Raw genomic sequence first — 72,089 nt, 5'->3', positions numbered from 1 at the left:
GCCAGAGTGAAGTAAAGAGAACAGAGTATTTTCCGTATACTCAGCCAATGCAGATTGGATCTCTAGAAACATCATATGGTCCCTCAATTTGTTCCGGAATTGATCCCTGAGAGTAGAGTCAAGAGTAATCCCTGAGCACTAATAAAATTGGCTTCAAAATGAAACAAAACAAAGGCAAATCATTGAAATATAAAAAAAGTAAATATCAAGCATTTGAGAGCTTTTTTCTTACTGACATGTTTAACTTCTCTATTTGCCCATAATATTCTCAAGCTTGTTTTTTTGCCCATTGTTACATGTTTCTGAGAAGCAGAGAAAGCTTAAAAGCTTTTCTCTGAATGGAAATGTACTGGCATGATACGTGGCCATTAACTTTTATCTAGGTATTTTCTGTAATCCTTCTTTATGCATATGCTTATGCCTAGAGTCATTACTGCTCTCTTTCAGAAAATATTAGTTCTTAATTTACAATTCTGCCTAAGGCTGATTGTATACTTTTAGTTTCAAAACTGGTTGAACAGATTTAGGTATTAAGTAAATGGTAAGTGTTTAAGAGAAATAAAATTTAAGAATTAGTGTTAAATGCTGATGACAAGTGTTGTAACTTGATTCATGTCAATGGGGAATTACTCTTGTCACTGATTATTATGAAGAATGACACAATAGCAGCAGCACTAAGAGAGACTTGTGAAAATATGGTAAATAACAAAAGGAACCTGTCTGCCCCAGCTTGGAATTGAAATCAAAAGAGAAACTACAAAGATTAGATAGATATATTTAAAAGAATGTTAATGAAAACTGAGGTTTTACATTTTATATGAAGTCCTGGATGATTATAAATCCCAGTATATAACTATATGTATTATATACTACAATAAAACAGAAATACAAAAATTATGGAGAGTAATGCATAGTAAATATGTCTTATTTTTCCTTGTTATTACTGTGGTATGCATATATATGTACATATAAATGTCACTACATCATGTTCATTGACTTGCACATATTGAATATCCTTGCATTCCTGGGACAAATATTTGACAGCTATAGGTTTGTTAAAGAATATGACTTTTTCCTGATTCAAAGATTTTAAGAATCTAGAAATTTACCCATTCTATATTCTCCAATTTAGTACTGTATATTTTTTCATAGTATTCTTGCATTATTTTTGTGTATTTTTGAGATATCTATTGTAATTTCCCCCTTTATTTCTAACCTGATTTATTAATTTGTTCCAACTATCACTTTCATAATAGGCCCTTCTCTACTCTTAACTGCACTCTTTGCTTTTTGTAGCAAGCTTCCTACCATTGACTGGCCTCCCAATTCTCATCTCTAGTGTCTCTGGATATCATCCCTATACTGTCTTTTATTTTTCTTATATCCCACAGATGAGTGAGATTATTCTATGTTTAGCATTCTCCCTCTGACTATTTCACTCAACATAGTAATCTCCATTATATCCACGTATAAGCAAATTTGAATTCATTTATCCTTAGGATTGTATAGTATACCATTGTGTAGATGTACCACAGATTATTTAGCTACTAATTTTTTGTTGGGCACTGGGGTTATTTCCATATTCTTGCTATTGTAAGTAGTGCCGTGATGAATATCAGAGTGCAGAGGGCAATTTTTAATTGTGCTTTTGTTTTCCTAGGGTGTATTCCTAGGAGTGTTATTGTATTGTTGAATCATAAGGAAGTTTAATTTCCAGTTTTTTGAGGAGCATCCATATTGTTTTCCAAAAAGGCTATACTAGATGGCATTCTCACCAGCAGTGAATGAGGGTGCCTGTATTTGGCTTTATCACTTCCCAAGTTGTAGAATTAATTTTGAGCAGTACACACAAATTTTCCTTATTCATTTAAATAGTTGCATAACATTTAAATCAAAAGAGGCACTTTGACTCAGGAGAAAGAAGGCAGAAAAATACAGACTAAAATACACAGTTTTTGAAAAAAAATACAGACTTGATCAAAGGATTCTTCAGATGGTGATTCAGAAATAAAAAAGTAACTTTTGGATATTTTTCAAGTAAGTGTCTTCTAAAAATAAGAATGGAAAAGTAGCACCTCTTGGATTGAATCAAAGGAGAAAAGAACACTGCTGGCACTAAAAAGAATTAGTGGCTAAAAATCCATCCACAGACTTGTGCATCTCACCCACACAAATACTATAAGGTAGGCATCACTTAGGCCTGACATTTGTGGTCCAGGCAGGGAGGGAGTCAACTCTCCAGGATTCAAGGTTAATGTGATAGTCAAACAGTTTTCAAGACTCCCCCTTCCCCTATAGTACACTTGATTACAGTCAATTACTTTCAGGTACAGAGAGGACATTTGATCCAAGAAATAAAACTTGCTCTGGTGTGCATACTGTCCAAATCCAAAAGAATAAGGCAATGAGGGAGGTTGAGGTACTGAGATAAGTGAATGTAGAGGCTTCACTGGTTTGTATAGCACATTATCAATAGCAATGAGAACAACATAGTACTACAAACTTGATGCTGAATTAGCGATTGCAAGCCTTAGATTGCTACTAAAACCTTCATTAAAGCAGATACTCCCTCAATGTAGCAGGTCCAATAAAATATTGGAAGAGTCTGCCAAATTGAATAGGTAAAGACAAAGCCTACGAAGGCCACCAAAACTCAAGAACTATATATATCCTTTTAGACAAGAGCATCAACACTGAATTGGGACAATCAGAAGTGACATCCAACAAAGAAAGAGATGTGAGAGAACATGAAAAAACTGCAATCAGAAGTCACTGAACTGAAGAACCTGGCAGATGACTGAAAAGTTTATTGGATGAATCCAGTAGCAGAGTGAATAAACTAGTAAGTAATGAATCAGTGTACAAGAAGGCAACCATCAAGAAATAACAAAAGAGGGCCTGGAGAGATAGCGCAGAGGCGTTTGCCTTGTAAGCAGCCGATCCAGGACCAAAGGTGGTTGGTTCGAATCCCGGTGTCCCATGTGGTCCCCCGTGCCTGCCAGGAGTTATTTCTGAGCAGACAGCCAGGAGTAACCCCTGAGCATCGCCGGGTGTAGCCCAAAAACCAAAAAAAAAAAAAAAAAATAACAAAAGAATAAAGGAATAAATAAATAAATTATGTCATAGACTTAGGAAATTTTAAGAGGAACAACATCTGAAGTATAGGTGCTCTCAAGGGGAATGAATGGGGAAGAACTATTGATTTAAGAAATTATATGTGAGAATTTTTTCAGTCTGAGGATTAAGTCAGAGTGGTGGTGCAAGCAGTAGGGCATTTGCTTTGCACATGCTAATCTAGGACGGACCGCAGTTTGATTCCCCAGCATCCCATATGGTCCCACAAGCCAGGAGCAATTTCTGAATGCATAGCCAGGAGTAAGTAACCCCAGAGCAGTGGTCGGCAACATGCAGCTCAGGAGCCACATGTGGCTCTTTACACTTTTAATTTGGCTCTTCTGTGCGCCCTGCGGCTACTCCAGGAGTCAGGACTCTGCTCCTAGCCTCTGTCAGTGCGCCCCCATGTGCAGCCCCCACGCCAGCTCCAAGAGTGTAAGATGATACCCAGTATCAACCCTAAACAAAGGTGTTCCCCCAACGTCATCCTTTCTTAAACCTCTCCCTTTGATATGTAAAAGCCCACTGAATATGTACTTTTGTCTCTCTCTCTCTTGACTTGAAGCCTCCTGGTATTGGGAATTGGTTTTAATAAAGAGGTGTCCTAGCTTTTAGGGCTCTAGGCAGAGAGTTCAAGGTAAAAGATCATGGACTCCATGATGATCCTTTCCTGGCTAGCTTGGTTTATTATTTATTTCCTGCTACCCTGCATCTTCAGACCAGGTTGGGTGGGGTTTAGAAATACAGTGCCTGGAGTGATCTGAAAACACATATTTTATTTTGCACAAGAGTGGGCATCTTCCATGAAGGGATTCTCAACCCAGAGTTTTCTTTTCCATGGATTCTCATGTTCAGAGTACTCATAATTAAAGTTGTGAGTGAATGTCCTTAAATGCTGTTTTTCATATTGATTATGACTTTCTGCATAATATGAGTGCCAATCAGAAATTTTTTGCAAGAGTGGAAACATTTCAATTTCTCCTTCTCAGACACAGCTATCCCAGAATCAGATTTCTTTTTGAACACATCCATCTTATGTCTCACTGTAAAAACTACTTGTAAAACTACCCCTGCAGAGAAATATTAAGTTCATAGAGAAAATGAACTATGTCTGCCAAATACACAAGCTTAGCTACCCATTCCTTGTCCAACTGGGACTACACAAAGTCAGAGTTCTGCTCTCACAGGAACTGCACTACTTCTTCCCTCTTGCCAACAAGGCGAGAAAGCACCCTTTCTTGAACAGCCACTTCACTTCTTCATGGAGAAGATGCTAGTAGTGGGCATCCATATTCTCACCCAGGGTGGTGAATAGCCTGGATTTGATCATAATTGTGAATTTCATAAATTATCTTTACTGTGTCATCTGTCACAGAGTTTAGTTCAGCAGGGAGTTATTTTGAATCCAGTCTATCATACAATGAGTGGATACAATGTATGGGTGTGCAACTTCTGATTCTTATGACTACATAAAAAGACTGAGCCATGCACAGTGCATCATCTGTACATACATCAACACATCAAATTATTATTCTGAGTGAAATGAATCAGAAGGAGAGGTGTAGACACAGAATAATCATTTGTGGCATATAAGAATAATAAATGGCAATATGGTAATAATATCTAGAGAAAATAGGGATGAGGGACAGGAGGACTAGTCCATGATAGGAAGCTTACCATAAAAAGTGCTGAGTTCAGTTAGAATAGAGAAAGGTACATTATGACATTGATAGTTGAAACATATCACTCTGGACAAGAACTGGATGCTAAAAATGGATAAGTGACATGCATGGTACCCTTTAATTAACAATATTGCAAACCATGGTGTCATAAAGGAAATTTTGCAAACCTCTGTGTCATTAAGGAAAAGAGAGAGAGAGAGAAAAAAAAAAAGCAAAATGCCTGGCCCTGACATAGGCAGAGGAGGGTGAAGGGGAAGGAAACAAGGAACATTGGTGGAGGGGAAAGTGCACTGGTGAAGGGTGATGTACATTCTATGATTGAAACTCAAGTATGAATAATTTTGTAACAAATATGCTTAAATAAAAAATTATTTTAAAATGTTTCAGGCACTCTATCATAATTCCTTTATGATATATTATATGCCTTAAAGGCATTTTGTTACAGAAAGTGCCGTTTTTGTGTGTATTTTAGTTTGGTTTCTTGCAGCACACACTAAAGTGTCAATAGATTTTTTTTTCTTTCAGTGAAATTACTACTTTTCTTCAGAACACTGTCCTTGCTTTTAAAGATTGTTAAAAGGTTTTTCTCTTTTACCTGTTTCATCTTCATATTGTATGGTTTCAAATTTTCAGCACGTTTTGGTTATCAAGAGGAAATGTTTTGAAACGTTTTGTTTCCTTATTATCAGAAATCAAAGCATTTTTCCTCGAGAAGGGTGTTCACTATCCAGTATTAGCAAAACAGTGGATTCAAAAACTGTATTTCATGGTGGATGTTACTTCACATCTAAATCAGCTTAATTATAAACTACAAGGGAAAGGAAATACAATTTTTTCGATGTTAGAATTTATTTCGTTTGAAAACAAATTATCTGCTTTTTCTCAAGATTTTGACAGAGAAACTTTGATTCACCTTCCAAGCCTGTCAAAACATCGCCAAGGAAATAATTCTGATATTGGCATTACCTATTTTAAAAAAGCACTTTTAAACATAAAGAAAGCTTTTCTCAAGAGGTTTCAGGATTTCAGAAACAGCAAAGCAACGTTGGCCTTTGTTAAAAAAAAAAAAAAAAAAAAAAACCTCTGGATGCCACTGTAACGGAATTAAATTTTTCTCCCTTTAATATCGACATTGTCAACTTTGAAATGCAATTTCTGGATTTAAAAAACAAAGAACTGTGGAGCTCGAAATTTGAACGTCTTTGTGCTAATTTAGAAGGATTGGAGAAACACAGCTGTGAACTTAGTTCACAACACAAGTGGTCTGCTTTGAAAGACCTGGAGAAAGAAAATATGTTGACTTTTAACACCTGGAATAGTATTCCTGACTCATATAATCAACTAAAAAAGCTAGCGTTTGCTGTTCTTTCCTTGTTCGGGTCTACATATTTATGCAAACAATCATTTTTAAGCATGAATCTTATCAAGAGTAAATTGAGAAATCATCTCATCGATGAGAACCTGGAATTGTGCCTAAAATTAAAAACAACAACATACAAACCTGACTTACTCAAACTATCCAAGGAAATGCAAGGCCAATGTTCACAATAGTGTTTGTGACTTTGTCAGTCATTGTCAGATGTAATTTTCTCTATATTCTAAGGCAAATTTTATGGAATTTAACATTATTGATAAATAATATTGTTCTAAAGTTTTGTTTTATGAGTTGTGTTATTTGTATCCTCCCGACCTATGTGGATACTTGCCTGCATAATATTCTCAATAAAAACTTATTGAAACTAAAAACAGTGTACCATCCTATGTATTTTTGGTTTTAAAAATGTGGCTCTCAGGGCTGGAGAGATAGCATGGAGGTAAGGCTTTTACCTCTCATGTAGAAGGTCGGTGGTTCAAATGCCGGAATCACATATGGTCCCCTGAGGCTGACAGGAGAGATTTTTGAGCATAGAGCCAGGAGTAATCCCTGAGCGCTGCCAAAAAAAAAAAAAAAAAAAACCAACCAAACAAACAAACAACAAAAATATGGCTCTCAAAATAAATTTCAATCGTGGTTTTGGTAAGATTTGGCTCAGTTGAAAAAAAAAGGTTGCCAACCACTGCCCCAGAGCATCACCAGGTGTGGCCCAAAAACAAAAACAAAAAAAAAAAAAAAAAACCAAAACCAAAACAAAACAAAACAAAATTACAGAGCAATATTTCAATAAAAACTGATATAAATATTTTCAAAACAATTTTAATGAACCAAATTCAGCTATAAATTTAAAGGATCACACACATGTGCCAGAGAGTTAATACAGTGAGTAGGAAGCTTGACTTGCATGTGGCTGACTAGGATTCCATTTCTGGCACCACATATGTTCCTCTAATCCTTACCAGGAGAGATCCTGAGCACAGAACAAGAAGTAATCCCTGAGCAGAACTGGGTGTGACCCAAACATTAAACAAATACAAATTAAAAATCACATACCATGATTAAGTGCAACCTATAATAAATCTCTTAATAACATGGGGATATAAGGAATTTTCTTCATTACAGTGGGATAGAAGGAATTTTCTTCATTACAGTAAAGTCTAAGTATATCATAACCACACATCCAACACCTTACTCGATGGTGAAACTGAATTCTTTTCCTTTAAGAGCAGGCACAGAATAAGAAATGTCCACTATCACCACTATTATTCAGCATTGTCTTAAAAATCTAAGTCTTAGTGATCAGGCAAGAAAAATATTTATGTGACTCAGAAGAATCCAAATTATCACTGTTTGCAGATATTATTGTATTGTACTTGTAAAACCTAAAGACTCCACACACACACACACACACACACACACACACACACAAACACACACAAAACCCTCTAAGAAACAATAAGAATAATAAGCCCATGTTGTGAAATGGCAGAAAACAAATCAATACACAGAAATTCATTATATTTCTATATGCAAAAAATGAAGTGGATACAAAAGAAAAAGTTAAAACCCACTCACAAGTAGACCCTAAAAATTCAGTGTCCTGGAATAAACTTAACAAATAAGGTTGGTGATTTATACAATGAAAACTATAAGTAACTATTAAAAGAAATGTAATAAAAACTTATTACTTTCCCATGGATCTTAGCATCATCAAAATCAACATCTTACCCAAAACATTATATAGGATCAATGCAGATTCTATCAAAATTCCCATGGAATTATTTTACAGGTATAAAATAATGCTAAAAAATTTTAGGACATAATACAATTTCTCAAATAATCATGAAATAAGAAGATGGGAGACATCACATTCTCTGACTTTAAATTATACTATATAAAGCTATAGAAATTAAAATTGAATGGAATTGGAATATAATCTCTCAGACCAATAAATACCCTCAGATTAACCAAATATAATTAATAATTCAAACATAAACTCTTAAGAATATGGCAGTTACTTTTTGACAAAGACGCTAGCTGCATAAAGTGAAGCAAGGAAAGCCTGTTAAATATGTAGTGTTGGGAAAACTAATTAGACATGTCAAAGAATCTAAAAAAACCCTTATCTAACACTACACAAAATATATAAATTTATGTGTATTAAATATCTTGATATCGGACCCAATTCTATAAAAGCATCAAAGAAAACACAGTTAGAACGTTATGTTCATTTTAGAAGACTCTTTAATGACTGATAATATTGTTTAAGAAAATGGAAGCAGAAATAAACAAATAAGTGGGAAAAAGAAAGACTAAAAAGACATACTACTGACTGGGAATAAATATTTGCTCACAGATAAGTGAGAAGACTAATATGAAAATTTTATAAAGAACTTCAAATCTTAAAAAATCTTATCAAAATGAAGATATAAAGTGTCCTATAAGTATGTGGGAAAGTATCCACTTCATCACTTATCATCAATGCAAATCAAAGTAACAATGATGAATTACCTCAGGCCAATGAGAATGGCATGTAGCATACAGGCACAGTGCCAGGGAAGATGTAGGAGAAAAGAAAGCTTCAATCTCTGCTGGTGGTAAAGTCCTCTGGTTCAATCTCTATGGAAAACCTTACGGAGATTGTTCCAAAGATTGAGAACTGAGTCTCCATATGGCCCAACAATTCCAAATCTTGTAATCTACTCCAAGAGCAAGAAAAATTGATTAGAAAAGGTATTTACTCTCATATGTTCACTGCAGTGCTATTCACAATAATCAAGATTTGGAAACAACCTAAATGTCCAAGAACAGCTGAGTGGATAATGAAACTGGGATAAATATTCACGATACTACTCAGCTCTAAGAGAATATTAAATCTTACTATTTGCTTTAATTTATATGAGTATGGTACTGAACTAAGTGAGCCAAAAGGACATCAAATACAAAATGATCTCTCACTTGTGGGAATTATTAGGAAGCATACGAATGGAATTACAAATGGTCAGTAATAACATATTCTAAGTTATCTATAGAACTGAATTAGCAAAGTGGAATATGGTGAGTGAGAATGGACCTAGAGAAAGAGGTAGAGGAATACTGATAGTGGTAAATGTAATGTAACAACACTGTATCCTTGAAAGACAGTATTAACAGTATACAAATAATGACAAAAAAAGTATTAACAGTATACAAATAATGTTTCCTAAATGAAAAACAAGGGGAAATAGAAAACATTAGAATTTTATTTTAGTAGTCTCAAACTGAAGGACCTTTGATTTGTTTTACAATGTTTTTTTTAATAAACATTGCTGCAGCAAACATAATTATAGTTGGTGAACCATTTAAAATTTTTGTTTTGGGTAGTACACAATGAATAGTGTTCAGGACTTACTCCTGGCTTGGTGCTCAGGGATTACTGCTGGTGGTGCTCCAGGAACCCATATATGATGCCAAGAATCAAATCATCTATGTCTGCTACATGCAAGGCAAACACCTTAGCTGGATATCTCAGCAAGGAAGAAAGCAGAAGCTCTTTATCTTCTTTATGCCTTCCCTTGTCCCCTTCCTACCTCTCTCTCTCTCTCTCTCTCTCTCTCTCTCTCTCTCTCTCTCTCTCTCTCTCTCTCTCTCTCTCTCTCTCTCTCTCTCTCTCTCTCTCTCTCTGTTATACACACACACACACACACACACACAAACAAGCACACAAAAGCATAGAATGGGCAAAGAATAGACAAAATAAAGTGAACTAAGTTACCATAGCTTCTTATTTATACAAAGGGTCTAGTAGAGACTGATAAGATCTGTTCTAAGATGAAACCATCAAACTTTAATGTGCTTGCCAAGGTGACAGGCATGGAATAGGGGAAATTGGTTGGGAGGTTCAGGATAACAGAGTATGGGAACACTGGTGATTAGTATTAAAATGTTATATGGTGAGGCCAGAGGATAGTATGGATAAGGCATTTGCCTTGTATGCAGAAGGACTGTGGTTCAAATCTCGGCATTCCATATGGTCCCCCGAGCCTGCCAGGAGTGATTTCTGAGAATAGAGCCAGGAGTTACCCCTGAGTTTGCTGGCTGTGACCCAAAGCCAACTAAACAAACAAAAACAAAATATTATATGGAAACTCAACTATCAATAACTTTGTACACCATGGTTTTAAATTAAAAAAATTAAATAAAATAGAAGCAAGTCACAGTTTCTTGGAAAAGGGGTTATTTGGTATTGTGTATTAAGAGTATTTGTCTTCACAGTAGCTTTTTCTAGCCTCACTTATCAATGTCTGAGTATAAATATTTTAGTGGCAATGTTTATGGCCTAGAGCAGAACACAGATGGCCACAATTGTGGTCATTAGGCCATCTCCTAAAACAATAGAGTTCTCTAGAGTTCTAACTCTTACCTGTTCATCTGGGATATCAAAGGCTGCTTTTATTTCCCATAATTATAAGATACATTCCTGGTTTATCGAATGGTAAGTCAAAGTGTATGCTGAGGGAGTCAGAAGAAAACATTAAAAATATAAATTTGGGAAGACAGAGAGATAGCATGAAGGTAAGGCATTTGCCTTGCATGCAGAAGGACGGTGGTTCAAATCCTGGCACCCGAGATGGTCCCCTGAGCCTGCCAGGAGCGATTTCTAAGCATAGAGCCAGGAGTAATGCCTGAGTGCTGCCGGGTGTGACCCAAAACCAAAAACAAACAAACAAAAAAAAGAAATATAAATTTGGTCAGATTACTTCTCTGCTAAAAGCGCTTCCCTAACACAGTTTCTTTGGACTACCATAACAAAAATACCTCAGAATGAGTATTTTTCTCATAGATCTTAAAGGCCTTGAAATCTAATTCAAAGTACTAATAAGTTTGGTTTATTCTGAGGAAGTCAAGAAAGTAAAGGAAAATGAATTAACAAGGGACCTACTTTAGATAAAGCCTAGTCTCAGCTAGACTCCCTGGAAACATAAGCATTTATTCTGCCTAGAGACAAAAGACTGGATTTTCATACCCCTGTATCTAGAGTCAGTCTCTGGAAACAGAGCACTTCAAGAGGGGGATATATAAATAGCAAGTAACCCAGGAGAGAGGGGTTCTATTTCCATGAGTAGTCCTCCAGAAAATATGGTTAGCTGCAGCACCTATACAGTTAGATGTAGGGTGCATCAAGGAAGTTAAAACAATTCCTGAGCTTTTTTGTTTTGTTTTGTTTTGGGCTCACACCCAGCAGCGCTCGGGGTTACTCCTGACTCTACACTCAGAAATCGCTCCTGGCAGGCTCAGGGGACCATATGGGACGCCAGGATTCGAACCACTGACCTTCAGCATTCGAGGCAAATGCCTTACCTCCATGCTATCTCTCCAGTCCCCAATTCCTGAGATTTGAGTAAGGCAGCAATCATATCTATAATTCTACTGTATAAATTCCATATATTAGGTTCCTCTTAGAATTTAGTTCTAGGGAAATCATTATAAATGCAATCAATGATGGCCTGAATGTTTTCATGATGACCATAACTACAATGTGACACTTACTATGTATGAGTACTCATCTTCCATAAAAATTGTATAGACATTAATACTTTCATCCTAATAAGAATCCTACTAGGGAGATACTATTATTATACTTATTTTTTATAGATGAGGGAATTAAATATAGAAAAGATAATGTTACAGATCTGTAGTGCTGGATTATGATTTGAGTCCCAATGTTAAAAGTCTAGAGTTTGTTACCTATTTCCAAATTTATAAAGGATTCTCTTTAAATTGGGTTAGATTGTAATTGTGCCACAACCGATTGCACTAAGAATTAATATACTGCACTCAATGGCAGTTGTTTCTAAACTAGGCATGATAAAGGCATTAATCTGTCAGAGGCATTAGAGCTTTTTATTCTGAATTCTGGTCTATCAATCAAAATTACAATATTAAAATATGACAAGAAACAAAGTCAAAAGTAAAAGCACAGTCTAAGCTAAAAGCCAGTAGAAGTCCTCAAAAGATAGAGATGGGAGCAAAATTTGGGAACAGAAAAAAAAATCATGTAAAAAACAGATCACACATTCCTGTGACTGGGCAGAGTGGGCAGAAGCTCTGAAGGATAGTCAAGGGAGCTAAATTACTAGGCTGGGGCTACCTACCACACTTGGGAAAATTGTAGCATATAAAATCACATTTTAGTTGATGCAACATATTTGTAATTCACTAAACTCTCACTAACATGTTTTTTTCCAACTGTAACAGAAGAAAAAGGTAAGTCTAACTCAATAATCTGAAATTCCTCATTTGTCTGCTCTGGAGGCCAGAAGCTCTTACAGTTCCTTTGATGCTTTAGCTGGGGAATGCTATGAAGTTAAATTTAGTTTTAATAGTGGAAAATTTTTATTTCCAGATTCTCATGAAATATATGTCTGTCCAAGTATGGGCATTCACTGTTTATCTTTAATTGTTCTGAGTTTAACATTTAAATCAAGCACCTTGAAAGCAGGCACAGCATACATTTCAAATAGTAATGTGATAGAGAACAATATATTATTTAATATAGACTGTGGTAAAACATTACAAAGTAAATAACTAAGAATAAAATAGCATTGACAGAGATGTGACAAAGGACAGCAGATTGGTTGACATATTGAGAAAAGCTCAGAGCATATCGCAATGAGACAACTATAGCCAAGAAAACTTTTTACTGTGAAATATTTGTAATTTACTTTGGCCATAATAAAAATTAATTTAAAAAAGGAAAGTAAATTCAAAATACTTAATGTAGGCAAGTAGATGTTCATATTGGTTATGATTATTTCTTTTTGTGAACTTATGGTACAATAAGCTATTTTAAAATTTTTAGCAATAATGTTAACATAAAGTGATAAGGTATGAACCTATATTTAGAAAACATTTATAACAACGTAAATAAATATTACCTCAATGAAAAATTCTATTACCTGAATCCTCTGTTTTATATAAGTATACCACCATTCTATGAATTAAACTAAATTAGGGGATGTTGTTGCAGGGGGAGGGGAACCACAACCTATAGTGCTCAGGTTACTCCTGGATCCGTACTCTAGAAATGATTTCTGGCAGGCTCGGGACCATATAAGATGTCAGCCACATACAAGAGAAACACCTATCTGCTGTGCAATTGCTCTGGCCCCAACTTTTTTCAAAATAAATGTATAAAGATATAGATACTTACATTATAATTTTTAAATTTTTATAAAATAGTTGTATACTACAATTGATATATAACATCTAAAATGCATAGAGTTAATATAAATATAAAGTTAATACATACCATTGTATTTGGATGTTTCATGTCATGTAGGAATTATCAGCTATTAAAAGCACTTGAATTCTTTGAGACATCAATAATCTACAACATCCGCTGAATATTTATCAATATTAATTATTTTATGACATACAGAAATATATAAATAAACTTAAAACCTCTCAAATCTCAACTTGTCAGAATTCTTGGGGAATTACTCTATTAATGGCTCTGATTATTTTCTTTTTAATTAAGATAGTCTATTTTAATTCATCTTTAATGACTAAAAATACCCATAATGTATAGTGTTGTTTATTAAAGTTTTTCTCCACTAAGGTGATTTTAAGGTAAGAAATTCATGATTTACCATACACTGTTTTGCAAAACACTTAACAGTGTCCCTCTTTTGTAAAATGGAATGCAGAAAGTGAAGATTTCCTTAAAACTTCAACTATCTTTTGTGTTATGAAGCTTTCCATACTCATTTTATAATTTCTTAACTATAAAAAGCAATATGTAGAGACAAATATCTGAGAAATGTATTTTTATGTTCAGGAAATTTTCAAGTGTCCTAAAGAAGTAGAAAAATACGTTTGCACATATTCCTCATGTATCTATACAACTATTCTGTGTAATAAAGGGCAATTACTGCTCTTAGTACTTAGAAGGAAAAACATACAGATGTTAAGTTTCTTACTTGACAGGAACAGAACTAGAACCTCTATCATTTGGCCCTTGAATCTTTCACAATGTGGTTTAATACAATTCTGCTACTAAACAGTATTAGTTACTAATTGCAAATATATTTATGAGCATTGATTATCATATGGCTTAAATTAGGTCTTTAAAATGGTGATGATAGTAACTAAAAGAACTGTTTGGCTAGAGTGTGCTCATAGAAATCTTGAACATTTGGTTTTCACCTATCATATCTTTTGAATAAACCATTTAACTCTGAAATAGAGATGGCACTAAAATAAAGAGACAGTCTTGCTAAGAAAATTAGAAAAACACAACACCTATAATCAGTCAGCTTTCACTACACTTGTACTGCCTGTGAATCAACACAAAGCTGGCTTCTAGTGGTAGTCATGGAGATGGTGAGAAAGATTGGATAGGATATTATATGAAAGTTGAGCTGACATATTTTGCTCATAAATTAGATTAAGAAATGGGCCAGAGAGGTGGCGCGCTAGCCAAGGAAGGACCACTATTCGATTCCCCTGGCATCCCATACGGTCCTCCCAAGCCAGGGGCAATTTCTGAGCGCTTAGCCAGGAGTAACCCCTGAGCATCAAACAGGTGTGGCCCCCCCAAAAAAAATAAATAAATTAGATAAGAAAGATATCTAAATCAGAAGCTTTTGGTCTAAGCAAAATGTTAATATAGAATAATTTCCTGAAATGAGGCAAATTGAAAGTTATTTGGGTGAGGCGAGGGAATAAAGAACTTGCTTCAAAAAAGATTAAGATTAAGATGCTTAATATCCATTTGAATATAAATATCAGATGGACAATTATATAACTTATTTCACATTCACTAGAATGATAAGAGACAGAGACAGATTAATAGATATGATTGCTATAGAGAGTTCAGATCAAGCTAATTTCTAAGTACTATGAATTAGAAAGTCAACAAAGTATCAGGAAAATATGGTAAAATTGTTAAAGTTGTATGAATACTTTGTAGATTCTTGGAATCCAAGGGAACATTTCAAGGTAAGTTCCCAAAATAGTGATCAATTCTGACAAAAAATGTAACAGCAAAGAATTTAAATAAGATGACTATCGTTATATCACTGCATCTTGCAACACAATGTTCATTAATTTGCAAATATTCTTGGGAAAACGAGATTTCTTTTGGAAATAAAATTCTAATGGAAATTAATTTTGGGAATAGTTGTAAAGTTAGAAATTGAATGCAGTGGATAATATCCTCTAACAGCTTTTTTGAACAATGAAGCAGAGAAATGGAAGTCACTGAAGTGTATACAAGAATCTTTTTTTTTTTCATTTTATTCAGTTTCAATTATTTTGATAAATTTGGTTTATTGTTTGTTTAGCATAAAATATAAAATAGCTATTTAACAATGAAAATAATTTAATTGACAAAAACTGAGTGTGTAAAAGTTCAGGAGCTGAATTCTTTTTTTTTAATTTATTTTTTTTTATTTAACCAACTTCATTACATACATGATTGTGTTTGGGTTTCAATCATGTAAAGAGCACCACTCATCACCAGTGCAACATTCCCATCACCAATGTTTCAAATCTACCTCCTCACCACCCAACCCCCGCCTGTACTCTAGACAGGCTTTCTATTTCCTTCGTACATTCTCTTTATTAGGATAGTTCAAAGCGTAGTTATTTCTCTAACTAAACTCATCCCTGTTTGCAGTGAGCTTTACGGGGGGGGGGGGGGGAGCTGTAACTTCCAACTTTTCTCTTTTGTGTCTGAAAATTATTATTGCAAGAATATCTTTCGTTTTTCTTAAAACCCATAGATGAGTGAGACCATTCTGCATCTTTCTCTCTCTCTGACTTATTTCACTCAGCATAATAGATTCCATGTACATCCATGTATAGGAAAATTTCATGACTTCATCTCTCCTGACAGCTGCATAATATTCCATTGTGTATATTTACCACAGTTTCTTTAGCCATTCATCTGTTGAAGGGTATCTTGGCTGTTTCCAGAGTCTTGCTATGGTAAATAGTGCTGCAATGAATATAGGTGTAAGGAAGGGGTTTTTGTATTGTAGTTTTTTGTTCCTAGGATATATTTCTAGTAGTGGAATAACTGGGTCATATGGGAGCTCAATTTCCAGTTTTTGGAGGAATCTCCATATCGCTTTCCATAAAGGTTGAACTAGACGGCATTCCCACCAGCAGTGGATAAGAGTTCCTTTCTCTGCACATCCCCGCCAACACTGCCTGTTCTCATTCTTTGTGATGTGTGCCAATCTCTGGGGTGTGAGTTGGTACCTCATAGTTACTTTGATTTCATCTCTCTGATGATTAGTGATGTGGAGCATTTTTTCATGTGTCTTTTGGCCATTTGTGTTTCTTCTTTGTCAAAGTGTCTGTCCATTTCTTCTCCCCATTTTTGATGGCATTAGATGTTTTTTTCTTGTAAAGTTCTGTCAGTGCCTTGTATAATTTGGAGATTAGCCCCCTTATCTGATGGGTTTTGGGTGAATAGTTTCTCCCACTCAGTGGGTGACTCTTGTATCCTGGGCGCTATTTCTTTTGAGCTGCAGAAGCTTCTCAGTTTAATATATTCCCATCTTTTTTTTTTTTTTTTTTTCGGCCACACCCGTTTGACACTCAGGGGTTACTCCTGGCTATGTGCTCAGAAATCGCCCCTGGCTTGGGGAGACCATATGGGACGCCGGGGGATCGAACCGCGGTCCTTCCTTGGCTAGCGCTTGCAAGGCAGACACCTTACCTCCAGCCCACCTACCCGGCCCCTATTCCCATCTTTTAATCTCTGCTTGCACTTGCTTGGAGAGTGCAGTTTCCTCCTTGAAGATGGCTTTAGTCTCAATGTCCTGGAGTGTTTTACCTACCTGTTGTTCTATATATCTTACGGTTTCAGGTCTGATATTGAGGTCTTTAATCCATTTGGATTTAACCTTCATACATGATGTTAGCTGGGGGTCTAAGTTTGATTTTTTTGCAAGTGGCTAGCCAGTTGTGCCAACTCCACTTGTTGAAGAGGCTTTCTTTGCTGCATTTAGGATTTCTTACTCCTTTATCAAAAATTGTATGTCTGGAGAATATTCTCTGAGTATTCAAGCCTATTCCACTGACTGAGGGCCTGTCTTTATTCCAATACCATGCTGTTTTGATAACTATTACTTTGTAGTAAAGTTTAAAGTTGGGGAAAGTAATTCCTCCCATATTCTTTTCCCCAATGATTGCTTTAGCTATTCTAGGGTGTTTATTGTTCCAAATAAATTTCAAAAGTGCCTGATCCACTTGTTTAAAGAATTTCATGGGTATCTTTAGAGGGATCGCATTAAATCTGTACAATGCTTTGAGGAGTATTGCCATTATAATGATGTTAATCCTGCCAATCCATGAGCAGGGTATGTGCTTCCATTTCCATGTGTCCTCTCTTATTTCTTGCAGCAGAGTTTTATAGTTTTCTTTGTATAGGTCCTTCACATTTTTAGTCAAGTTGATTCCAAGATATTTGAGTTTGTGTGGCACTATTGTGAATGGGGTTGTTTTCTTAATGTCTATTGGTGTATGGAAAGGCCATTGACTTTTGTGTGTTAATTTTGTAGCCTGCCACCTTGCTATATGAGTCTATTGTTTCTAGAAGCTTTTTCGTAGAGTCTTTAGGGTTTTCTAAGTAGTGTATCATGTCATCTGCAAACAGCAAGAGCTTAACTTCTTTCTTTCCTATCTGGATTTTCTTGATATCTTTTTCTTGCCTAATCACTATAGCAAGTACTTCCAGTGCTATGTTGAATAGGAGTAATGAGAGAGGACAGCCTTGTCTTGTGCCAGAATTTAGAGGAAAGGCTTTCAGTTTTTCTCCATTGAGGACAATATTTGCCTCTGGCTTATGGTAGATAGCCTTAACTATATTGAGAAAGGTTCCTTCCATTCCCATCTTGCTGAGTTTTGATCAAGAATGGGTGTTGGACCTTATCAAATGCTTTCTCTGCGTCTATTGATATGATCATGTGATTTTATTTTTCTTGTTGTTGATGTTGTGTATTATGTTGATAGATTTACAGATGTTAAGCCAGCCTTGCATTCCTGGGATGAAACCTACTGATTGTAGTGGATGATCTTCTTAATGAGGCATTGAATCCTATTTGCCAGAATTTTTTTGAAGTTCTTTGCATCTGTGTTCATCAGTGATATTGTTCTGTACTTTTCTTTTTTGGTAGCATCTCTGTCTGGTTTACGTATCAAGGTGATGTTGGCTTCATAAAATCTATTTGGAAGTGTTCCTGTTTTTTTGATTTCATGGAAGAGTCTTGCCAGAATTAGTAGTAGTTCCTCTTGAAAAGTTTGAAAAAATTCATTAGGAAATCCATCTGTGCCTGGGCTTTTCTTTTTAGGCAGATGTTTGATTACAGTTTCTCAATGTATAAAAGTGATTTTTATTGTAGACCATTATTCATTGTCCGAGTGCATTATGCCTCCATCATAGCATGACAGGGCTACTTTCTTCAGGTTCTGGCATCCATACTGTATGTGTCTTCTTCTAGAGACTAAATGGAATGTTTTATACACAACATGAAACAATATACTTGATTCTCAAATCACTTCTTCTAGAGTCTCACACTCAGACATGCCTTTTTCACATTTACTTAGCTTTATTTAATACTTGCAGATTTTGGGCCAGAGCAATATCACAGCAGTAGGGTATTGGCCTTGCATGCAACTGACCCAACATAGACCTTGGTTTGATCCCCTGACATCCCATATGGTTCCCCTAGCCAGGAGCAATTTCTGAGCACATAACCAGGAGTAACCCCTGAAAAATATACATATATATATTTGCAGAATTTGTAAATTATTTAACAAATGACGATATCTTAGATTTCAAATAAAAATAATTTTTCCAGTAAAAATCAATTTTATAATTATTTAGGACTTTATAAAGTTATTTAAAATATGTAACTATAACTATATAAAATTAATTTGGGGGGGACAATAAAAGTTATGGCATAGGCTTCTCTTTAAAAATATACTTCAAACACTTAAAGATATATATCCTCCCTTGACTGTTAATTCCTAAGGAAAGAAATAATACATTTTATCTTGCTATGCTAAAGTTTTAGTCCAGTGACTCTCACATAAGTAAATATATCAATAAATATTCTTGAAATTGATTATTTAAAGCTCTATTATATAAAAGGTTGCCCACATGTTGTGTTCTGCATCAAATCAAAGTTGATAAGGAAAGCTAGCAGATTATTTTGAAACAAATACATTTTCTTTTATTTTGAAACATTTTACAAAATCATACTATAAGTGGCAGAATCAAGGGCGGAAGTTTAATCCTGGCAAGAACATTGCATGTTTCATATTTTCTGAATTTTACTTCATGAACTATTCTAATATACACAATAAAAATCTAACCATCATTCTCATCTACCAATTTACTCATGTATTCTTCTGTTTATTATTCTAAAACCTTACATTATATATATATGTATAATATACAAGATATTGACAGAGTCAATGAGATTTTTCAAATGCTCGATGGCACTGTTATTCAGAAGCAGGAGCACTCCAGAATAAACTGTAGGTAGAGGATAGTTATTAAATAGAGGTTATGGACTCTGAGATCACATGAATGAAGACCCAGATAATCTCCTCTTGTAATCTGGACTTTTAGCTGAGAGAAAATCAGGGGCACCATCCAAAGAGCTAAACATCTGAGTATGAGAGAGGCTGTAGTACACTTTTTATTGGCTGTGTTCTTTCCTGCCTTTAGGGGAACTTGTGGGCAGAAAACAGACAGCAATGTGAAAGATCTGATTTTCAGTCTCTGGAGACAAAAATTTGAGCATATGTTGGAGCCCTTTGAACCGATTACTGCCCTCAAGCATTCAGAAAGTCTTTCTAGAAAAATGACATCAAGTGTCCCATAGAAAATGTCACCCCAGTTTTGAGACCCTAAGTAATGCTTTCTACAGATATCTGAGGAGAGTAGATATTAGTGTCTTCACAACAACAACAACAACAACAATAAAAATAAAACATTTTCATGGAACTCCCTTGTGGGACCCCAAGAACCTGTAGCCCTGAACTTCTGCTTCAAGACTAGGATTCTGGGGAAATGTTGCTGACTTTGGTAAGGGCATAAATATTCTATTATCTTTGCTAAATATTCATGCATGATAGGTGAATATTTATGAGAGGAGTCTCTTGTGTATTGTCATCAGCGTCTCTACACTCTGATAAGGCCATAAATATTCTAGTATCTCCTCTAAATATTCATGCACGATAGGTGAATATCTATGAGAGGAGTCTCTTGTGTATTGTCATCAGTGTCTCTACACAGCAGAAGCTGCTCAAATACTCCATCGAGGGAGGCTATATCCAGCCACATCCCTACACACTGTCTTCATCATAACAAATCCAAACACTCCCCAAGAGCAAGCAGCAGGACATTGTGTGGAACACTATGATCAGCATCAAGGGAAGAGCTGTTCCCAGCAATGGAGGGGTGTGCAAAAAGGCTCTGTGAAGGGCATACACTGACGTTCTATGCAGGGCATTCTTCCCCCTCGAAAGTTCCTCACATCCCTCACTTTGCACAGTCCCAGAAGGCATTGTTTTCCCCCTCTCATCTTGGTGACCCCAAGGGTAGGTGACCATCCAGTCAGTGTTTCTTTCAAACACCTCTACTCAGTATCTCATCATGATGCTAGAGTTTTTGGGGGGAAAGGCATCACTACTCTTGTGTCCTTTCCAGAGGAACCAATGAAACAGCATCTCAGTGCTGCCCACAGACTTGAAGACATCTCCATACTCTGGTTCCTGACTACCCATTAGTCAAGCCACACCTTCTGCTTCTGGTGCTCTGAGCCCTTGACTATCTTCATGCAAAGGTTCTAGAAAAGTGAGAAGAACAAGGGGCTGCTATGCACCTTCCTAATAACTGAAATTCCTAAATTTGGTTTGAAGCGGAGCACCAGGTGTCTGCTCCCAAAAAAGCTCCAGGAGGCAGTGAGGTCCCTATGAGCTATTGTCATCTACCATCTTTCCCCTGTCTCCCACCACACGCAGTGTCATGAAAATCAGCAGAGTCAACAAGAACATTGTTTAATTTATTGGGTTAATTAATATTTGGGGCTACACAACAAGTGAAAATACATTGGAGTGCTTCTCTAATTTGGTTCCAATGAGCATGTCATTCTCTAATTGGGTGAGAACTGTGTTGTTCCTAGTTCCTTTGTCACCTGGGGGTGAATCAACTTGGGAACCTCCAGCACCTCAGATTTAAATTTAGCTCAGCCTCCCCTTTAGGGAATTCAGGAGCTGGAGGAAGGGGGGAAGAGATGGGAAGAAAGGAAAAGCAGTAAAGGAGCTCTCTTGCTGGGGAGACCTCATCGCCCTCCCTTGTAGATTGTACCCTCCCTTCACAGTCTTGTTCAGTTGGATCTGGCTGGAGGTCTAATCCAGTGAAATGTTCTATGTCCAGCAACTCTTTCAGCAGGTTGTGGATCACACGTTTTTGAAATGGTAAGAGGGTAAGAGACTCAATGAATTTCATGAGCTGGGCTGGTACCAGTCTCTTGCCAGGCTTGGGCATTGCTGAACAATGTCAACCAGCTTTGCAACCAATTGGGCCTGGCCTCTGGGGCCCCCCTGATAAAAAGCACAGTCCTGATATCAGAAGCAATCCAGGGGTGCCTTTTGTCAACACAGACATTCCCATATTGAAAAGGTAGTCTGGGAGTTGGAGGAACATTTCAAGAGAAGGGAGGGGAGTAAATTGGGGAAGGGGCTCTGAGATTGGGGAGCTCTCATTGCCTCCCTGTCATCCTTTGCCCTCCCTTCAAGGTCTTTAGATTGACCCAGCTGAAGACTGAGTCCCCTGGAGTGTGGTACCTACAGTAAATCATTCATCAGATTTTGACATTAGGTGTGTCAAGCAGTGAATTATTCATAGATTCAATAAGGTCCATGATGTGGACAGGGCACAGGTCCCTTGCCAGTCCTGGGCAATATTGGAGTATTCTGGCCATCTGTAATACTCCCTGGACCTGGTCTCTGGGACACTCTGGTAACAAATATGGCCCTGATCTCATGGGCATGCCTGAGGTACCCATCAGGGTCTCAATACAAACATCCTCATATTGAAAAGGGAGCCTAAGGTTGGAGAAAGGGTGCAAGAGGAGGGACAAAAGGAAAAATGGGGAAGGGGCTCTGATATTGGGAAGCCTTCATAGCCTTCCCTGGCATCTTGCACCCTCCCTTCAAGGTCTTTAGATTGACAGAGATGGAGGTTGAAAACAATGGAGTGTGCTACATCCAATAATTCATTCAACAGATTTTAGACATTAGGTGTGTCAAGTGGTGAATTGATCATAGACTCAATAAGGTCCATGACCAGGGCAGAGCACCTGTCTGGTGTCAGGCCTGGGCAATGTTGAAGTATGCTGGCCAGCTCTGACAAAGCCCCCTGGACCTGGTCTCTGAGGCTCTCTGATACCAAGCGTGGCCATGACTGCTGAGGCAAGCCCGAGGTAACCTTTGAGGTCTTGACATAGATGTCATCGTGCTGACTGGGAAGCCTGGGGGTTGGAGGAAGTGTGCAAGAGAAGAGAGGGGAGAAAAGGCTGGGAAGGAGCTCTCATATTGGGGAACCCTCATCGCCTTCCCTGACATCCTGCACCTTCCCTTTGAGGTCTTTAGATGGATCCAGCTCAAAGCTATCTCCAGTAAATTGTTAAGCAGATTTTGGTCCTGAGGTGTTTCAAATGGTGAATTGAATATAGACTCAATAAGGTTCATGACCTGGGTGGGGCACCAGTATGGTTCCAGGCCTGGGTAATTTTGGAGTATCTCCTCCAGCTGTGAGACCCCGTGGACCTGGTCTTTTGTGCCCTCTGATAACAAGTATAGCCCTAACTTCTTGGGGAAACCCAAGGAACAGTCTCGACACAGATGTCATCCTTTTGAAAAGGGAGCCTTTTGAAAAGGGTGGTTGGAGGAAGGGTGCAAAAGAAGGGATGGGAGAAAAGGCGAGGAAGGAGCTCTGATGATGGGGAGCCTTCATCACCTCCCCTGCCATCCTGCACCCTCCCTTCAATGTCTTTATATTGACCCAGCTGGAGGCTGTGTTCTGTGGAGTGTGCTACCTCCAGTAAATTGTTCAGAAGATTTTGGTCCTGAGGGTGTCAAGTGGTTAATTGATCATATACTCAATAAGGTCCATGACCTGGGCCGGTCACTAGTGTGATGCCAGGTCTGGTCAATTGTGGAGTATTCTGGCTAGTTGTGAGACCCATTTACTTGGCGTTTGGGACCCTCTGATGCCAAGCATATCCCTGACTGCTGGGGCAAGCCCGAGGTACCCCTTGGGGTGTAGGCACAGATGTCATAGTGTTAAAAAGGGATTTTGAGTGTGAGAGGAAGGGGGAGGGGGCTGAAGGGGAGGGTCTGGTGGAGGCAGAGCAAGTGGGCGTCATTCCCTTACGGGGAGGACCAAGTTGGCGGGTGGCCTCAGAAAATGTGATGGCAAGGCTAGAGAGAGAAGGGTGCAGGCCAGTGATTGGGATGCCTCTTAGGGTGCCCTTGCTCAGGTGGTGACTGGAGCACTGAGAAGAAATAGAGCGGTTCACCATATTACTCTTCTATAGTGTTCTCTCTGCAGAGAACACAGAGAACAAGGATGTGGGAGGAGGGAGAGGAAAGGACCCGGATTCTGGAAGGGCACAAGAGCCTCAGATCCATGAGGACACAGTAAACCCAATAGCCTCACAATGTCACAGTACTCGCCAACAGCCACAGGGTCACAGTACCGTCCCCAAGGCTTCCAGATCTTGTCTAGCACTGGTAACCCCCCACCCTGAATTGATGGAGGTTGGGGAGGGGGACAAGAGTCACCTGAAGATGATTTATATAATGAACGGCACCTCTCCTCCTCCTCAGAAGCAAGGGAACCTAGCTGGTGCAGAGAGGCGGAGTGCTCATCAGGGGCTGCATCAGAGCTGTGGTCAGAGGTCCAGGATTACCCCAGCCTGCTCTGCCTTGAGACCCCCGGGGTCAGTCCAACCTGCATAATCATTCAAATTGGTGCCTGCTTCTGGGCAAAGGCCTGTCTGGCCATCTCGGGGTCTCAGATGGGACACTGGAGCCCCAAGAGGACCCGTCATCCATTCCTTGGTCAGGGAATAGAACCAAGTCCGGAGATACAATGCCCTACACCCTTTACCCCCTGCCAGTGCCCTTCAGAAATGTTCAAGGATGGGTCTGTGGGACTCCCCAAAGCCCATCAGGTCCTGCCTAACTTCCCATCAGCTGCTTCTCCCTGGGCCCCGGGTTCTCTAACGGACTGTGTCTACACTGACATCCTCAAAGCTCATGGCCTGGAACTTGAGGACAGGGAGTGCTAGGAAAGTTGACTCCCTACCTCCTACTAAGAATGCTGTATCCTCGTTGCTCTCTTCAAAGAAGCTCCTTCTGAGCCGCACTGGAAGACTTGAGTAAGCAAAGGTTAAGCTTTCTCCTTAGATTGTGGACACAGATGCTACAACAGGCCCACACCCATGGTACCAGCTAGTCCTGCCAGGGAAACTCCTAGAATAAGGCCACTGATCCTTGGATTGGATCAGGCAGGACCCTAGGACCCTCTGCTGAGAGGCTTTCAGAAACTCCTCTCCTCTGTCCTGAGAAATCTCACAAGGGGACCCCCGTGTGAGTACCCCCCCCACATGGGTCTGTGACTTGTATTCTACAGAGCTGAGACTCCAGTTCTTCAACAGCCCTGTATTGGACCTGATCTCAGCCACAGAACCAAACTAGTCTCTGAATTTGAGGTAATAGGCTCCCCTGAATCTCTACTCTTAGCTCTCTGGTCTGCTAGAGGATTATTGTTTTATCCTGGCTTCACAATCCACAATATTAGTGTGTCTCTGATTTGTCTCCTTCTGAAACACTGTCCTGCCATGAAGTCCACAGAAACTCGGACTGCCTCCTTACCTGGTACTTGAGATGGATTTTCTTATGCTGATGACTGTGAAGTAAATGATCAAGGAAGTACAGCAAAGGAGGGCACATCTGACATCAAAATAAAGACCCCAATCTTTGTAATGGTGAGAAGGGTCAAGGGAATAATACTCTGAAAACATTCATATTTTGAATATGAGAGAATGACTCAAAATTCATATTCTAATTTTCCATCAATCCTGGTGGCTTGCCTAAGGTAAATGAGAATGGGACACACAGGTCCTGTTTATATAGGCATCAGTGACTTCACTTCCCACTGAAGTCACAATAGGTCACAGGATGTGGAGGGGATTTCTTGGTTATGGAAGACATATAAGTTCATGATTTTAAACTTTTTTTCCTCTTATTTCAGTCACATTTACTCATTTTAAGTAGAAGTCTAGTTAAGTCTTTTGGAAATTATTTATTCTATTCTATGGGGATTTTTTGTTTTTGTTTTTAGTCGTTCAAATTTTATTTTATTTGAACACCGTGGTTATAAGGCTGTATATAATACAGTTGTAAATTTTTTTCAAATTTTCAAAGTTGTTCATGATTGAGTTTCAATCATACAGTGTACATCACCTTCACTAGTAGAAGTCTTTAGTTAAGTCTGCTTGAAATAATTGATTTTATTCTTTTGATTTTTTTATCTGATTTTTGTTTATCAGTTATTGTATATGTGGCTGTGGGGGAAACTTCATCATGTTATCAGCTTACTCCTTGTTCTGTGTTCAGTTTTGTTAATATTTTGTTCTTTCCAGTTTGTGTTCTGTGTTTGGGTAACAATATTGAATGTCAAGGATTGGACTGGTGAAGGGACTCTGTGAGTCTATAAAATTAGCATTGTATCCAAATTCCTTATATTTGGTGGAAGATAATGTCAAAGAAGTAATACAAGTATATGTCTAAATTTTGAGTACTCTATTTGTTTTTATTCTAATGCCATGCTGTTTTAATGACTATACCTTTATAATACAATTTAAAGTTGGGAAAAGTGATGCCTCTCATTTTCATTTTCCTAAGCTCTAGCTTAGGAATAGCTCTAGCTATTTGTGGGTGTCTATTGTTCCAAATGAATTTCAGGAGTGTTTGATCCACTTCTTTGAAGAATGTCATAAGTCTCCTTAGAGGAGTTGCATTAAATTTGTACAATGCTTTGGGTAGTATTGCCATTTTATTGATGTTAATATTCCCAATAAATAAGCAGGGTATGTGTCTCCATTTCCTGTGTCCTCTTTTACTTCTTGAAGCAGGCATTTGTAGTTTTCTTTGTATAGGTCCTTCCATTCTTTAGTTACGTTGACTCCAAGATATTTGAGTTTTTGTGACACTAATGTGAATGGGATTGTTTTTTAATGTCTTTATTTCCTTATGTCCTCTTATTTCTTGAAGCCAACTTAACTAAAGAGGTGGAGATCTTATACATGAGATATATTTTGATGGATGAACAGATGAAAAAGTATATGTAACACTCAGCAGTGAATGTTATTCAACTATTAAAAAAATAAATATCATCTCGCTATCTGCTATATGGACGGATCATGAAGAGCTTATGGTAAAAGCAATAAGTGAAACAGAGAAATACAAGTACTGTAATATCTCACTTAAATACCAAGTCTAAATAAACTAAAAAATTAAGCTCAAGATTCAGGAAAAATTTTTGTAGTTTAGGTGAAAGTAGTGGTTACTTTATAATATATAGATTATGTGATTGAAGATAATAATTAGCAATTATAAATAAAACTTGAAGGTTTAATGTACAGAATGGAAACTATTGTATGTTTAAAACTTAAAAATATAAATTCCAGGGGCCAGAGTGATAGCGCAGTGGTAGGGCATTTGCTTGCACACAGCAGTTCTATTACAAATCTTGGTTTGATCCCCCGGTGTCCCATATGATCTCCCCAGCCAGTAGCCTAGCCAGGAGTGATTTCTGAGCGCATTAGCCAGGAGTAATCCCTGAGCATCACAGGATGTGACCCAAATAGCAAAAAACACAAACAAACAAAAACTATAAATTCCAAGCACAAGGGAAAAATACTGTAGATTCATAAAGTCATGCAGTTTTTAAACAAATTTATCTCCAACCCTAAATCAGAGAAAATTCTAATAGAAACAGAACTATTTGATTTGCTCAGTATCCCATTCTTGGGGGTTGATCTTTCTCAATTTTACATTTAATTGAATCTCCAAACACTCATTACAATCTGTTTTTTCAATTCATATTATTTACATTTTATATTTTACTCATACACATAATGATGTAATCTCCATCTCTACATCCTATACTATGTTGCAAGATTAAAGTTTATAATCCTTTTATATGGTTTATTTGCTGTCCAGATGTGTCTTATATACAGCTATGTTGCTACGTTTGTCCCAATAAATACTGTTCACCTCTATGCAGTATTTTTCAGTTAATATGGGATTTCCTGTGCTTTTATATTGTATCATATATATTTTGTGTATATATGTGTATATATATAGTGTATATATACATATATGTATACATATATACTTTGTACATATATATATGTGTATATATAGTGTATATATACATATATGTATACATATATACTTTGTATATATATATATTGTATCCTTTCTTTCCTGTTTTATACCATCTTGTGCATGCTTAAATCTGGTCCTGGAAAATTTAGAGGTTCCATCATTCACCTAACAAGCCATGTGGGAGAGACCTTGAGAATCCCGGACACCAGGAGATCATGACTAGCTGGCAAAGCTTTAGTTTGGCAACTTGGTTTGGAAACACTTCACAGGCTGTTTCTTGTAAGCTGGGCTGAGATTGCTCTTTTGGAAATCTCCCTCTAGTCAGCTGCTTGTTGGCTAGCCTCTGTGTGAATTGGAGCATGAGCCTTCAGAAGAAGGCAGAAGTTTGCTTGGAAAACATTTGTAAAAGGAGAAAATGGTTGTGATTTGGTGACTTCAGATCCCAAGTTCAGACAACTTCCTTTTCTTGTTTCAAACATATGGGATAAATAAAGAGACAAATAAATTCAATGATTTAACGAACCTTATTTGCCATCTTTTCTACTCCCAATCCCTGCCAAAAAAAAAAGAATTTTGAAGCAAGGGGGGAGAAAAATCTGTTTATATAAGCCATGGAAGTTTGACAGCATAGTTGGAACAGCTGGTGATCTGGCTAACTCCTTCAGAAGGCTTGGCCAGAAGGCACAAAAATATGTAAGATAACAAGATATTGATGTTTTGTGAGCATTACTATATCAATAGAATAAGAAATTCAGTCAAAAACCAGGCTATAATCCCTTTTCTAAACTGAAGAACACATACTCTAAAGGAGGTCCAAGAAAGCACCAGAAAACCCACTGACTGTTTAATGTTACAGAAGAAACATTTGTTTGAACTTTCTATCAATTATTAGCTAAAAATAGTGGCCTAAAGAAGACAATGCAGAGAACTATGGGACCAATGTACGGAAGAAGCTCTAGGCTAATCCCTCAGAAGTATCCGACCCCTTCTCCTCACATGTTCATAGTAAGGGTTCAAAGATCCAAACTGGCCCCCCATTTACAGGCCAGACAGAGGTCAATGTGACTCAAGACAGAAAGTTGCCAAAGGGAAAGTGAAAACAGATCCAACTAGGATTGCAAGAACTAACGGAAATCGCATCAAAGCTCATGAGGTTGGCAGAGTAGCCAGCAGAAAGTATAAAGTTCACAACTTTTTTACAGGCAATTTATGTGCAAAGTGCTGGTCCTTTGAACATGGCCATGACTCGGAGATCTCCTCCTTTAACTTCCATGAAAATGTAGTGTTCTGCAAACTTGGCATGTTCTCCCATATTATATTTGATGTCTGATGGAATGAATATCAATGATCACATTGTCAGAGAATGTTGTTGGTAGAAAACAAATAGAAATCTGGAGCAAGTGTTTTTATTTTTTATTCTGTTTTTTTTTTTTTTTTGGAGGGGAATTTGAGGCTACTTATATTTAGAAAGACTGGTAATCAAACAGAAAATAATTAAAAAATATTCATTCCAGAATGACCTTTAACATTCTAAAATTTCATCATGAAAAAGATTTCTCCAACCTTATCATCTTTTATGGTGGTTGAGGAGGTTGCGGTTGTAAATTCTTTTTTTTTTTTATTTATATATATATATATATCTTACCTTCATTTATTATTGTTATTATTATTTTTTTAATGCATAATTTTTTTTATTTAAACACCTTGATTACATACATGATTGTGTTTGGGTTTCAGTCATAAAAGGAACACCACCCATCACCAGTGCAACATTCCCATCACCCAAGTCCCAAATCTCCCTCCTCCCCACCCAACCCCCGCCTGTACCCTAAACAGGCTCTACATTTCCCTCATACATTCTCAATATTTAGGACAGTTCAAAATGTAGTTATTTCTCTAACTAAACTCATCACTCTTTGTGGTGAGCTTCCTGAGGTGAGCTGGAACTTCCAGCTCTTTTCTCTTTTGTGTCTGAAAATTATTATTACAAGGGTGTCTTTCATTTTTCTTAAAACCCATAGATGAGTGAGACCATTCTGCGTTTTTCTCTCTCTCTCTGACTTATTTCACTCAGCATAATAGATTCCATGTACATCCATGTACATGTACATCCATGTTCATGACTTCATCTCTCCTGACAGCTGCATAATATTCTGCTTTTTAAAAGCTCTACTATAGACTAAGATAAACAAAATTGTTAGTGTCTGAGGAGCACTTTAAAGATGGGTTATGAACTCAGCTCAATTGAGAAGACCCTAAAATAGGTTGATAAAATACCAGTGATCATATTTATGCATAGAAAGATTATCGAGATGAACAAATATATCCAATACTTTATATCAACATTATATTCTTTATTAATATAGCTTAGATCCTTTTTTCTTTATTCACAGATTGCTCAAGACATTGTTTGTGGGCCACTTATAGTGACAGAAATCAAACCAAACCAATGTCAGCTGCTTGCAAGGAAAGTTTCCTACCAGCTGTATTATCTCTCTAGTCATATATATATATATATATATATATATATATATATATATATATATATATATATATGTGTGTGTGTGTGTGTGAGAGAGAGAGAGAGAGAAATATATAAATAAAATAAATACAAATTATAAATAAAATAAAAATAAAATTAATTTAAAATTAAAATATAAATCAAATATAAAATATACAATATATAAACATATATATTTGGTTTGGTGACCACACTTGGCTATGCTGAGGGGTTAGTCCTCAGAAATGACTTTTTGGCATGGCTCAGGGGACCATATGGAATGCTGGGGATTGAATCCAGGTTCTCCAAATGCCTTATTAATAGTGCTATCACTCCAGTCCCCAATATATAGTTTTTTAAATAGTCAGATTTACTACATGTAACTTGTGTAATCCTCCTTTTGTAAGTCTACATTCAAGTATTTAGGGCCTCAAACACAAGCATACAGTCTAGAAGCATAGAAAAACTTGAAGTATTTCCTGGCTATTCCCTCCCCCAATGTTTTTATAATTGTAACTTCTTTAATATGGTTACAATAGTGTTTAAAATATTGAAATAAAAAGTTATACCACTAATATAAGTGCCCATAGGCTTTTCACCAATGACTTGGACTTACATATTATATGAATATAATATAATATACTGTAATATACTATACTATAATATAATTATAATATAATAAAATATAATATAAATGTATATATATTTATAGGATTTATATGTCTATATTTGGGAAAATAAGTTTGCTAAAGAAATCCACTAATTTGAAATTTAAATTTAGGGGCCTGAGAGATAGTACAGTGGGGTAAGCCTCTCATTTTCATGCAGCTGACTCTGGTTCAATCCCTATCTGGCCTTAAGCACTGCCAGGAATGAACCCTGAGCAGAGAGCCAGGAGTTAAGTCTTAGTACTACTGGGTATGGAAAAAAGATAAAGAAAAGAAAGGAAAGAAAGAAAGAAGGAAGGAAGGGAGGAAGGAAGGAAGGAAAGAAGAAAGGGAGGGAGGGAGGGATGGAGAAAGGGAGGAAGAAAAAAAGGAGGAAGGGAGGGAGAGAGGGAGGAAGGGAGGAAAAAAGGAGGGGAGGGAGAGGAGAGAGAGGGAGTGGAGGAGAGAAAGAGAGAGTGAGAAGAAGAAAGAAAGACAAAGAAAGAAGAAGAGAGTAGAAGAAAGAGAAGAAAGAAAGAAAGAAAGAAAGAAAGATAAAGAAAGAAAAGAAAAGAAAGAAAGAAAGAAGAAAGAAAGAAAGAAAGAAAGAAAGAAAGAAAGAAAGAAAGAAAGAAAGAAAGAAAGAAAGAAAGAAAGAAAGAAAGAAAGAAAGAAAGAAAGAAAAGAAAGAAAGGAAGGAAGGAAGGAAGGAAGGAAGGAAGGAAAAGAAAGAATGAATGAGAAAGAAAAAAGAAAGAATGAGAGAAAATAAAAAGAAGGAAAAAAACAAAGAAAGAAGAAAGAAAAGAAAGGAAGGAAGGAAACAGAAAAAGAAAAAAGAGAGAAAGAAAAAAGAAAGACAAAAAGACAAAAGAAAGAAAAAGAAAAATGGAAGGAAAGAAAGAGAAAGAAAGAAAGAAAGAAGAAAGGAAGAAAAAAGAAAGAGAAAGAAGGAAAGAAAGAAAGAGAGAAAGAAAGAAAGAAAGAAAGAAAGAAAGAAAGAAAGAAGAAAAGAAAAGAAAGAGAAGAAAGAAAGAAAGAAGAAAGAGAGAAGAAAGAAAGAAAGAAAGAAAGAAAGAAAGAAAGAAAGAAAGAAAGAAAGAAAGAAAGAGAGAGAGAGAGAGAGAGAGAGAGAGGAAGGAAGGAAGGAGGAAGAAGGAAGGAGAGAAGGAAGGAAGGAAGGAAGGAAGGAAGGAAGGAAGGAAGGAAGGAAGGAAGGAAGGAAGGAAGGAAGGAAGGAAGGAAGGAAGGAAGGAAAGAAGGAAGGAAGACGGAATGAGGAAGGAAAGAAACTAAAAGAAAATTTAAATATATTGCTAGAGTAGTATATGAACTAATTCATGAATTCATAGAATTTTCCTGGATAATACTAAAAATTTATCATCAATTGTTTTTTTAAGTCTTTCTGTTGTTAAGACCATTTATACCCTGTGTATCAAATTTCCTCTTTTTTAATTTTTTCCACAGTTTCACGCTTTTTCTACCATTAAAATAATAAAATACAATAAACACATTCCATTAGAGTTTATTACATTCATTTTCTGTTTTATGTAGAAATAGTGGCATCAGTATTTAGGAAAGACCCTGATTGATCTGGATTAATAAAACTGAGTTCAAAGATGGAGAGAGAGCACAGCGGTAGGGTGTTTGCCTTGCTGACCCAGGTCAGACCTGGGTTTGATTCCGGGCACCCTTGTGGATCCTGGAGCCTGACAGGAGCAATTTCTGAGCTCAGAGTCAGAAGAAGTCCTGAGTTCTGCCGGGTATGACCCCAAAATCAAAATAAATTAATTAATTAATATAGTTTAAAACATTGAGTTCAGTTCCCTTTTATCTCTTTTTCTCATCTTTTCTTGTCTTTAAATATTACTATTTGCAAACAGCTAATAATGTTCAAAAGGTTAGAGAGGATGAACATAAACAAACATGGCCAGACATAAATTCAAGCTCAGCACAAACTACCCTTTTTGAAAGTCTCCTTTCCTGCTTTCTCTCTAACTGTGCATACATAAAATTTTGGAACATGAAAGCATCTCATAATTTAAACTGGCACTTTGGAAAATCACCTCATTCTGATTTTACCTCTTTGAAATTAGGGACAGTTCATTTTGGGTGGATTTTACATTAGGAAAATACATATAATATATAGAACACTGACATCTGTCTCATGACCTACATCATGAGAACTCCCCAGAGGCAATTTGAAATAAACTCATATCTGACATCTAGAATATAAGTTAATTCAGATTTACATGGATTTACTAATTCAATAGAATTCAGGATACATGACAGTGGAGGTAGGGGAAGGGTATCTTGTCTATAGCTTTATAAAACATCATTTTAGAATATTCTTTTTAGATGTCTTTTGAAAGCTATAGTTATAATGTTAACTAAGTATTCATAAAATACTAAAGGCAGAATTATACCAGGTGAGAAAGAAATAGCCAGTTTGGTAGACATGACAAGGAGTTCTCACTCCTTCTAGTCCCAGGCACAAGTAAAGGGTTTGCATTCTGAAGTGTGTTACAAGTTCTGGCAAGGAGGAGTAAAGACATTATAGTGGCTTCTTTCAGGCAAAACTGAACAAAAAAGTATTCATATTATTCTCCTCAAGCATAACATGCCTCTAAATAGTGAAAATACTTTTCCTCATGATCATATCTCCTTAAAATGAAATGGAAAAGATCCTTACTGAGCTAAGATTTTATGTATATTTTTTGATTCATGCCATTTTAAACTTTGATAGACTTTTGTTGGCATAGAGAGAAACACAAGCCTCATGCCAAAGTGCCTGCTTGTGAGACTGGGGAAGGAATAAAGTAATGGAAGTTATAAATAAAAGTTGTGTAATGTAGAAAAAAGAATATGCCTTCTATCTTCTGGATAAACATCAGGTTAATACATTTGTGTGGGCTTATAAGAATACACAGAAGAATATTTCCACTACAATCTTTGTGATTTGGTTCTGAAGTAATGTTACTTTGGTGTTCAGGAAGAATGTATAGAACAAATTTAGGTGATGGTGCTCCATATGGCAAAGATTGAACATTGTCTTGTTCTGTTGCTTTTAGTCACTAAAACACATCTATTCTGACACTTATAGGCAGCAAACAACCACTGGAAACTGGTTGTGGAAATTTCCATTAAGAATAAGGTAGAGGGGCTGGAGAGAGGGCATGGAGGTAAGACGTTTGCCTTTCATGCAGAAGGATGGTGGTTCAAATCCCGGCATCCAGATGGTCCTCTGAGCCTGCCAGGGGCAATTTCTGAGCATAGAGCCAGGAGTAACCCCTGAGTGCTGCCGGTTGTGACCCAACCCCCCCTCCCCAAACAAGAATAAGGTAGAATAAACTAACATGTCAAATGCTCAAAAGGCTTGCCACATTAACCAATTTTTTTATTTATAAGTGAAACTACATGACTTTTTATCAATGGCCTCTGAGAAAAAAATGGCCTTTAAGTTTGAAACAAAGAATTCATAAACCAATGCAAAATCTTCTGGTATTTCCTTAATGAGCATTCACATTATGAACTCAGTTGTAAGCATAAGATATTAGATCTACCAAGATTTTGGGCTGTGTTTGTTGATATGGCATGCCTTCCTCTGTTTTACCACAAATCTATTCTACAATCAAAGTTAAGAAAGAGTAAATGACATACACTAAGCAATAATATGTGCTTAATATATTTATACAAATAACCAAGATATGTATTAAGGGACTTTAAAAGCAGGTAAATAACAGCCAGGTTTCATTGTTAAGAAAAATAATGACATTAGTGTTCATTTACTCTTTCCTCAAATGTCTTATTATGCTGTTTATTAGAACTGATATAGATATCTACAATAATTTTTCATCTTTCTATATTATATGTACACACACATAAATATATGCCTCATAAAGCCTAATGGTAAAAGTTACTTGTTGAGATACTCAATATGTTAATGATGAGGTGAGAGTGGGATAAGGGTGATCTGAAAGGTCTAAAGGTATTAGAAATTATGAAAACATATGGAGATGATCTCATCCCAAATTAACTTTATTTATTAATATTACTGTCCTTATTCTTCTTAGGGGGAAGTTGAACGACCCCCATCTAGTCAAGGCAACTCCCATGATTATTATTCATTATTATGAAAAATAAAGCTGCATAATGTACTATTATATATCTATACCAAAATTTCTTGATCCATTTATCCATAATTGGGTATTTGAATTATTTTCATATCCTGACTATTGCACTAAGTGCTGAAATCAATGGCATATACCATTGTGAATTAAGTTTTTTTTGTGTTTTGGGAGGTAGATACCAAGAAGTGGCATCTTTGGACCATAGAGGAGTCCTGTTTCTATTTTTTTTCTTTTAGAGATATCGTATTGCTTTGCATAAAGATGGAACCAGAAGACATTCCTACCAACAGTGGAAGTTAGTTTCTTTCTCAGTTTAAACCTCACTAACACCTACTGTTAATTTTTTTTTTTAATTCAGGACAGATGGTGGTTTGAATCTCAACATCTCATATGGTCCCCCGAGTCTGCCAGGAGCGATTTCTGAGTGTGGAGCCAGGAGTAACTCCTAAGCATCGCTGGGTGTGACCCCCCCAAAAAAATTTTTTTTAGGGCAGGAGTGGTAGCACAGCAGTAGAGTGTTTGTCTTGCAGGCAGCTGACCCAGGATTATTAGTAGGATGAGGGAATGAAAGATACTAAAGGGGAATACCTAGATCACTAATGACCCTAGTGTACAGGAAGAAGGAATGGGAAAGAAACCTAGGAGGAAAAAGAAGTAACAGACAGGAAGTAATATAAAAGCAGCAAGGTCCTGGGCAAATCATTGAGGTAGAGATGTGATAAATGTAAATATCTAAACCTCAAAGCTAACAACACTGTTAGCAGGAAATCCAAACTATGACTAACAAATTTTAAAATAAGCCTGCCAAGGAGTCAGGCTAGGGAATGAAAAGAAACCTGAAGATACCAGTAGAGAGAAGTTGGTGGTAAGATATGAGTAACTTTGTAGGTCTTGGCACTTTAACTTAAAAACAATTAAAGCATTAACTTGTAATATTTTTAAATATTTGACAATGAATATATGTTATATTTGAAAATGAGCTTGAGAGAGAGGCCTTCCCCTGGGTGGGGGTAGACAACAAGGCTCCAGATGGAAGGCCCTCAATGGGGCCATGGGGCAGCCTCTCCACTCCAGCCCATTGGGGCCAAACAGGTGGGTCCCAAGAGAGTGTGGGGGAAGGGGACACTAGACAGTAACCTCTCCCAACAAACGGAAATGGGACTGTCCAAGCAGCCTTCCCCAACAGCTTTCCTTCCTTCCCATCAATCCTCATCTTCCAAACTCCAAGGGCACTAATGTGCCCTTGTGCACAACAACTGTAGGTAGTTTGCAGTTTTATGTAGGTAAACTGTAGGTAGTTTACAGTGTTATGATACCATAATGCTCATAATTTTCTATTGCTTCTGGGAAAGAAAACGGGATGCTCAGGACCGTGGATAATATTCCACGGTGTATTCTCCATATACAGTGCTCAATACCATATCACATAGTTTTCTAGAATGCTCTATACACAACCTAATACATGAAGCCTTTCTTCAGGAGAGTTCACCTTCACCAATCATGATTGGCCTAACAAATGGAAAACCTTTACATCAGACTTTACACCAGCTTTATATATTCGTTTTGGTATTTTATTTTTCTTTTTCCCTTTTTAAATGTTTTGTCCCATATCACCTGGGTCAGCTCTGTAAATGTAACCCATGGATCCATCCTCTGTGTCTGCGGATATATACACATAAGTGTATGTGTTCACCACACCAATGACAATCTAATGTCCATCTGTAATAGACATGATGTCTATGTTGTATTTTTTGCCCCCCTTATCATATGTAACTCCTCCTCCCCTCTTTTTGCTTAGCACCTTTCACACCCTTATTAGCCCAACATGTTATTTCCCCCCATTTAATCCTTTTTACTCTCAGCTCTTAATTCCCTTCGAAGTAGAACTTGCTCCCCACCCCAGTCAGCTGCCAACCAGCTCTCAAAGTGAAAAGATAAAGTTTTAGCCTGAGAAGAAACCAACACTCTGCTGCTATTTATTTGCTCTCAGCAGCCCCTTCTCCTCCACCTTGGACTTTTGCTTGCTACCAGATTAGGTTGCTCAGAATTTCCCCTCTTGAGAACATTTCCTGAAAGGTGACTGCTGGGAGCCATTATCCTTAGACTCCACATAGCCAAACCACAGGTTGAAGCTGCACTTCAGACAATACCTTTCACCCGACTACTTCAAAAGACTTAAAGGGGACTTCAAATATTTCTTTAGATGTATTTCTTTAACAGGCATAACCTTAATTGAATATCTTCTTATGTATCAGCAATTTCCCCCCATCTTCAGGATCTGTTTAGTGGGAAATTCTAGTAGGTAACTCTCATGTCAGAAATAGGTTAAGGGGATTGTTGAGCTTGTTACCTCTGCCCCAGATAAAGCATAATACATCTCATATTTGGGATATAGAGAGATATATTAAAGGAGAAACACATGAATGAAGACAACAGAGCCTGAAAGTTGGTATGTACATAGAATTAAGCTGAGTGATGAGGAGGGTCCTTGGAACAATGACAAAGAGAAAAAAATAAGTTGGTGGTGGGTGTGATGTTGGAACATTGTATGTATAAAATTATCATTAATAGTGCTGCTAATCACAATACCTCAATAAAAATAGGGGGGTGAAATCAAGAAAAAAATCATATTCTAGTTTCTCATCTATGATAGGATAGGAAAATAAGAGCATCTAAGCATTTCATTTTATTTCCCTTTCCTATAGCAAATCTCAGACCATATATACCTAAGCGTATTTCTTTTTCCTTCTCTAAAACATCTTAATGAGACCAGTAGAGTGCTTATTTTTTAATAGCAAGTGGAGAATACCACCCTTCCAGTAGACACTCACAATATACAAAGCCTTTGTTTATCCTTTGAAACTCCATGACATTCTACAGTGAAAGTCTCATTAGGCTATTTAATAAAATATTTGTTAGCTGTCTTCTAATTGAGAAGGCTCTGTTCTTCTAACCCCAAGAAACTACTTAGAAGACAAACACAACATACAATAATTGGATTTTATTGGGTCTAATTTATTTGAATGTTAATGAAACAGTGCCTCCAGTGTGTTTGGTTTCACTTAAACCTTGATGACAATTAAGTTGTTGCTTGCCTTACCACTTCTCTCCACTGTCACATCTAACACCATCCTGTGCTTCAGCATTATTTTTCTGAAAATCTTTTAATCATATGTGGCTTGGATAAAAACTCAGCTTCTCCAGCCTTGCCACCTCCCATTTAGTTGTCATGGAAACCATCTCACTGAATCAACAATGAAGACTCATCAAATTTGGCTTGTTTTGTCTCTTGCCTTGATGAGAAACACCAAAATGTCCTCTTACATCAGAGTCCAAGTGTCAATGCCAATCTTTTCTCCCATTAATCCTTGAGTGATCTGAAAACAATTTTTATTTCTAGTAAGGGATAAAGAAGGGGAGTTTGACCAGGATTATGAAAGATAGCTAAGATGAAAGTCACAGACACAGATGCTTTGTTCTCCATATGAAAAGTTTTAATTTGATACTTGGATTAAATTTTTACCTACGTACACAGTAATCATAATGGGTAGACATGTTGAAATTTTTCTATGATTAGTGTTTTGATATATCAAGAAGGTAAATGATGAACGACCCTTCTAAGGTAAAACAAAATGTAAACTTTCTTTAATTCATTTTATAATATTCCTATCTACTGGTACAATTAAAACTCTCAAAAACTATAGAGACTTGCTCCCAAGGACTATTCCAATCTACTAAAGTCCTCTGTGCTGATCCAAAATAGTCAACTATTCAATACAACCTTGGAGTAAGAAAGGGCAACACATTCTATGAAAACAAGAAAAGGGGCACCTTTCCTTTGTCACCTTACAAGAATTTGGGGGGTGTTTTCCCAGGAATATTTGGGGATCCCAAAGTCACTACCTAATTCATCCAAGTGGTACAAGCCTATGTTTTTGGTACTCTGGGCCTTACACATGTGAAACAAACACTCTACCCTTTTGATACATCTCCCAGGCCTCCTACAGAAAATTCTGGTAAGATAAAATTCACTCTGCCTATGGAAACACATTATCAATTTTATGCCAAATATATAAAGATGAAGTGAACAACATGTACAATTTTCACTGCTGAAATGAAAACTTTGTCCCAGAATGGTCCAATTGAATAGGAAACAGAACACATATTTTTGGAATGAGAAAATTTCACCAACTTTTTCTTTTTACTTTTAAATGTGGTAGAGAGAAGTATTTTGCTTTTATTATGTGTTGTACCAGTTGAGCTACCTCTTCCATTCTGAATCAAAGACCAGTTTCTCCACTGAGATCATTTTTCCAATTATAAGCACTTATTTTCTACATTAGCAATACCAGACTCAAAAATCACTGCCAACTCCTTAGCTCAACTCCAGACCTGTAGAACCGATCTTGGCATCTATACAAGTAAAATTTATCCATGAGTGATTTCTATTTGCATAATTCATAAAGACCATGTAACAGTCCCCGTGGTAAGAATTATATATAGATATATATTAGGATATATATATCCTAAAACTTATATATAATGTTCTCAGAACAACATTCTGATTCCAAATAAACATTTGGGGTCCACATAATCCCCAAAGTTCTTTGAAAATTATGTGGACCTACATTACATTTTCCTTTTGGAGGGTATTAGATCCAAGGAAGTCCATGACTCTCCCTTTATATGTTAAGAACCCTTTATATGTTAAGAACCACTTATTCCCAAAATGTCAGTTTATGTCAGGAATTGTGGCATGTGTTTTCCAAATAATATATCTTGCATGACCTCCTAATCCATCTCACTTTTTTCTTATCCTGCCTAACATAGCACTAGGATAGTTCAAATCATTTAAAATATCAGTTTTTACAATTTTGGGGTCATAAGCAAACAAAAATACAGTGAGCATTTTAATGGTTTTGGTTTCAGAACTAAATGATTGTGGCAAATCAAAAAACAAAAGGTTAATTTTGTCCTCTGTTCACATTACAAAAACAAAATCAGTGCTGATGCAGTCAGTCCACTTCTCCAAAAACCAGAGTGGTTTCTGAGAAATCTCTCACCACTTTGAAGAGTGAACGATTAGAACACTCATGATTAGAGAAATCAGATTAATTGGCCCAGAGTGAGATGTGAGAGTGTGTTCTTTAATGAAGATGGCTGTAAAAGTGGATGTACAGAGCACTCATCCTGAATGGTTTGGGTACTAAGGCTGTATTTCTCAAAGTGTGCTTAGAAAAATTACATGGCCATAATTCTTGTAGGAAGCATGTGTTTTGTCTTGTTTTGTTTTTAAAAAATTATGCTGCAGTTCCCTATAGCTCTCAGATCTTAAGAATCAGAATCACCTGTGGTAAGGTCAGAGAAATAATAAAACATGCATCAAAGTAACAGGTGACTAAAAGACTTTAAAATTTGAGTTTTCCAAGAAATATACCTCCTGCATCATCTAAGGATAATGGTTATGAGTAAGAAAAAGTACTATAAAGCCTAAAACGTGTTTCATATGATTGGTCAGAGCACCATAAAAGTGAGCATCTATCACAGGGAATTTATAAATTCCTGTACAGATGGATTTTTTAGAAGAATGAAAATTGAAGAGCAATTGCATAATCACAAGAAGTCTATTCTGGACATATTCAAGGAGCACATTATACCATTTTGCTTAGTTGGTATCTTAAAAAGTCATTAATCCATATTCTGATGAATTATCTTCCTTTCAACTGAAAAGGCTCAACCTGACCATGAAAGGATACATTTCAAATTTTTAGGGAAACTCACTCACTTGTAAAGTACCACAACTAATGTTCAGAGTAAGCCTGACTATCCCCTGATCACCCAAGGGTGAAACCTCCCCAGTATATTCTGATGCTCTTAAAAGGGCAGACAAGGTATGTCTGTTATATTGGAAGTTCATTCCTAATTTAGTCAGCCTTGGGATAAATATGAACTTTCTGGTGTGTATTTTTTTTACTTTAAATATTATCTGAGATTGTATAGATACTTAGAACTCAATCTAAAATATTTCTCACATGATCTTTGTTTTCATACCATAACATTACTTAGGAAGCTGGGTGACTAGATCTGTAGTTATAACTACTGGTATGTCATAACAAGACCATATTTTTGGCTAAATCATAAGAATTATAATTATTAATAAAAATAGCTATTTTTGCCTCTCCCTCTCATGTTTATGAAAAAGAAAGAAACTGCTTCCTGAAATTAAGCAATTGATCTTTTCTTAATATTTGCTTCATCATAAAGTAAAAATTGTAGTAGCAAGACACCAACTTCAATTAGGTTGAGGCATATCAGTAGATATGTAAGCTTAATGTATCAAATTACTCAAGCCACCCCTGTATGATGCGCAAACTTCCATAGAGGAAAATTTCAATGTGATGATTTGCTAGAAAACAAATCTCTATAATCAAGTCAATGTTATTCTGGTGTATTGGAACTTAAGGTTCTTGGTGGTGGTTGTAGAGAAATATTTGGTAATGGTAAAAGTTTCCTAAGTGCTCAATAAAGCAAAATTTAATTAAACCACATAAATAAATTTTATGCATTTCTCAAGCATTAGAAGAATAGGAATAAAGAAGTGTTTAAGACATACTGTATTAGAAACTCAATAACACAGTAACACTGGAAAACATGGAGCTCCAACTATATTGCCCAAATATTAAAATGTGCAAGTGTGAAGATGGCAGGCTGATGGAGAGGGAAGAGAGAACATAGGACATTAGGGAGGGAAGTTGACACTGGTGGTGGGATTAGTTGCTGGAAGACTAATATATTCCTAAAAGCTTAAGCTATCAATAACTTCACTAGATCATAGTTTGTTAATTAAAAGTTTAAAAATAATAAATCTGGGGCCGGAAAGATAGCATGGAGTTAAGGTGTTTGCCTTGCATGCAGAAGGATGGTGGTTTGAATCCCGGCATCCCATATGGTCCCTGAGTCTGCCAGGAGCGATTTCTGAGCATAGAGCCAGGATTAACCCCTGAGCGCTGCTGGCTGTGACGACCCCCCCCCCCCAACAATTAAATAATAAATGGACTTGCCATTCATTACTATCTTTGAAGACAGACAGGGACTAGAGCCAAGGCAATGGGGCAGTCAGGAAAAGAAAGGAAACTTTTCTTTGCTAGAACCATAATGCAATAACCTAGAGAATACCTTGAGTTTAGCCAGTAAGACCCACTTCAGACCACCCATTTAGGATCTATAATTTAAATGTATCTTGTGACAGATCATTAAACGTTATAGCAGCAGTAGGAAACTAATAGTTGATGTTATTGTCTATAATTTTTCTCCTTCAGAATGAAGTGATTGGGTTGTACTTTTTTAATTAGCCTGTATTATATTTTATCAACAGAAGAAATTTTCAGGCTGTTTTCTGTTTCTCTTAATTACTCAAGTAGTGCTTGGGCCTATTGACCTATTTTGGTTTATTAGATGATAATATCATCATAGAGCATCATAAGCACTGAGAACCTTTCTTCTTTTCCTTCCTCCATCTCTCCTTTCCATGTTTTTTGGGGACCCATATTGCCATGTCCAGGGCGTGTTTCCTAGGTCTGTGCTCAGAGGATCACTCCTGGTGGCGCTTAAGTGACCATAAGAGTATCAGGGTCCTAACTTGAGTCAGTTTTGTGCATTGTTGTAGCTATCTCTCCAGTCTCTATTAGTTTTTAATTGGATTGGGGTTTGCGTTTTGTTTTTTGTTTTTGGACCACACCTGAGTGGTGCTCCGGGAATTACTCCTGTTTGGAGCTCAGGGTTATTCCTTGCTGTCCTTGGGGGACTATAATGGGATGCTACAAGGGATGCGAAGCCAGGATCAAACCCAGGTCATGTGCAAGGCAAACACCCTCCACACTATGCTATTGCTCTGCCACCCCTTCATTAGTTTTCTGAGATACCTCCAAACTGTTCTCTCTAGAACTGGGCTAAAGACAATATTCCCACCAGGAGTGAATGAAGAGTTCTGTTTTTTAATGACATCCCCACCAATACGCTAGCAGTTTCCATGTATTATTTTTACTGTGATACAGGTTTGTATTTTTTTTAGATTAGTTTTATGTCGTTGAGAGAAAAAATGGACATGCTTGAGAGACGTTTTTTTTTCTCCAGCAGTATCCTTACTTCAACATAGTTATTCCCATTAATATAGTGTACTGTGTTTGTTGTAATTTATGAGTAGGTACTGATACATTACAATTAAAGTTCATCCTTTTCTTTTTGTTTTTTTTTTTTTTTTTTATCTTTATTTAAACACCGTGATTACAAACATGACTATAGTTGTATGATTACAGTCATGTAAAGAACATCCCCCTTCACCAGTGCAACATTCCCACCACCAATTTCCCAGATCTCCCTCCTCCCCACCCCCCTACACCTGTACTCGAGACAGGCTTTCTACTTCCCTCATTCATTCACATTGTTATGATAGTTTTCAGTATAGTCATCTCTCCGACTGCCATTCCTGGCGGCACTCAGGGTTTACTCCTGGGTCTTCGCTCAGAAATAGCTCCTGGCAAGGGTGAATATATGGGATGCCAGGGATCAAACCCATATCTGTTCTGCTATTTATCATGCACACCCAGTGATCCTCAGGGGTTACTTCTGACTGTGCTCTCATGAATCGTTCCTGGTTTGGGGGACCATATGGAAGCATATCGACCATATAGAACCATGGTCCATTCTAGGTCAGTCACGTGCAAGGCAAACCCCTACCGCTGTGCCATCACTCCGGCCCCTCATCCTTTAACATTTAATCTATTGTACAGTACAGTTGGAGTTTTGACAAATGACAAAATTCCATGTATCTACCATGCCAGTTTCAACGTGTCACCCATTCTTGCCTTCTGTTTCTTCTGACATCCTTGAACTAGTAAAGTTTTTTTTTTTGAGGGGGGAAAACACCGGTGGATGCTCAGGGTTACTCCTGGCTATGCACTCAGAAATCGCTCCCTGGGTTGGGGAAACTATATGGTGACGCTGGGGGATGGAACTGTGGTCAGTCTTAGGTAAGCCACGTGCAAGCAAAGGCTCTACTTGCTGGGCCACTACTCTGGTCTCTGAACTAGTAATCTTTATAGTTTTGCCTTTTCAAAAATGTCCTGAAATTGTGCAATATCTATATTTCAAACTGACTGCCCTTCATGTTTTTCCCAGCTTACTCACTCATTTTGTCTGTTTTATGTTTTGTTTTATTTTATTTTGTATTTGTTTGGGGTCACACCCAGAGGTTGCTCAGTGGGCCACTCCTGGCTCTTAGGGGGCATGTGGCAGGGGCCACTCCTGGCATGGGGGACCAAATGGAATACCAGGGATTCAAACTAGCATCCATCCTGGATTTGCCGGCATGCAAGGCAAACATCCTACCACTGTGCTGTCTCTCTGGCTCCTCATTCATTTACTTTTATCACTAGAAAATTAATGTTCAACTTGTATGGATATACATACAAGTTTATTCATACATATATTAAAGAATATTTTTCATTGGTTCTAACTTTTTGGCAATTATGTATAAAGTTACTAAAGGCAGCTACCTGTATGGTAGGAGACAGGCGTTAGTTTCCATTTCTTTTGTATAAATACGAAAGAAGCATTGTTTGCCAGATAGTAGTACAGTAAGCCTATACTTTTTTAAAGAAACTTGCGCAAACATTCTTCCCAAAATTGCATTTTATTTTATACTTAATCACAAATGAATACCTCTATGCAAAGTGAGATGTTCTTTCTCTCCACATTCTTGCTAATATTTGAGTTTATACTTTGAGTTTTTGCCATTCAATCTTGTAGTAGGTATATTATTTTAATTTGTAATTTCGCAAAAGACACAATTTAAGGCATATTCTCAAATTCCTACTTACTATCTATGCATCATAATTGAGTAATTATTTGGATCATTTGACCATCCTGCAATTAAACTGTTCATTTTTCTGAGTTTTAATGAGTTCTTGTGTACTTTGGATTTCTAGGCCCTTGAAAAGATATGTGAGTTTTCCAAGTTAATCATCCAAATCTGTATTTTTCGGCAAAGTAAAATTTTTTAGTTTTTAACAAAGTTCAACTTGTTGTGTGTGTCTTAGTTTTGTACAAAATAAAGATTATCAGACCCCAGATAAACTAGGCTTTATTCTTTTTTTATGTTATTAGCATTTTTTTGTTTTGCAACAAAGTTTTTCCACAATTCCTTTGAGTAATTTTGATGTGTCTATATTTCTTTTAATGGAAAATGAAGTTATTTCAATAGCACTAGTTAAAAAATACTATACTTGTATTACCTTTGCTCCTTTGTCAAAGATCAGTTTATGGCAGTTCTATTAGGAGGTTCTCTATTCTGTCTTCTGAACAACTTTTCTAGTCTTTCTTCAATAACACTGCCTTAAGTAATATTTTTAAGGTATGATGAAAATATTCATTATATCCTCTGCAGGCAGAGCATGGGGACATCTTTTTTATACTGAGGAAACTATTTTTTTGCATTTGTTTACAAATTATATTTTAGTTTCCCCTATAAAAGATTTGATATATTAAAAAGGATAAAGTGGTTCTCTTAGAAATGATCTAAATCTTGGGTCTCTAGAAATACCTCTACATATAATCTTTTTTCTTCATTTTTCTAAAGTAAAATTAATGGGATTGTGATTGGTTTATACTCAAAATACTTTCATGGTCACTGCATTACTACTGTTAGAACCAAGATAAAAATGAAGGATTCACCTTTGAACCCACTAGAAATAACCCCTTGAAATAGCCAGAAGTAAGCCTTTTATTTTGTGACCCCAAAATAAAAACAAAATAAAATAAAAATAATAATTTAAAAGTGTTAATTAGGTAGAGCAACAGCCTTGCACATGGGAACCCAGGTTCAATCCCCATAACAACATATAGTCTCCTGAGCACTGCCAGGAGTAAGACAAAAGCAGTACTAAATATGACACACACCACCCAAAAAAGAACAAAGAAGTTGTTGAGTCTCATTTGAACCAAGTTCCATTAAGACTGTCTTTTCCTTAGACGATTTTATCTAAATCATCTAAGAACATGGGACCAGGGTGATAGCACAGCAGATAGTGTTTGCTTTGCACACAGCTGCACACAGCTGACCAAAACCAACTGGAGTTCCATTCCATCATCTTATATGGTCTCCTGAATATGCCAGAAGTGATTTCTGAAAGCAAATTCAGGAGTAAGCCCTAAGAACCACTGGGTGTTGCCCCAAAACCAAAACAAATAAACAAACAAATCATTTAAGAATAAACTTCTTTTGGGTGCATCTGTGCATACAACTCAAGCTTTAAGGTATGTTTTCTTAATATCTTGAACTTTCTCTTTCTTTGAGACCTTTCAGGTGCAGTAACATTGGAGAAATCACTGAGAGGGTTAAAATAAATATTAATCTGTTTAATATTTAGCTGTCACCTCATTCAAATCATCTCAGTCTATATAGATGAAGCATTTGTCCACAAATACCAATCTACAGAGAGTTTCATCAGTGAAAGGTACCAAGAACTCTGTTAAGGATAAAATGTAAATATACCTTTTACTATATTTTTCTGGATGATAATGTCCAGCTAAGTCACTGATAGTCGAGAGTATTAGTAAGTAATTTCTGGGACACTTAGACAAATTTCATAGTATCTTCTAAATTGTTTGTGTGTGTGTGTGTGTGTGTGTGTGTGTGTGTGTGTGTGTGTGTATGAAACTGCTAATATGACAGAGATTTCTTTCTATGTTTGTTTTGTGGTCATACCTGGTGATGCTTAGGAGCTACTCTGCACTCAGGAAAAACTCCTGGTAGTATTTTGGGAACTAGATGAGATGTCAGAGATCAAATCTGGGCTGGACATATGTAAAGCAAGTGCCTGATAACAGTACTATTACTCCAGCCTGGGGACAAATTTCTAGTATCAGATAATTTATATGTGAATTTAAACGTTGTCAGAGTGGTCCATACTAGATGCACAAAAAATTAAAAATAAAATTGAGATAGCTATTACTAGTTTGAGAGTATAGTCTCATCACATCAGTTTATCATTTATGAGATATTATTCTGGCTTTAAAACACATAGTACTCAGGTCCTGCATGTTGATTTGCGATTTTCAGATTATTCTAATTACACTTGCAGCTGTATATATAATTCCTCTAAGTTTAAATTAACACCTAATACATGCCTAAGTCCCTTTTATTACATAAAAAGGAAGCACCTTCTTTTATATAATTATTCTTTTTGTTTTACTTAAAAGAGTAAAACACACCCTAAATTTTGTATATAAAATGCAATATTCAAAGTGATGGAAAAATAGATGAATATTCCTTTTCCTAACATTGACAACCCATAGAGAGGATTGTTTTATTGTTAATGCCAAGATCTGCTCTGTGTCTTCAATATATAAAACCTTATATATATGAATGTTAATTTCCTGAATAAAAATGTAATAAACTATCATAATATAGTGTATAATCTTCCATAGATTAAAAATATACCTTCAAAAATAATCTGTCAGAAGCAAACTCACAAAGACTTTGAACCTTGGCACTTAAGGACACTCTTTCCTGGAGCACTGCTCTTTGGTTGAAAGAACTAATATCTAGACATCAGAGACAATAAGGCCACAAGTGACAGAGCTGAAGGCTTTAGGACCCAAAAGTTATATCAGATGACCCAAGTGTGAGACTAAAGCCTGATGCTGGGATCCAGAGCAAGATAACTTAAATCAGAGAAAACAAGACCATAGGCAGCAGAGCCAGAGGCTTTAGGAATCAGGAGTCATATCAACAGCCCCAGGTGAGAATCCAAGACAAATATAAAGAGCCAGAGGAGCTTGGCCACTCCACTTAGCTCCCCTGCAATATGCTCCTAGTCAAGAAACACCATCATGGGACATAGAAAACTTTACACTACACCCACAACAATAGGGAAACAGTGTAGGTTCCAATATACTTAGAGAAAGAAGATGGTAGCTCTAATGACCAGAAAAGTACCAATCACCTACTCATCCTCCCAGATAAAAACTTTAGAGAAGAAATGTGGAAGATGTTCATAGAACTCAAAAAAAAAGCATGAAAAGAACTGAACATGCCACAAATAAGAAACAAGACTATATGATAGTAGAAATAAGAAAACTTCAAACTGAAATAACAAGGCTGAAAAACTTATTAGGCAAAATAAAAACCTCACTAGAAATTCTTTCCAACACAGTAGCAAAGGACAGAATCAGTGAGGTGGAAGATGAGATGGATAACAAATTTATACAACAAAAGAGAATAGAAAAGAGCCTCAAAACAAATGATAAGACAATGGGAAAAGCCATCAAAAATGTGAACAGACAAAAATAGAAGTCTTTGATAAACTCAACAGAAATAACATAAGAAACATTGACGTCCCAGAGACACAGGGAAAAAAAAAAAACCATGAAGTATCAACAATCAAGTACATCATTGCAGAGAAACTCCCAGATCTCAAGAGCACAGCAACCAAATCCTACATGAACAAAAAAATACTAGCCAAAAGAGTTCCAAAAAAAAGCACCACAAGACACATCCTATTCACAATAATGAACCCCATAAACAGGAATGGAATACTTAAAGCAGCAAGATCAAAAAGGGAAATTACATTCAAAGGAGAATCCCTCAGACCTACCACACAGTTGTCACAAGAAACCTTCAAGGTCCATAGGCAGTGGTGAGATATAGTGGAAAAACTTAATAAAATGAATGCCTATCAAGAATACTTCACACAGCCACACAGCCAGATTGAAGGAGGTATACACAGATTAACAGATAAATAATAGTTTAGAAACTTTACAGACTCAAAGGATGAACTGATAGGTCTACTTTAAGATAAGACAGACCACAGCCTTGCATAATGGATTTAGTAACATATTTTTCCCAATTGACATCAACTTAAGAAGTTTATCCCTATATATCCAACTAAAATAGCTAAAAGGAAAAAAGGTCCTTACATATTTAATTTATTAAGAATTCGGAGGCCAGCTCTTCCCAGGTATGGGGTTAGGGGATACCCTATGCTGGATGGCATTTTCCCTAGCTTGGGGGGGTGCTGGGAGGCTTGGCAGGCCTCCAGCAGTTCCCCTATTTCCCCCTGGACTCTAGGCCTGGCCTGAGTGCCCCCTCAGGTGGCTTACTGTGGGTTCCAGGTGGACTCCATTAGGGGTCTCCAGGCTCTCCTCCCTACACTAGGGAGGAGGAGCAAAGGGAGGGGCCGGGCAGATAGCTGGCTTCCGGTGCCTTGATCCTGGAGGGCAGCTCTTCCCAGGCATGGGGTTAGGGGACACCCCATGCCGGATAGCATTCTGCCTAGCTTCGGGGGTGCTTGGAGGCTTGTCAGGCATCCAGCCATTCCCCTATTTCCCCCCCTACTCCAGGCCTTCCATGGTTGCTGGCCCAGGTGGACTCTATCATGGTCCTTAGGCTTTCCCCCTTTCTCTCCCAACACTAAGGTGGGGACACATGGGCTGGATGGCCGGTCGATGCAGCACTGGTGTATATTGGGACATTACGTCGTGACATTTACTGGTATTATTTTCACATTGGTCTTCATTTCAAAAACCGCACAGGGGATAGCGCCCCCGTGCGTACCATATATATTTAAAATAAAAATGAGAGGACTGACTCTCAGTTTGGGAAGAGACCAGTTGAGGTGGGGGTACCATATATTTTCAAAATAAAAATGAGAGGATGGACTCTCAGGCTGGGAAGAGGCCAGTACTCTTTTCCTATCTGTTTACTCTCAGCAGTCTCCTGGCCTCTCCTTTCATTGTGTAACTGTGGTTGCTACCATACTAGGTTTCTGATTAGTTTCCATGATCGGTGACAATTGAGTCCACTGTCTTAAGTTAGATTGTTTATTTTCCCCATGTTTTATCTTTTCTCCTCTGTGTGAACTGTTCAATAAGGTATTTTGGTGAAAGAGTCCCTCTCCATCTTTCCTTCCCTTTGTTATTTGTTAAATAAGGAAGTTTGTGGAAGTGTCCCTCCATTTAACTTTTATATAAGAACCAAGTCAATTGGATTGTTGGACTTGTTCTAGCATCCCCATAGGCACCAATCTTGCTGTGAACTGTTCAATAAGGAATTTTGGTGATAGAGTCCTTCAGTTTAATTCTTATGTTTGAACCAGGTCATGGGGATTGTTGGACTTGTTCTTGCGGCCCCCTTATGTGCTGATAATGCCAAGTGGAATTATTCCTTGTTTGCAAGGGCACATTACAATGAAAAATACTATATATACAAATAAGTTCTTATCTAATAGAGATAGAAACACACATATCTTGTGGTGCAATGGAACCTTACAAACCCTGAACATTGACATGATGACCTGGCACAGGCCTCAGAAGTTTGGGTATTTTCCAGTCACCCCTGAACCAAGGAAGCCATCTATGAAACATCCAATGTTTTTGACATCACCTGGAAGCAATCCTCTACCAGGGAAGACTCTACTGCTGCTCTGACTTCGATTTACTCAAAAGAGTCTTCCCTTAACACTGAGAAGATTTAAACAACAACAACGACCTGCATACTGGACAGGGCTTTCTGCATTGCCCGTTAATTGCGAGTTGAAATTAGATGCTGCTCCGCACCATCCTGACTTCAATATAGGATATACAGAATCCAGGACCTTCAATACAGAAATGTGAGATCAACAACAGAGACTGTGAAAAATATAACTGTATGGCACTACAGACAATGACCAGGATTGGACAAATTAGTTTGCCTAGAGCCTAGAAATGGTCTTATGTCAGGAAACTTCAGGGGTAGGGTCTCCTTGTGCTTAGGCCAAAGTTTTTCCTTTCCAGGACCGCCATACTTTGGTGGGCCCATGCAAACGATAATTGCCACACTAACATTGTTTTTATAGTGCTCCTTTGACTCCAAACCTGTAAGAAACCACTAGTAAAAATATGTGGAATTACAAAAAAAAAAAAAAAAGGTTTACATTAGTGTTAACATATATGCTTTTAGATGCAGTAGCATTCTGGGGGATAAAGGAGGGAGATAAGGAATATATGGGAACAGGGATGAAGGGAGGACAACATTGCTGGTGGAAAGGTCCTCATTTATTGTCACCGTGTACCTTAAATATCACTGTGTAAGATTAGCCATTATGTACCTTAAATATCACTGTATAAGATTTGCTGTTATATATTCTAATAAATGTCTATCATTTAAAAAAAATTCACCAGGTCTGGCTAAATCAGAAACCAAAGAAAAATAAGTATAGATAAGTTCTAATGAAAGAAAAAAATAAAAACAAATCCTGGTGTTGTTGCTATAAAAAGAACAGTGATTAAAAAATAAAATAGGGAGTCTCATACATGAGTTTAATACTGAGTATTTTGTACTATTTGCAATCACCAGGGTACCATTAGGATCTATCTGTAACATTTTTTAAACATACTCCATTCACTTTTGACCAAAACGTGCAAATCAGTTCAACTAATGTTTAATCCAAGAGGCAAGGTACATGCAACAATTTGTCTAGCAGAGCCAGTAAAATGTAGACAATGAGAAGAGCCAGGGGGAAATACTGATGATTTAAAAATAGGAACAAACAACAGTAAATGGAAGAAACATCATTCAAGAGAGGAACTATGTGGACACCCAACACTGCAGTGCAGCTGCTCTGGTCTCTGATCAAAACATGAGCCAAGAAAATAACTTGGGAAGCTATTCTTGATTTAAATGGGGAATACAACTCAGGCAATTTATGAGGATGTTCAGGGTTGCTTAATACTTCTGGGGAATTTCAAATAGGCTAGAGCATGCCTGAAAATTCCAGATGCTAAAATTGGCACACAGGTCTACATATTAGAAGTATTATACTCTACATAATGTGTAAACATACAAGATTTTTTTGGACTTATTCATCTTTATAGAACTGAGTATTTTTAATCTTAAGTATTTTGCATAGCAATTAAATTTTTATCTCCATTTTTAATTTTCATATTTTATTTTTTGTTTAAAGCATGAATCAATTTTAAGCCAAAAAGGAAAGTATTAACTATTGCAGATGCCATAATATTCATAGAAGAATGAGCAGAGTTATATCCATGAAGTGTTTTGAAGAGATAATATTGCAGTCTAATGTGCTCAGAATTAAAGTTTTAGTCTTGTCCTTTTCTCATTATAAATATCTTGTGGCCAAAGCGATAGCACAGCAGGTAGGGTGTTTGCCTGGAATGTGGCCAACCCAGGTTAGATCCCTGGCATCCCATATGGTCCAGAGCCTGACAGGAGCAATTTCTGAGCACAGAGCCAGAACAACCTGAGCATTGCGGGGTGTAGCCCCTAAAAACAAAACACACACACACACACACACAAAATATCTCTTGTCTCTTCTATATAAATATGAATGAACAAGGAGAACATTAGTGGGTATAATAAATAAAAATAGTACATTTTTATTTTGTAAACGTTGCCACATGGTAAAAAAATCATTTGTGATTATACTATATATATATATATATACTATTATTCAAATAAATTGTGTAAGCAGTAGCAAGCAGTATAACCTGAACGTCCTGCATCATAAACTCATTTATGAAATTGCTTCCCCAAAAGTAGCATGGTTGTTCTGTAACACACATATCTTGATTTCACTTTCATTCTTCCTTGCTTCCTGACAATAACAATGACTTCTCTAAAATTTACCGAGGTTCAGAACCCACCTTCACCATTAAATGACTTGATAAATTTACTAAACTCTCAAATAAAAATAATAATATTGCCTGTCTATGTTATTGTGAGTTTTACACAAGAACACTCAATAAAAACATTCAACTGCAATGATAACCATCGATCATTTTCCCTATCAATATTTTTCAAGTATTTTCTGTTTAATTTAAACCATTATTCTCCTTATAAAATTAAAGGATAATTAAGATAAAACAATCTTAGACATTAGCTGCTCTAACCTTCAGTGGCTTAGTTTTAGGTCTAATAATAGAAAGTATGTTCACAGTGGTTAAATGATGGACATATCCAGGGTAATATTGTTGTTAAGGAATAGAATTTAGGGTTAGCCAGAGGTCTATAATCAACGTACTTTCCCATATTCCCTGAAGACAACACACATATGGTTTTCTAATTCAGCAAAGATGAGAAAAAGTGAAATCTTTTACCACATTTCTATCTCATTGAAAGTTTCCTCTTTGCCATAAATAAATAACATGTTGAAAATTTGAGGATTTACATGAGATTTTTGTTGGTTTGTTTATTTTTGTTAAGGAGTTTGTGGCTGGATTCAGGAACCATTTTCATGCTTTCCAGGTAGCACTGCAAACTTGGTATGGCAATGTTTATTTTCACAAGAGTAGGTTTATGGAAGTCAAATATTCTTTCTTCCCTTTGATACTTATATAATTGGTTTGGTTTTGATCCTAAAGAGACAAGTAATTACATAAGTATAATTCTGTTGCAAAAGATAACCAAAAAGCCAAAATTTCCCGAACTTTGTGTGAAAATAGTTGACTGCTTACCTAAATCCATTAAATTCACAAGTACTTACAAGTTTAGGTGGGTGTGGAGGTATTTTTTATTCACATTACCACTGCCTTTGCAAACAGAATTAAAGGAACATGTATGTTCTCAAATATCCAAATGTTCTGGATAGCAGTAGAAGAGTCTTTTTTTTTTTTTTTGCCTTGAATTTGAGTGTTTTCTTACTGGATACCAAAAAATATCATATCAGTAATTTGGTTTTTTTAACCATATGACTCTGTTTCCTTACCCCCCCCAATATACATATGTATTCTTAAGTGGAAAAAAGAAACATGTAGTGGGATTGAGGTAAAAAGGTATGTTGAAGTTCCAAAGTAAAATCTTCAGTGATAGTAAAACAGTAAAAATTCAAATAAAATTTCTCTTTCGAAATAGCTTTAATAATTGCTATAGGGATTTCCGCCTAGACTGGAGAAAAGTAAAGATGACCAAGGTTTTAAAGTATGTCCTAGGATTTACCATGTTCCAAAAGCTAAGTAAAATGTCCAAAGATATAATGTATGAACACGGATAGTCATTTATGTATTACTACCTCTCACCTAACTTTTTCTATGATTATCATTCAGCAAATCTGTTCACCAGATTTAACTTCATACACTTCAGACAACATTTCTTCCCAACAAAACCAGGCTTCTAACTGTTCTCTCCAAAGAGGCATTACCTAATAGTAGGCTAGTTGTGCTTATAACTAAACTGTGATCATATTAATATTTGTGAATAGTATCCTTTCTTTCCCTCATAATCTATTGGACATTTAAAATATTAGGTAATATCACTAATTAGGTAAAACTACTGTGTTACTGCCATAAAATAAATCAGCTTATGGTATTTATTTCAAGGTATCTCTGGCTTCAAAGACAAAGTATAGGGGAAATAGGGGAGTAGGGTGAGTGAATTCTTGCAATATATAAAAATGAACTGAAAATAGAAATGGATAATACACTGTTTCATCTGCTAACTCTGATGTTTAGTATCAATGACTCCTGCCAATAATATTTAATTTTAGTTGATATTTAAATGATTTTTCTGTGAAAATGGGCTGTGAACCATTTTTTGTATTCCCAGAATATGGTTGATAGAAGGCACTGCTATGTTCTAAAAAGGCCATTAATTTAAATTGCACCATTATTTTATATACCATGATGACAGGAAAAAGTACTGTCAATTAAAGTTTTATTCTAGGGGCTGGAGAGATGGCATGGAGGTAGAGTGTTTGCCTCACATGCAAAAGTACTGTGGTTCTAATCTCGGCATCCTATATGGTTTCCAGAGCCTGCCAGGAGCGATTTCTGAGTGTAGAGCCATGATTAATCCCTGAGCACTGCTGGGTGTGACCCAAAAACCAAACATGATCTTTCCTAAAGTTTTATTCTAGTAAAAGACCTCAATGTGACAAGATTTCAATCACTGTTCATATCAAATAAAGTTATTAACGCACACTTAAAACTTTTTCCATAAAGATTTTAAGCTACCATAGCAGTTAGCACAATAGCCAGAACACATAACAAAAAATGTTAAATAATAGATAGATAAAGAAACTGTGGTATATATACAGAATGGAGTACCAGGCAGTCACAATTAAGAATGAAATCATGAAGTTCACCACAACTTGGATAGAACTGGAGTACTCATGTTCTGTAGAGTAACTCAAAGGGAGGACAGATATTGGATAAACAATTTTTATCTGTGGTAATATATGTAGCAAGACAATTATAACTCCTGCCAAATAATGTTTCTTGTTGGGGACTGACTTGTTTGAGGACATTTTGCTGTTCCTTCTGCCATAGCCCAGTTTTTCACCTAAAAGCAATATGCAGTCTTGCTGTAAATTTCTGAGCTAAGAGAAAAGAATGTAGCTGCAGGACTTAATTTAGCTATAAGCCCGGAGGAGAGAAAAAACTGCCTGATCCAGTTATCAGAAACTAGGCCCCATTCCTTAAGACCACATTCCGGAGTAATTTAGGCTGTTATCAATAAGTATATGCTATATTGTCTGTTCAAGATCACTAGGCAAGCACATATTGCACCATTTCCTGATAGTCAAGCAATTAGGAATGCAGCTAGAAGGACACTAGAAGTTTCCATTGAAACAGCACGTTCAGTATAGCTTAAAGGTCATCCAGCCCCTAGCCCACTGCCCACTTCCTTATGAGCCTTCGTGCCAAAAGTATGATTGACATCACCTTTGTACTGCCCCTTTTTCTCCTTCACTATTTAAGAAGGAACTGTAGCCAATAAAGACACCCTTGACCAGTGAGACGCTGCCTTGGGTCTTTATTATTAACCTCTCTCAGATTTTTTACAGTGTGGTTGTTCTTCTACTCAGCAAAATAGGAGTGCAGTCGTCTGAGAAGCCTTCCCAGCTAATTCCTGCTGGCCGGGTCCCCCCTGGGGGGCTTCAGGTCACTGCATTTTGGCGCCCAACGCTGGGCTCGAAGATCACCGCCACACTCCGAACGACTACAGGTCGGCGAGTCTAGAGCTCCTTCGTAAATCGCGGAAATTACCTCATCAGGGTAAGCGTTGAAACGAGTTAGCCTTAATCAAAATATTTAAACTGCAGTTTTCCAGTCGTTCTGATCGCCGCCCCTGATTGGCTTTTGGGGTTTAGCCCATAGGAGACGCTACCATGGGTAATTCTTTGAGTACTGAACTTAAATTCATTAAATATATACAGTCTGAGTTGAAAGCCAGACATATAGAGGTTACCAAAAAAGATATTTGTAATTTTTTAATGTTTTGTTCATGATGTTTGCCAAAAATACCCATCGAACTCGCTACCATGGGTGTCACGTTATTTGTAATTTCTTAATGTTTTGTTTATGATGTTTGCCAAAAATCTAGTTTTCAGGTTCCTGTCGCTTTAAATCTCTCAGTTCCCTCCCTCCTTTAACCCTTCATCTTTACTTCTGCCGCTGCACCCTCTGTGCAAAATCCTAAACAGCCCTTCACTTCCCTAGCTTCAGCTCCGTCCCTGTTCCACCAACTCCCCTCCTTAACCAGCAATTGCAACAATACAAAGCCTTTAATTGGAAAAGCCTCACAGCTGTTTCAAGCCGTGTGACCCCAGCCCCTTACACGCTCTCCTGCTTGAAATCTATTGGGGGCGGCGCTGTCTCCCCCGCTGAAAAGCTGAACTCTTGCAAAGTTAACTTTTTCTCCGCAGTAAAATCCTTCCTTCCAGCAAGCAAGCACAGATTCTAATCTCTGAGCTCATCGCTGGCTTCACCTTAAAGGGACAGCGCCCATTTTCCAAATCCCAGCTTAAACCCGGTTCCACACGTGACAACAAACTTTTGCTACTCCCCCCCCCCCCTCCTGGCCATGCGGCCGCTTCAGCAATTTTAGCAAGCAGGGCGAAAACCTCCCTTACAATACAAATGCCTATCTTCCCTCAGGCTTTTATAATTGTCTCTCTGGTGCTACAACTGTTCCCTTTTCCTGAGTTGGGATGCCTAAGTTAAAATGTTTTTCTAAGTATAAAGGCCACAGTTGGTAAAATTAAAAAGTCTTAAATGTGTTACAAAATGTCATAATAAGTTTAACCTACGCAAAGGTGACGTACCTGTTTTTAAAACTAAGTTTCTATGTAGCTAAAATGCAAAAAAAAAAAAAAAAAAAAAAAGCCCGCCGTTTTTTTTTTTTTCTCTCTTCCCTGCGCTGTAAGCTCGGCCTCTAAGCTTTTAAAGGCGCAGTGTACATTTTCCAAACCCTAGCTTGTCAGCAGCTCTGTGCCTGAGTCACTCTCCAAAGTCTGTGTCACAACAACAGGAAAATAACAGCAATAAACACCCTTGTTCATGCCTCTCAAAAATTTTAAAGTAAGGTCATAATTCTGTTACTTGTAATAACAAATTATCAGTAAACAAAAAACCTTTTCGTGCTTTAAAACTTAAACAAACACACAAATATTAAAATTTAAGTCTTTTTTAAAATTATTTTTAATCTTAAAAGTATATGAAGTTTGTAAAATAGTTCATGTCATGGGCATTTTTTAGTAGCTTAGGCTCCTTAATCTGCATTTAAATATTTCTTATATTTTGTCTTTTTAATTGCTCTTTCCTTCCCATGTTTGCCATTCAAATCTAATAGTTAAATAACATTTTGTAACATTTTTAACTTTGTTTTTAAGAACCTCTGCATTGGGAAAAAAAGCAAAACTCCTTTGTTAAAATTACTGCACATGTTTAGAAAGTTAATTTTTTAAGAACTAAAATAATACAAGTGAGCAAAATAAGTTGGTCAGCTTTCCTTAACAATAATGTATAAACATTCCAAAACTCTAAGCTAAGCCTAAGCTCTTTTGAATGCATATAAATATAGCAAAATAGCATTGCCATTTGAAAAACTTAAACCAAATAATCTAAACCTTAAAAGTGGTTAGGCAGTTCAAATAGTGGCATAAAAGCCATTTCAATAACAAAAACAATATGATAACTAGTTAAATAAATTTGTTCATAAATTATTGTTCATAAACTTAAACCTTAAGTAGCTTTATTTCTTTTCTTAATTTCAAGCTTAATTTTAAACTCAAAGGTAAGTACAAATAATTTTGCATTTTCCAAGTTTAATCTTAAGTTGTCTCTGTTCATGTTGTGGTTAGCCCTTTTTAAAATAATATTGTTAATTAGTATCATAAAAGTAACTAAATTTTATAAGCAAATTAACAAGTATTAAAAATAATTTTGGTCTTAAGCTCTAGGTGTGTAAATGCATCAAATGTCTTTAACTATATTTTATAATGTCTAAACATTTTGTCAATTTGGTATCTAATATTTTTTACAAATTATTCACTTTAAGTCTTCAAAGTAAAAACAGTTGTTTTTTAAAGTCAGTTTTTTATACCTTTAATAATCATAGTTCATACTCTTGTGTTTAATCATAAAAATTTTAACACTTTATTACAGCTGTCTTACTATTCTACTGTAAAACCAATTTATAACAAACCTGTTCCTTTACAGCAAATGATATCATACTTCAGAGTGCAGACTCCTTCTACAGTGCTCACTAAGCAATTTACTTAACAAAATTTTAACTGCTAACATTTTACTTTATGTTTTCAACTTTAAATTACAATTGTTTTAAAAATGTTTTGTGTTAAAGCTAAACCTTAAAATTTATTTTCAGCAGTTCCACTCCAGCTACGTTAACAATTTTTTACAAACATGCCGGCTAAATATTTAAAAGCGCTTGTCAATTTTTCCAATGCAAATTTTGAATAAGTCCTCTTGTCTGTTCATGTGTGTGTGTTATGCGTGAAAGTGGCCACAATGTTGTGTTTCGTGTTGTTTGTTCTGTCTGTCTATTTGTTATTCTTGCATTTCATAATAAATACAATTTTTAAAGCCTTATCCATTTTTAAAATTTCAATTAATTTTTTTACCTGGCTTAGTCTCGTCATCTATAAACTGTGAAATCCTGCCAAAAATCCTGTGCTAAGCTAGCTTTGTTCTATCAGCATGGCAAAAAAGGTAGGGGATGGTAAACCCCAAAAATTTCTCAAATGGCCATCAGGAATAACTTTTTCCTGGAGAATTTCTGGACTTTGCAATCCCCAGTTTTTCTGCTGTGTGTAGTTAAGGCCAATACTATAAGGCCAAATGTGGCTAGAAAAAGAAGCATCTAGCTTTAAAATAATAACTAAGAAGTTTAAAAAAAAAAAAAAAAAAAAAATCATTTAAGTTCAGTTTAAAGGCTTTTGAACAATTGGCTATCATTAATTATAAAATTTTTTAAAAGTGCTAAAGTCTGGCAAAAGTCAGAAGGCATTTCTGTGGCATTCAAAAATAATCATTTTACCTCCTGCCAAGTTGTTTTCTTATAGACCTCCTACAGCTTCCTGCAGTCCTGTCCTCATTCACTTCAAAAAAGCCTGCCACCCCTCCTGCTATCCCACCATTCCTGCTGCACCTGTTTCTGACTGACTCTGCCTAAGGGGAATGCTGGATGATACTCTGCCTGGCAGCCCTTCTATAAACCTTCAGCATGCCCACTGCTACCAACGACCCTGCTGACCTCCACTGGGGAGCTGAGACTCATCAAGGCATACCTTTGACACAGGTCATGGGCGTGGGACCTTGCTTACTCGGACCATATATGCGCCCCCCCTGTCCAACTATCAGACATTTGCAATCAAACCATTGTGGTTAACAACACTTACATCTTCATTGAAGCCCCCAACTCCACTGGACATTCTCCCCATATTGTTACTGAAATGTTTCTTGCTTATCATGACTATTAGCTTTGTTAATGCCAGATTAACCATCAAACCTGTTGGTCCAGTTTCCACCTTGAACCTCATCCTGCAGATGGTCAACGCCTCCACCATCACCGACCCTGCCTATCTGCTATTCATCTCAACCGCCCTTCTGCTTTGGCAACCTCCTGCCTGTCTCTGACCCCTTCGCTCTGCAATCCAGCCCCAAGCCTCACTTCAGCATCACCTTCAAACAGGTGGTGAAACTTGAACTTTGCCTTTTGGTACCCAATATAATTCCCCCTATTGAAAATTGTAATCAAATTCTTGTCATTAATTCCTCCTTTCAGTTCATAATTGCCCCCAATTTAACGTTTCTTGCCTGTTTTACTGGTTTATCTCCCCACATTGTTTCACATTTGTTTTTTCAGTCCTAAAACTACTGTGTTTTCATTGTTTTAATGCCTAACTTACCTGTCAAACCTGCTCTCACCCTAGCCTTAATCATAGGCCTGGGTGCTACCGCTGTAAGCACAATAATTTATTCATTGGTTCATACTCTAAAATCTGTCAATGCCTTAAGTATAACTGTTGTTAATAATGTTTACAAACTTAAACTAAGTTTACAACACTTAAAGCACATTGTTAAATCCCTAGCAAAGATAGTGCAGCAAAACCACCATGCCTTAATTTGGTTTCCTTTTTTTTTGAAGAAAGGGGGAGTCTGTGTAGCCCTTAAGGAACAATGTTGTATTTTTAAAGACAAAACAGGTTTAGTTAGAGATAGCGTTCAACATATTGGTGATGGTATAAAAGATTTTGAAAAACATTTCGATGAAGAACAAGGTTGGTACCAGGATTGGTTTTTCTCTTCCCCTTGGCTCCACACAATCTTGTCCACCGTTGTGGGCCCTCTTATTAGCCTCATGCTGCTCTTTTCTCTTGGCCCATGGATTTTCCGCAAAATTACTGCCTTTATTAAAAACCAGGTAGATGATAAGGCAAAAACCTCTATTCAGGTTAACTACCAGCGTCTAACCCCGCGTGACTCCTGTGAAAACTTGGCTTTAGTCACCAAGCCGCCTTTCCAGCCACTAAGTTTCCAGGAGATAGAGCGCATAGCTAACAGACGGAGCTCGCTCCGGCACTTGTGCTCTCGGCTGTGGAGACACCTACGACGGGATTAGCAAGGTCCCAGTTAGGGCACGGCCCTAAAAGGCTACAACGTATAATTCGGATCTCTGCGCTCACCCACGGCGTTTGTAGCCACCTTTTAAATGCGGCTTTGGCCGTGTCCGACCTGGTCAAACCTTGTATGCCTAAGACACGGTTCTTCCACCCGCTCACGACTTTCCTTCTTTTATTAGAAGAGAAAGGGGGAGATGTTGGGGACTGACTTGTTTGAGGACATTTTGCTGTTCCTTCTGCCATAGCCCAGTTTTTCACCTAAAAGCAATATGCAGTCTTGCTGTAAATTTCTGAGCTAAGAGAAAAGAATGTAGCTGCAGGACTTAATTTAGCTATAAGCCCGGAGGAGAGAAAAAACTGCCTGATCCAGTTATCAGAAACTAGGCCCCATTCCTTAAGACCACATTCCGGAGTAATTTAGGCTGTTATCAATAAGTATATGCTATATTGTCTGTTCAAGATCACTAGGCAAGCACATATTGCACCATTTCCTGATAGTCAAGCAATTAGGAATGCAGCTAGAAGGACACTAGAAGTTTCCATTGAAACAGCACGTTCAGTATAGCTTAAAGGTCATCCAGCCCCTAGCCCACTGCCCACTTCCTTATGAGCCTTCGCGCCAAAAGTATGATTGACATCACCTTTGTACTGCCCCTTTTTCTCCTTCACTATTTAAGAAGGAACTGTAGCCAATAAAGACACCCTTGACCAGTGAGACGCTGCCTTGGGTCTTTATTATTAACCTCTCTCAGATTTTTTACAGTGTGGTTGTTCTTCTACTCAGCAAAATAGGAGTGCAGTCGTCTGAGAAGCCTTCCCAGCTAATTCCTGCTGGCCGGGTCCCCCCTGGGGGGCTTCAGGTCACTGCAGTTTCTCATTGCTAAATTACAGTAATAAGAATGCCAAGGAAAGAGAAGAGTCTAGGAAATAAGAGGAGGCAAATTAATGATAATATAGAGTCATTACTCTATGGCTATTGTTCAGAGGTCCTGAGCACTTTAGTAGTGTAGAGGTAAGATAATTGTGTACATCAAAACCATAAGGCACAACATTATTGTTAATATGTGTTCCAAATTATAGTCATTAATTAAAAATTGAGTCTATTAAAGAGGTAAGGTGAACATGATATTAGTGATTGTGAATACTATTTATATGTTTGTTGGTCCACTTTATGTCTTCACCAAGAAAATGTCTATTCGGATCCTTTGCCTAGACTGAGAAAATTTTACATGAGACTTTAGCAAGTATAATTCTTCCTTTATTAGATTAAAAGAGAGGGGGCCAGAGTGATAGCACAGTGATAGCCCGTTTGCCTTACATGCAGCTAATCCAGGACAGATGGAGAATGTTCAAATCCCAGCATCCCATATGGTCTCCCAAGCTAGGAGTGATTTCTGAGTGCATTACCAGGAGTAAACCCTGAGCATCACCAGGTGTGGCCCAAAAATAATAAAACAAAGACAAAACAAAACAAAAAAAGATTAAGAGAGATATATATTTAATGCCAGAAACTTGGATTCATAAAAGCCTCTTTTTTTTATTTTTAATTTTTAATTATGAGAACAAAGATGCAAAGAAAGAGGACAAGGTAAAGTTACAGTGGAAGGACAATCACCCATAAACAGAATTCTCAGTAGTCCCATTGCTGATATCTTAACTTTGAACTTTCAGTCAAAGAACATTAAGAAAAATAAAACAGAACCCATGTACAATTACTTTGTCCCTCAAGTCCCCAGATTATAGTACATAATATTTCTTAGCAGTACACAAAGCAATCTAAAGACATAAAGCTTATGTAACTCCTTAAACATTGAAGGCAATGTACTTTTTTTTAAATATAATTTTTATTTTGATTACAGTGGCTTACATATTGTTGACAATAATATTTTAGGTACATATTTACATAAAATCAGGGGGGATTCCCATCACCAAATTGTCTTCCCTATTCCTCCGTTTTTGTTTTCCCTCCCATTTCTTTTTCCCTCACCCCCAGGGCGACTAGAGTGTGTGGTCCCCTCTGTATCTAACCTACTACTTAGTAGTCTTGGACCTGTTTGGACTTGACGCCTCCCTTATTTCCCCCTCTAACTGGAGGCAGTACTAGCTATTTCAAGTTGCGTGGTTTTGCCTGAAAAAGAGAAAAGCAATAAACTGGGGTAAGAGTCTAATACCCCGAAAATGGGCAAGTCCTTCCAGAGGCTCTCATCATCGATTTGGGGGATGGAGGAGAAAGGGAAGGTGGAACACTCCACCAGCACCAAAAGACGTTTCAAATATCCAGTGAGGACTCCAGCTTTATCGACAAGCACCACACAAAACAAAGAAAAAACAGAACAAGACAAACAAAAACAAACAAATGTACAAAAAAAATATGCCATGGTCTTGAAATAAAAAACTTGGCATAGTACATAATGAAAGAAAAGAAAGGGAGAGAAAAAATAAGTATAACTGGGGACAACAATTTCAATGATCACACCTTTGTTTTTCTTAAGGATTAGAGTCAAAGGAGCACAGTAAAAATGATGTTAGAGTGGCAATTATTGTTTGCATAGGCCCACCAAAATATGAGGGACATGGAAAGGAAAAGCCTTGGCCTAAATAGAAGGAGACCCTACCCCTGAAGTTTCCTGGCATAAGACCAACTCTAGGCTTCAGGCAAACTAGTTTGTCCAATCCAGGTCATTGTCTGTAGTGCCAATACACTTTTATTTTTTACACAGTCTCTGTTGTTGGTATCATATTTCTGTATTAAAGATCCTGGAATCTGCATATCCTACATTGAAGTCAGGATGGTGCAGAGCATCCTCTTGTTTCACCTCACAATTAAAGGGCAATGCAGAGAACCCTGTCCTGTAAGCAGGTCATTGTTGCTGTCAAGTCTTCTTAGTGTTAAGGGAAGTCTCTTTTGAGCAGGTTGATGTCAGAGCCAATGGTAGAGGATTGCTGACAGGTGTTGTTATATAAAACCTTGGATGTTTCATAGATAGCTTCCCTGGTTCAGGGGTGACTGGAGGATGCCCATTCTTCTGAGGCTTGTGCCAGGTCATTATATCAATGTTCAGGATGTAAGGTCCCATTGCACTACGAGATTTGTGTGTTCCAATATCTATTAGATAAGAACTTATTTATATGTATAATATTTTCCCATTTTAATGTGCCTATGCAAACAAGGAACAATGCCACATGGCATTATCGGCACATATGAGGGCCATAAGAACAAGCCCAACAATCCCCATGACATGGTTCAATCATAAGCATTAAACTGAGGGACTCTTCCACCAAAATTCCTTATTGAACAGCTCACAAAGAGAAGACAAGATAAAAAGTGGGTAGAATCATCACAGTAGAAGAATATTTAGAAAGAATTATATCTGTTAAAGAAAATACACATAAAATATTCAAAAGACTTATGTGTCCAATTTATGTCTTTTGAAACAGTTGGGGGTTGTTAAATCTAATGCACGACTTTGGTCTGTGATTAGAACTGTGTAGTACTGAAGTTAAAAAGGGTAAATGTGGGGTACAGATGGTTGGGGATGAGAATGTTAAGGAGTAATAGTGAGCTTTGTAGGGGTGGTGAAAGGGCAGAATCTGTTGGGGCAGAAGGTCAGTCTTGGTGCCTAACAAGTTGAAGAACTGAGGGTAAAGAGGGTTAATTAAGGGAAAGATAACGAATCCTTATTGGGAGATGAGGGAGTAGAAGGGGCTCTTGTGTGGAGGATGGGAAATATATCAGAGGTGCTATATACATTGTTTAGATTAATTGTTTATAGATTTGGCTTGGCAGTCAGAGAGGACCACTGTATAGAAAGTCACGTCTACATATAAACTGATTTTAGAGACCTATTTGAATATTATCCTCCAAATCTAGGGAATTCCATTTTTTTCCCTAGAAACAGTTGAGAATTAAGAATATTTTTGGCTGTTGTTTAAAAATATAAATGTTGCATGGGCGCATTTGCGCCCACATGCTCAAAAAAGCCTCTTCTAAAAGTTAATGGTAAAAGAACTTTCTGAAATTCAGATATTTAATGAGATAAATAAAAGAGCTTATAATAACTTAATAGTTTAAATAACATATAATGCTACATGCTGATGAAGAAGTAACAGTCAAACACCATTGCTGAAAAGATCCCAGAACTAGCGAGCACAGACACCCAGATCATGAAGCTAGATGGGTATCAAACCCAAATAAAAAGACTCAAAGACACATCCTAATTTGAATGACTATTCTAATATCATTCTATGGAGAAAATAGAAAGATTAAGAGCACTTAAAGCAGCAAGATCAAAGGATAAAAATACTTATATATTTATTTATATCATATTTATTTATATTATTTATATCGGGCCTAGCAAATAATACCCTCTGAGGACAAAGACAAAGAGGAGATATAACAGGGGGAAAAATCAAAGAAATTAATGACTCACCAACACTAACCAGCCAGACTCTTGTTCAGATCTGAAGGAACAATACACAACTTCATTGTTAACAACAGCTCAGGAACTCCATATTTTGTGAGAAGAACTGAAAGTGCTGCTTTAGGTAAGAAAAATTCCACAAACAAAACTTCTACAGAAAGATGACATAAAAATCCATGACAATAAACTTTCTGAATGTAAACTTTCTAAACATGCCAATTATAGGACATGGGGTGCCAAAATGAATTAAAAAACTGAGTCCAAGTGAAGGGAAAGAATATAAAACGAAGAGCCAGTGGAATGCAGCTGCTCCACGCCACTCTGCAGTTGTGAGCTCCTCCTAGTCAAGAAACACCAGCAAGTGGCATAGTAAACACCACACTACAATCACAATGGAGAAACAATGTAGGCCTCCACCATGCTTAGAGAATGAAGATGGTAGCTCTGATTACCAAAAAAAGTACCAACCAACTATTAAAACTCTCAAATAAAGACTTTAGAAAAAATATAAAGGATGTTTACAGAACTCAAAGAGGTCATGGAATATTCAATGAATGTTCCACAAATAAGATTCAAGAGGATCTGAGGTAGAAATGAGAAAACTTCAACCTGAAATAATTGGGCTGAAAAATTTGATAGGTGAAATGAAAACCTCACTGGAGAGCCTACCCAAGCAGGTGAAGACAGATTCAGTGAGCTGAAAGATGAAATGCATAAAAACTCCAACAGAAAATGTTGGAAAAGAGACTCAAAACATATGATCAGATAATGGAAAAATTTCCAAAGAATGTGAGCAGGTGAAAACAGAAACTATTAAACTCAGTAGAAACAACTTAAGAATCATTGAAATCCCAAAGACAAAGGAAGAAAACTACCACAAAGTATCAACAATCAGGGATATCACTGCAGAGAAATTCCCAGAGGTAAAAAGTGCGTACATTAAAATCTTACATGCCCAAAGAGTTCCAGCCAAAAGAGATCCAAAGAAAAACACCAGAAGACACATCTGAGTAACAGTGACGAGCTCCATAGATAGGGATAGAATACTGAAAGCAGCAAAATTTAAAGGGGAAATTACATTCAATGGAGCATCCCTAATATTTGCCAAAGATTTGTCACAACAGACCCTCAAGGGCAGAAGGCAGTTGTGGGATATAGTGACAAGACTCAAAGAAATTAATGAATCACCAAGAGTTCTTCACCCAGTCAGTCTTGCATTAAGGTTTGAAGGAAGAATATATAGCTTCACTGATAAACAAAGCTTAGAAACTTTATAGACTCAAAGTCAACCTTGAAGGATGAACTGAAAGATCCATTTTAAGATAAGACAGACTACAAGAAACTCCATACCCCTACTAAAAGATGACACTAAATCCCATGAAAATCATCTTTCCAACAATAATGGACTTAATGTACCAGTTAAGAGATACAAAGTGTCAAAATGGATCAAAATGATGAATACAACATTTTAGTGCCTACAAAACACACATGAATAGTCAGAACAAACACTGATTCAAATTCAGAGGTTGGAGGAGAGCCAAGCAAACAATTGCCTTAAAAAGGCTGGAATAGCAGTACTAATATTAGATAACACAGATTTTAAATTTAAAATAGTTATGTGATAGAGAGATACATTCAATAATAATCAAGAGATATTTACAACTTAAAGAAATCACATTCCCAAACATAAACACACACAAAGAGGGACCAGTAAAATATTTCAAATAACTGCTGACAAACGTAAAGGAAGACATCACTAACAACACAATAATAGTGGAAGAATTCAACACTGCCTTGTCACCACTTGATATAGGTCAACCAGGATGAAACCAAGAATAAAATAGCTCTGAAAGGAGAAATGGAAGAAATTGGTCTCATATATATAAAGCTCTCCATCCCCAGAAAACTGGGTACATATTTTCTCCAATACACCTGGGTCATTCTCCAAAATAGACAACATGCTGGCCTATAAAACATACAAACATAAAATAAAGAAAATAGAAATTGGGCCCGGAGAGATAGCACAGCAGTGTTTGCCTTGCAAGCAGCTGATCCAGGACCAAAGGTGGTTGGTTCGAATCCTGGTGTCCCATATGGTCCCCCGTGCCTGCCAGGAGCTATTTCTGAGCAGATAGCCAAGAGTAACCCCTGAGCAACTCCAGGTGTGGCCCAAAAAAACAAAAGAAAAAGTAAAAGAAAATAGAAATTTTATGTACAGTCATAAGAAGTGAGTTACAAGCAGACATGAGGAAATATTTTAACACCTTGAAATTGAACAGCTAACTACTGAACAACCAGTGGGTCAGAGATGAAATCAAACAAGAAATCAAAAGATTCCTGGAAGCAAACAAGAATGAAGACAAAAATTATCAGAACTTGTGAGATAAAGCTAAAGTGGAACTAAGAGCAAAATTTATATCTCTGCAGGCATTCATCAAGAAGGAAGAGGCATACATAAACAACTTAAACAGCTTATAAAATTGAAAAGTAATCAACAAAAATAAACCAAAAATAGAAAGATGGAAGGAAATAATAAAACTTAGAACAGAAATCAATGAATGGAAAATCCAAAGATCAATCCAAAAGATCAATGAAACAAGAGTTGTTTATTTGCAAAAAAATAAACAAGATCTATAAACAAATAGCAAAACTTAACAAAGGAAGAAAGAAACTTAGTAGACCAAATTAGAAATTATAAGTGGAGGTTACTGAAAATTCTACAGAAATTCACATGTAATCGGAGTCTATTTTAATAAACTATGTGCCACAATACAAGAGAAACTGGATGAAGTAGATAAATTCTTGACTCATAATTTCCCAAAGTTGAACCAAGATGATAAAGCATATCCTAACAGATGCAGTACTATTAAAAAATTAAAATGGTAATCAAATGTATCCAAAAATCAAATTCGAGGCCCAGATGAATTCACTAATGAATTCACTCAAGCCTTCCAAGAGAACCTATTACCTGTACTTTTGAGGCTCTTCTAAGAAACTGAGGAAACATAAACACGTCCTAATAGGTCTTATGAAGATAACATCACCCTGCTTCCAAAAGCAGACAGACATGCCAGAAAAAAATAGAACTACAAACTAATATCCCTGAAGAACACAGATGCAAAAAAAACCTCAACAAAACCCTAGCAAACAGTATCCAAATCCTCATCAAGAAAATCATACACCATGACCAAGTAGGATTCATTCTGCTGATGCAAAGATGGTTCAACATATGCAGGTTAATCAAAGTAATACACCACACCAACAAAAGGAAATTAAAAACCATTTGATCATATCAATAGATGCAGAGAAAGCATTTGATAAGGTCCAACATCCATTCATGTAAAAATAAACTCAACAAGATGGGAATGGAAGGAACTTTTCTCAATATGATTAAAGACATTGACCACAAGCCCATGGAAAATATACTTAATGGCAAAAAACTGAAAGCACTGGTGAATGGGATTGTTCTATTTTTATGACTGAAATCCAACTACAAACATGTTTGCAATCATAGTGCTTAAATAAAATTATTATTAATAAAATTTCTGGAGTCTGAGTGGTGGCGCAGCAATAGGGCAATTTGCCTTGCATGTGGCTATATAGGACAAACTGCAATTCGATTGCCCAACACCTCATATTGTCCCCTGAGCAGGAGAGATTTCAGAGTGCAGAACCAGGAGTAACCCTTGAGTATCACCAGGTGTGGCCTAAAAATCAAAATAAAATAAAAAAAAGAAAGAAAAGAATTTTTTAATAAAAAAAAATCAAGGGTATTGAAATCAGCTTAATCACAGTAGTAGAAGACATACAAAGACCTATACAAAACACTATTTATTAAAAAAAAAAACAAAGGATGGCTGGAGTGATAGCGCAGTGGTAAGGTGCTTGCCTTGCATGTGGCTAACCTAGGATGGACTGCAGTTAAATCCCCCAGCATCTCATACGTTCTCCCAAGCCAGGAGTGATTTCTGAGTGCATAGCCAGGAGTAACCCTTGAGCATTACCAGGTGTGACTCAAAAAGAAAAAAAAAGGACATAAGGAAATGGAAACATGTTCTCTCCTCTCCTCATGGATTGGGGAATTAGCATAATCAAAAGGCATTATACAAATTTGATACAGTCACCATAAGATCCCATGATATTTTTTAAATAATTTTTATTTTGACCACAGTGGATTACAAATACTTCATAGTAACATATACATATATATAAAGGAAAAATAAGACCTCAATATCAGATTTGAATACATGAGGTACAGAGAGGAAAACATGCAAATGTTACCATGATACTGAAACTAGTAAAGATTAAATTAAATTAACTGTAAAGATTAAATGTCACTGAAAAACAAGTGGAAGTCAACATAAACAAATAGGACTACATTAAATTCAGAAACTTTTCGAAGAAGCATAATTTTCAAAGAAAATTATGACTGAAGTACAAAGACAGCCCACAACCCGAAGAAATTATTCTCAACACTCATCCTATAACTGATTAAATCTAAAATATATAAAGCACCAGTAGGACTTTATAAGATTTAAACATACAAAGGCCAAAAGGCACATGATTAAATGCACTATTATCACTGATTATCAGGAAATGCAAATCAAAACAATCATGAAGTTCACCTCACACCAAATAGACTGGCACCCATGACAAAGAACAACAATGAGTGTTTGTAAATATGCAGGAGGAAAGTTACCCTCATTCACTGCTGGTAGGGACATTGACTGGTTCAGCCTTTTTTGAAAACAAGATAGACATTTCTAAAAACAAAAAACAAACAAACAAACAAAACACTTGGAATTGAGTCTATCAAACTCAGCAATACTACTCCTGGGAATATCCCCTAAGAACCAAAAACACAATGCAGAATCTGAAACAACCTATGTGGTCAAGAACAGAGGAGTGAATAAAGACTTTCTGGTACATCTATAAATTGAATAATAGACAGCATCTAGAAATAAATGAAGTCATGAAATGTGCTGATACACATGTGGATGTGGAAACTATCATTCTGATGGAGGTGAGTCAGAGAGAGAAAGAATGACATAAAATGATTGCTTTTATTTGTAGGATATAAATAGAATATGAGAATAAAACCAAAGACATATAAATGAAGGCCAGGAGGGCAGGGCCTTAGTAGAAAACTTGCCACAAAGGGAGTGAGGGTGGGCTTAGAATAGAAAAGGGACCACTATGACAATGATAGTGGGAGATGACAAGAACTCTGGACAAGAACTGAGAGCTGAAAGGAGTAAATAGACTTTGAGAATCAATCTCACTGCTTCCTCCCGTGACTCCTGTTGAGATTGATACCTGAATCACTCTTGTCATATCTGAATCTAGTGAAATAATTAAATAACAAAACCTACAGAACTCAGTGGATGGGTAACTGATAAGAAAAGCCCAGACTGTTGAACTAAACAGAGAGAAAGGTGGAAGATATAACTCTTCAGTTCGGATATTTAAGGAGGCTGCACTATAGGCTATCCTCTAACAGTAATCTCTCCACTGCCTTGGCTTCTACCCCATCTTGCCAGTAAATCTCCAACTATCTAAGCAAGTATAGAAATATAAATATAAAAGCAATAAATAATATAGTATTCTGAGTTAATCATCATATTATATACTATTGCATTATAATCTGACTTTATACTTTTGTACCAAAGAATAGAATATCAAAATATGTTATTCAAATAATAACTGATATTGAAAATAATGAAAGTGTGAAATTTAAAAATTCCACTTATAACCATGAACAAATGCACTACACATATAAATAAGGAAATAGCCGTTTTAACTAGTAAATAGAACAAATGGGCTTAGTAGACATTTGTAGAATACTTCACCATAAAATTATTTTTATTTTTAATTTTAATGTGCACAGAACTTTTTTGATAATAAACCATATTCTGGAAAATAAAACACATATCAATAAATATATGTAACTAAAATTATATCAAGATTTTTTTCTGTTCAATCTCTAGCATTGATATGGCCTCTGAACCCAGAAAAATGATTCCTGAGTGTAATCAGTAATAACCCCTGAGCACCACTGCCTGTGATTTCAAAAAGAAAAAGAAAGAAACTTTTTCTGACCACAAAGTTATAAAATTAGAACTCTTTTCTAAATATAAAAAGGGAAAATGTGAAGATTAAACAAAACATTTTAAAATGGAGACAAACAAAAAAAATATAAGATTCTATAAGAGGCAGAAAGCTGTTACTAAGAGAAAGCTAATTGTTATACAATTGTTCATAAAGAAAACAAGAAAAATAACAGGTATATAATTAACTTATGGCTACAGCAACCACATAAAGAATTAAACTAAAAGTTATAATTAGGGACCAAAACCATCATATAACATGTAGAATATTTGCCTTGCATGTGTCCAAGTGGGGCTCAATCTGGGGACCCCATAGAGTACCCTGCACACCATCATTAGTGATCCCTAAATACAGAAAGCCCTGTCAGTCAGGTGTGGTCAAAAATAAATAAATAAGCAAATAAATAAATAAATTCAAATAAAACTTATCCATTATCCATCCACCTGGTCTGTAAATAGAATTGTTTACCCACCTAGGATAAACTTTTTTTAAAAAATAATTTTTATTTAAAATCCAAAGTTGATTACAAATCTTTCACAGTAATATTTTAGGTACATAGTGACATTGAATCAGGGGCATTCCACCACCAATATTGTCTTCTCTCCTCCCCTGTTCCCAGCATGCATCCCATATCCCTCTCCTTTGCCCCCAGGCTGCTGCTAGTAAAGTGGTCCCCTCTGTGTCTAGCTTGTTGTTGATTGGGTATCGATTCTGTTATCGTTGGC

This window comes from Suncus etruscus, chromosome 2 (assembly GCF_024139225.1).
Source record: "Suncus etruscus isolate mSunEtr1 chromosome 2, mSunEtr1.pri.cur, whole genome shotgun sequence".
Classification (NCBI taxonomy): Eukaryota; Metazoa; Chordata; class Mammalia; order Eulipotyphla; family Soricidae; genus Suncus; species Suncus etruscus.
This window is presented reverse-complemented; position numbering follows the sequence as displayed.